This window comes from Lactuca saligna, chromosome 7 (genome assembly GCF_052625555.1).
Source record: "Lactuca saligna cultivar CGN05327 chromosome 7, ASM5262555v1, whole genome shotgun sequence".
NCBI classification, from domain to species: domain Eukaryota; kingdom Viridiplantae; phylum Streptophyta; class Magnoliopsida; order Asterales; family Asteraceae; genus Lactuca; species Lactuca saligna.
In genome coordinates this window covers 145287764-145359852 of record NC_136423.1, presented here as the reverse complement: position 1 = coordinate 145359852, position 72089 = coordinate 145287764, and the positions used below count along the sequence as shown (strand labels likewise).

Sequence of the window (72089 nt, the reverse complement as noted above, 5' to 3'; positions counted from 1 at the left end):
AATGGATGATGATAATTATGAATCGATTTTTGGTATTTCAGATCAAGCAATTGAAGCAGAGAATAATGCACCGGATAATCAACAATCTGAAAATTCGAAGCATAACACAAATGAACTAACTAGTGGTCCAGTGGAGGGGGAGCACTTGGATTCGAACAGTTTTGTTGAGGGGGAGCATTCTTGCGAAAGTGATAAAATGTCAACAAATGTTAATGAAGAGGGGGAGCAAATTGTCGGAGAAGAGCCAATTATCAGAGAAGAGCCACTTTTCGAAGCAGAGCCAATACACGAAGAGGAGCCAATACTTGAGAAGGATCCCATTCTTGAAGAAGAACATTTCGATGATGCTGAGGATGCATGTTCCACAAATGGATCAGAAACAGATGCTATGTTTGAAGATGCACCTTTGGATTTTGATCCTAATTATCCACCATTGGATAAATGGACAAGAAATCATCCAAAAGAACAAATTCTTGGTGATCCACAAGCAGGAGTAATGACAAGGGCTCAACTTCATGCACGAAATGAGGTATTGAATATTCATCAAGAGTTATGCATGTTTAATGTTTTTATTTCTAAAATAGAACCAAAGACAGTTAAGGTTGCAATGGAACACTTTGATTGGGTTGTTGCTATGCAAGCTGAATTGTCTGAATTCGAAAGAAACAAGGTTTGGAGATTAATTCTGAAACCTGTTGATGTGTCAATTGTTGGACTAAAATGGATTTATAATAACAAAACTGACAAAGATGGAAACATTATTCGAAATAAGGCTAGACTTGTTGTTAAAGGATATTCTCAACAAGAAGGAATTGATTACGAAGAAACATTTGCCCCTATCGCAAGACTCGAGACTGTTCGTATTTTTCTGGCTTATGCAGCTCATAAAGATTTCGACATTTATCAAATGGATGTAAAATTTCATTCCTAAACGGCGAACTCGAAGAAACGATATATGTTGAACAACCACCAGGTTTTATAAATACCGAACATCCTGATCATGTTTATATTTTAGATAAAGCTGTGTATGGGTTATAAGAAGCACCAAGAGCATGGTATGCAACTTTAACATCATTTTTAAATAGTCTAAATTTAAACAAGGATCAGTTGATCCCACTTTATTTCGAAAGAAAATTGGGAATCACCTGATGCTTGTTCAAATTTATGTTGATGATATAATTTTTGGCTCTACTGACCCTGCTTTATCCAAAGAATTCGAAGACCTAATGAAAAGAAAATTCGAAATGAGTATGATGGGCAAAATTAATAACTTTTTGGGTTTGAATATTCGTCAAAACAGGGAAGGCATCTTCATTAATCAGGAGAAATATACGAAGAATTTGTTGGAAAAGTTTGGCATGACGAATAGCACAAAGTTACGAGTACCAATGGCAATGGGCATAAAGCTAACTCCTTCGTTAGATAAATCTGTTGTTGATCTCACTCTGTATCGAAGCATGATTGGGTCTTTATTGTATTTTACTGCAAGTCGACCTGATATTATGTTTTCTGTTTGTAATTGTGCAAGGTATCAATCCAATCCACGTGAACCACATTTGACAGCGGTGAAGAATATTTTTCGATATTTGAAAGGCACTACTTCATTTGGTTTGTGGTATCCTTCGAAAACAGGATTCTTTGTACAAGCTTATTCAGATACGGATCTTGGAGTGTGCAGTCTTGATCGCAAAAGCACAACTGGTGGGTGTCAATTACTAGATGGAAAATTGGTCAGTTGGCAATCGAAGAAGCAAACATGTGTTTCGCTATCTACAGCTGAAGCTGAATATGTTGCTGCTGCTGCATGTACATCACAAATAATTTGGATTTAAAGTCAATTATGTGATTATGCTATTAATATGAAAAAGATTCCTTTATATTGTGATTCACAAAGTGCAATAAGAATTTGTCATAATCCTGTGCAACATTCGAAGACTAAGCACATTGATCTCAGATATCATTTTATCAAAGATCATGTCAAAGAAGAAAATATTGAAGTTCATTTTGTGAAAACAACGGAACAATTGGCAGATATTTTCACAAAGGCATTGGATGAAAAATCTTTTCTTCGTATATTGGAAGGATTGGGTATGGTTGATGGAAATTCACTTACATGTGATAAAAGTGAAGGTTGATGGATTCGAATGTTTTGGTGAACTGAAGGACAAATTGCTTACAAAACGTTAAGTGCTCAAAGGTTACTGTTCATGGTCAACGCTTCGAATGCTTCGTATTCACAAGATTCATTCCTTGTCGAAGTACATAATCAGAGGATATTGTTCAAGTCAACGGTTCGAATGCTTCGTGTTCATATGATTTGAAGATCTTTCCAATTCACTTCTTTGCATTCGTACACATTTTAACTAAGGTTAGAATTTTAATGTTTATTTTTTTCTTTCGAAAAACCTGAAAAATCAAAAATATTTTCTTTTGTTGAAAAATTAAAAATCCAAAAAGATTTTATTTTGGTTTGTTATTTTTTTAAGAAAAACATTTCAAAAATACCAAAAATATGTTTTGTTCTCTTCGGTTTTAACATGTGTATTGTGAGTTTTGTCAAGCTTTAAATGCGAAGGATTCATGTGTGTGTCTTCTATGGGAAGGTATGATTTTGATATACTTTAGATTAGTTAGGATGTCCCTAGAAGCATGCTGCTGCATGTTGCCTTAAGCCTCATATGACTCTATGTGTGAGAAATGAAAGCCTTAATGAAGTTATCTCATGAAAATTTCTTCCCAACAAGGCTTGTATTCGCATAAGTCAATAGAGCTACCTTACTCTTCTCAAATGAGTTAAGAGTTGTCTATTTGGTCCATCTATAACAGAGGTACATACGATTTGAAAACCAATCTTTTTCATCCTAAACTTCTTTACACCGTTCACACACAATGACGTATGTCCAAGAGATTGTTGATCAAACCAATTGCAATCTAGACATACAAATACTCTGTGTTTATGATCTAACATCATGAGTCCGTGATGGTAGTGAAACCCTAAAAACCAACAAATCAAGGAATTGACGGGGAACTATGTTCCAGAACTTACGAAACATTTGTTTCAGTACATTTTATGTAACAGCCGGATTTTTCAGGTATCTTTTATATTTGTATTTTTGGTGATTTGAGAGGGGACTCGGCGAGTTGGAGCTCAGACTCGCCGAGTAGGGACGCGGATCTGGTCGCGGGATCGCGCCTGGACTCGGCGATTCCAGGATATGGACTCGGAGAGTCAGCGCTGTGTAATGAAACCCTAATTTCTCAGGTTTGAGACCTATTTAAAGGGCCTAATGGCCGTCATTTGTGCTCACCAGTCCCTTGAGTGAAACCCTAATCGAGTGTGAGCATTTGGAGATAAGTAGGAGGCCATTATTGATCTTGGAAGTGTCATTATTGCAAGGAAGGAGAAGAACTAGCCAAGGGAAAGCAAGTGGAGCCACTTCTGAGGGTTTGGAGTCCAGAGCATCACTATTGTGGTAATAATTTCGAGTTATCTTCTTCCTTGTTGTTGTTTATCTAGATTTAGGGTTTGTTGAACCCTTTTATGGCAAGATCTAGTGTCCTCTTGGTCCCTTATGAGGTTTGAACCATAGATCTGGACCCTTAGAGGTCCAGAGTGTCCCTTTACCGAAGCTTTTTGGGAATCAATGGAGGCTTTGGATTGGAATCCTCATGCCTTAGGTCAAAACTCCATTTATGAGCCATGGGGTGTGTTATGGGCACCAAGATAGAAGCTTTACGTGATGAATCAGTCTAGGGAGGCCAGATCTATATATTATGGAAGCAGATCTGACCTTAAAAGCAAGCTGGAGTGGTTGCATGGCATGGACTCGCCGAGTCTGTTCATCAGACTCGGCGAGTAGTTTGAAGATTGCCTTGGGATTGCTCAGTGAGTGGTCCAATCGAGTCATGGGTAGACTCAGTGAGTCAGGGTGAGTTGGAGAAGGATGACGAGTGGACTGAGTCAAACTGGGACTCGCCGAGTTGTTCTTAAGACTCGGCGAGTTGAGTCGGGGTGGCCCCGCGATTCTTTCAGGTGAAACTCGTCGAGTAAGGGGGGAATACTCGATGTGTAGTAAGGGAATTTCAGAGGGTTGGTGAAAATGTCTAGACTCGCCGAGTCGCCGTAGCACTCGCCGAGTCCGGTCAAAGTTGACCGTTGAGCGTTGACCAGAGTTGACCTGTGTTGACTTCTTAGGGATAGTCAACCTTAGAGATATAAAGTGTTAATTAGAGACATATGATGTTATAGGAGGATTAGAGCTCGGAGGATCGAGCACGAGGGATTTCCAGGATTCGTGAGATACCGAGATACGCGAGGTGAGTCTTCTCACTATACTTTACCTTGAGTAGGTAACCAGAGTTATGTGATAGAGTATTTGTATGCTATGTATGTTATGTGTTGTACTGCATTATTTCTATGTGATTTATGTGGTGCATGTTTATCAGAGTTAGAACCTGAGGGTTCACAGAGTTTGGGTGCACGGACCCACAGAGTTATAGCCTTGAGTGGCTATTATGTGTTAAACGTGGTATTTTGGGGAACTCACTAAGCTTTGTGCTTAACGTGTTTGATGTTATTGTTTCAGGTACTAGTGACGACCGCGGGAAGGCGCCGGCTTGATCCGTACACACACTCGGAGATTTTACATTGTGATATTGGGATTTTGTATTGACCTATATTGGATAATTAATATGGTTGTTTGATGAATATTAATCGAATTATGTTTTATAAGAAAATTGAAAATTTTGTTTTGAAATTTACGATGTTACAATTTGGTATCAGAGCCTTGGTTTGAGGGATTCGGGTACACCTTCGGGAGTATTTGAACTCAAACTGAGGAATTGGAAAGATATTTTCAAAAGAAAACCTAACTTTTCTAAGAGTAAAAGATTTTCTTGAAAACGAAACAAATTCCAGGAAGAAACGTGTGTACGATCAGTCAGCGCCCGAACGGAGAATTCCCAAAATACCTTTATATTATATAATATTGATATTGATATGATGTATCTGCATGCTAGAGTAGGCTAGGTATTGCTAATAGGACTAGAGTGGCCTGATTTGTGATGCCTTAGCCTAGGGAGGGGTGAGCTGCTATGAGATGCTTGAGAGTGAGTAGGTAGCAGTGAGGGGCTTATGAGAGATCTATTAGAGAGTGGTCTACGCATGATAGAGTACTTGGGATTTGGGATCCGAAGAGGAAGATTTGGGGTGTGTACTGAGACGGTGTGGACAGTAGTATTGGGCTCGTACTACTGAAAGCACCGGGGCGGTGCACAGTCCAAATAAGTATCTTTGGATACCAAGAATCAAGAAGGGGTGGATTGTCGAGTGTAAGAATGCTCGAGTGAATTCTAATTTATCGCATGTTGTATTTCAGAGGTTGATCATGGTGAGGACATGTCATATGCCGGAGGGTGCCGGAGCTAGTGATGAGGAGATTCGACAGATCATTCATGAGGAGGTGGCTGCGGTCATCAGGGCTGAGATACCAGAGATGTTCGGGTCTATTAAGACCGCGCTGATTGAGACATTTGACGAGCGTTACGCCGCTCTTTCTGAGGCTGCTGTTGCAGCGGCTACCGCAGCGATCGCTACGGCGAGACCCCAGGGAGGTGATGCGTCACTGTTTCGGGAGTTCAGCAACACCAAACCACCAGAGTTTGATGGTACACAGGATCCGGTGGCAGCTACGAGGTGGATGTCTGATATGGAGGGGTGCTTCTTCACTTGCTTATCTCCTGAGCATCTGAAGGTTCGGTTCGCGCTGAACCAGCTTCGCTTGGGAGCGAAGGACTGGTGGAAGTTTGTGACAGCGCATTTTACGCCTGCTGAGCTTTCGGCAATGAGCTGGGAGAGGTTCACTACCATGTTCCGGGATGAGTACGTTCCCCAGGTGGAGAGGGAGCGTTTGGTACAGGAGTTTCTGACCCTCAAGTAGGGTACTGAGTCAGTTACAGCGATCACGAGGATGTTCCATGAGAGGGCGATGTTCTGCCCTGAGCACGTGTCCACTGAGCAGGCACGTATGAGCCGCTACCTGAGCATTTTGAGACGGGATATTCGGGAGTTCGCCGCGAACTCCTCGTATCGGACATTTGCTGAGCTTCAGGCAAATGCCTGGAAGAGGGAGATCGAGCTTGAGACACAGGCCAGGGAGGAGGTGGAGTCTCTGGGGAGGGATCGGCGGCCGGCACAGTCCCAGCCGGCAGCCAAGCGGGCCAAGCCCGCTGATCCCAAACCCGGGAGCCAGAGGGGCCGCAATTGCGGGAAGTGCGGCAAGGGTCATGATGGAGTCTGTCGAGTAGGATCTTGCTACAAATGTGGCAAGGAGGGGTATATGGCCAAGGACTGCCCTAAGGGGTTTCCAGTGTGTTTTCACTGCAACCAGACCAGACACCGGAAGGCGGAGTGTCCGCTGCTGCGCGGAGCATCTTAGGGATCTGCCCCTGCCGCCATCAGAGCTACAGAGAGTCGGCCCATGAAGGCCGAGGCACCGAGAGCTCGAGGGAGAGCCTTTCAGCTGATTGCGGAGGAGGTCCGCGCTGCACCCGACGTTGTGGCTGGTACGTTTCCTTCTATTTATTTATTTTGGTGTTGAGATGTTATACTTATATTATGTTATGCATAGGTACCTTCCTTGTGAACTCTGTGCCTGCTTTAGTGTTATTTGACTCGGGTGCGAGTCGGTCTTTTGTATCTTTGGCCTTTAGTCAGCATATCAGTGTTAGTCGTGAGGCATTGAGTCGGCCTCTGCAGGTTTCCATAGCTGCCAACAGAGTGATTTGTGCCACGGAGGTCCTCCGAGGATGTGTGTTAGAGATTTTTGGGGTTGAGTTTCCGATTGATCTGGTTCCTATTGCGATGGGTGATGTCTGTGTCATAGTGGGCATGGACTGGTTGAGCCGATTCGGCGAGGTTATCGATTGCGAGCATCAGCTGGTGACCATATGAGATCCTAATGGGGGAGTTCTTTCGGTATACGGCGAGGGTACACGTTCTGGATCAGCCTTTTGTTCGGCCACTAGGGCGAGGCAGTGTTTACAGCAGGGCTGTAAGTGTTTTGTGGCGTATGTGATGGATACGCGAGTGATCTCCGAGAGACTGCGTTCAGTGGATGAAGTTCCGGTGGTGCGTGAGTTTCCAGATGTTTTTCCTGATGAATTACCGGGTGTGCCTCCCGTGAGGCAAGTGGAGTTCAGTATTGATTTGGTTCCGGGGGCCGCGCCTATCGCTAAGGTGCCTTATCGTCTTGCACCTCCAGAGATGCAAGAGTTATCCTCGCAGCTTCAGGAGCTGCTGGGGAAGGGGTTTATTCGGCCGAGTAGCTCGCCGTGGGGAGCACCCATTCTGTTTGTGAAGAAGAAGGACGGCTCGCATCGAATGTGTATTGATTACCGGGAATTGAATAAGCTGACGGTCAAGAACCGTTACCCGTTGCCGAGGTTCGACGATTTATTCGATCAGTTACAGGGAGCATCTTGGTTCTCCAAGATCGACTTGAGGTCGGGCTATCATCAGGTGAGAGTGCGGGATGAGGACGTCCAGAAGACAGCATTCCGGACGCGTTATGGGCATTATGAGTTTGTGGTGATGCCTTTTGGGCTCACCAATGCCCCGGCTGTGTTCATGGACCTCATGAACAGGGTATGCAGACCGATGTTGGATCGGTCGGTGATTGTATTCATCGATGATATTCTGGTATATCCGAGATCTAGAGAGCAGCATGAGGAGCATTTGAGGGAAGTTCTTGGGGTTTTGAGATCGGAGAAACTTTATGCAAAGTTTTCCAAGTGCGATTTCTGGTTGCAGGAGGTCCAGTTTCTGGGGCACCTCGTTAATCAGAAAGGGATATTGGTTGATCCGGCCAAGGTTGATGCGATGATGAGTTGGGAGGTGCCAAAGTCACCCTCTGAGATCAGGAGCTTCCTTGGGTTAGCAGGGTACTATTGGAGGTTTATCAAGGATTTCTCCAAGATCGCAGTGCTACTCACCAGACTGACCCGGAAGGGTGTTACATTTTTATGGGGTCCCGAGCAGCAGACCTCCTTTGAGACGCTTCGCCAAAGGTTGTGCAAAGCTCCGGTATTAGCTCTTCCGGAAGGGATGGAAGATTTTGTGGTATTCTGTGATGCATCGATTTTAGGGCTGGGAGCGGTGCTGATGCAGAAGAGACATGTGATAGCATATGCATCGAGGCAGTTGAAGCCTCATGAGACGAGATATCCCACACATGATCTAGAGTTGGGGGCAGTGGTGTTCGCCCTCAAGATTTGGCGACGCTACTTGTATGGGGTTCGTTGTACGATATACACGGAACATAAGAGCTTGAAGTACTTGATGGATCAGCCTAACCTAAATATGCGGCAGTGGAGGTGGTTAGATGTGGTCAAGGATTATGATTGTGAGATCCTGTACCACCCGGGCAAGGCTAATGTGGTAGCTGATGCGTTGAGCCTCAGGGCGGAGAGTACTCCACTGCGAAATGTATGTTTGAGATTGACCGTGATAGCTCCAGTTCTGGACGCCATTCGTGGGGCACAGGCCGAGGCTGTGCATCCGAAGATGCAGAAGAGAGAACGGGTCGTTGGTTTGGTTTCAGAGTTCGTTTCAGATAGTCGAGGGCTTATGACTTTTCAGGGCCGGATTTGGGTACCGTTTGTGGGCGGTACGCGTACTACTTTGATGGAGGAAGCTCATAGATCGAAATTTTCGATCCATCCCGGGGCTACGAAAATGTATTTGGATTTGAGGAAAGAGTATTGGTGGCCCTGTATGAAGAGGGACGTCGCATGGTTTGTCGAGAGGTGTTTGACCTGTCGAAGGGTTAAGGCCGAGCACCAGAGACCGCATGGCAAGTTACAGCCATTGGAGGTTCCCGAGTGGAAGTGGGAACAGATCACTATGGATTTCTTCACCAAATTGCCGAGGACTGCCAGAGGAGTTGATGCAATTTGGGTGATTGTGGATAGGTTGACGAAGAGCGCTCACTTTCTTGCCATCAGTGAGAGTTCTTCGGCGGAGAAGTTGGCGGAGGTTTATGTGAGAGAAATGGTATCACGGCATGGGGTGCCGATCTCGATTGATTCGGACCGTGCCGATCTCGGTTGATTCGGACCGTGATGTGCATTTCACTTCCCGATTCTGGAAGAAGTTTCATGAGGAGTTGGGTACTAAACTGCATTTTAGTACCGCATATCATCCCCAGACAGACGGCCAGAGTGAGCGGACGATTCAGACGCTTGAGGACATGCTTCGAGCATGTGTATTGGATTTTGGGGGTAGCTGGGATACGTATTTACCCTTGGCGGAGTTTTCCTACAATAACAACCATCATTCGAGCATCGGTATGCCGCCCTTTGAGCTGTTGTATGGTAGGAGGTGTCGGACTCCCATTTGTTGGGGTGAGGTTGGGCAGAGAGTGATGGGCAGTACAGAGATCGTGATTCAGACGACAGAGCAGATACAGCGGGTCAGACAGAGGTTATTGACCGCCCAGTGCTGACAAAAGAGTTATGCGGACAGGCACCGGTCCGAGCTTGAATTTCAGGTCGGTGAGTTTGTTCTCCTGAAGGTTTCTCCTTGGAAAGGAGTGATTCGGTTCAGGAAGAGGGGCAAGTTAGGGCCCCGGTTTATAGGTCCATTTCGTGTGATTGCGAGGGTAGGCCGGGTAGCCTATCAGTTGGAGTTGCCAGCAGAGTTGGGTCAGATTCACGACACTTTTCATGTGTCGCAGTTGAGGAAGTGTATAGCCGATGAATCGGCAGTGGTTCCGTTAGAGGATATTCAGGTGGATGCCAGCCTAAATTATGCCGAGAGACCAGTGGCCATCCGGGATCGGAAGATCAAGGTTCTGAGAAATAAGGAGGTACCTCTGGTGTTGGTTCAGTGGCAACACCGGAGGGGATCAGAGATGACCTGGGAGCCAGAGCGTATGATGCAGGAGCAGCATCCGAAGCTGTTTTTAGAGCGAGACTTCGAGGGCGAAGTCTAGTCCTAGTGGGGGAGAGTTGTAACAGCCGGATTTTTCAGGTATCTTGTATATTTGTATTTTTGGTGATTTGAGAGGGGACTCGGCAAGTTGGAGCTCAGACTCGCCGAGTAGGGACGCGGATCTGGTCGCGGGATCGCGCCTGGACTCGGCGAGTCCAGGATATGGACTCTGCGAGTCCAGGATATGGACTCTGCGAGTCCAGGATATGGACTCGGCGAGTCAGCGCTGTGTAACGAAACCCTAATTTCTCGGGTTTGAGACCTATTTAAAGGGCCTAATGGCCATCATTTGTGCTCACCAGTCCCTTGAGTGAAACCCTAATCGAGTGTGAGCATTTGGAGCTAAGTAGGAGGCCATTATTGATCTTGGAAGTGTCATTATTGCAAGGAAGGAGAAGAACTAGCCAAGGGAAAGCAAGTGGAGCCACTTCTGAGGGTTTGGAGTCCAGAGCATCACTATTGTGGTAATAATTTCGAGTTATCTTCTTCCTTGTTGTTGTTTATCTAGATTTAGGGTTTGTTGAACCCTTTTATGGCAAGATCTAGTGTCCTCCTGGTCCCTTATGTGGTTGCATGGCATGGACTCGCCGAGTCTGTTCATCAGACTCGGCGAGTAGTTTGAAGATTGCCTTGGGATTGCTCAGTGAGTGGTCCAATCGAGTCATGGGTAGACTCAGTGAGTCAGGGTGAGTTGGAGAGGGATGACGAGTGGACTGAGTCAAACTGGGACTCGCCGAGTTGTTCTTAAGACTCGGCGAGTTGAGTCGGGGTGGTCCCGCAATTCTTTCAGGTGAAACTCGTCGAGTAAGGGGGGGAATACTCGACGTGTAGTAAGGGAATTTCAGAGGGTTGGTGAAAACGTCTAGACTCGCCGAGTCGTCGTAGCACTCGCCGAGTCCGGTCAAAGTTGACCGTTGACCATTGACCGTTGACCAGAGTTGACCTGTGTTGACTTCTTAGGGATAGTCAACCTTAGAGATATAAAGTCTTAATTAGAGACATATGATGTTATAGGAGGATTAGAGCTCGGAGGATCGAGCACGAGGGATTTCCAGGATTCGTGAGATACCGAGATTCGCGAGGTGAGTCTTCTCACTATACTTTACCTTGAGTAGGTAACCAGAGTTATGTAATAGAGTATTTGTATGCTATGTATGTTATGTGTTGTACTGCATTATTTCTATGTGATTTATGTGGTGCATGTTTATCAGAGTTAGAACCTAAGGGTTCACAGAGTTTGGGTGCACGGACCCACAGAGTTATAGCCTCGAGTGGCTATTATGTGTTAAACGTGGTATTTTGGGGAACTCACTAAGCTTTGTGCTTACAGTGTTTGATGTTATTGTTTCAGGTACTAGTGACGACCGCGGGAAGGCATCGGCTTGATCCGTACACACACACTCGGAGATTTTACATTGTGATCTTGGGATTTTGTATTGACCTATATTGGATAATTAATATGGTTGTTTGATGAATATTAATCGAATTATGTTTTATAAGAAAATTGAAAATTTTGTTTTGAATTTACGGTGTTACATTTTATACTCAAAATCGTATTCAATCTTTTTGAGTGATCTTCATCAAGCATTCGAAACCTACGATGTTTGTTCCCAATAAGATCCAACATAATATTTTTCTTGAATATGATTTCCGTATGAGTATATTTTGAAAAGCCTTGTTACTTTACATATCATTCGCAACCAAGTTGTCACTGACTACACTAGTCATACAACTAATTTTGCTTACAATTTATCACCTTATGTTAAGGTTGAAATGTAACGAAATTTTCGAAGCCAACCATTTGCTTTATAAAAGAAACCCTTCAAAACTTCTCTACAAGTTATCGATTGTAATTAACGGGAAACCAAGCAAGCTGTCAATTATCTCTCTTGATAATTTTCGAAGGAATCTTTGCCCGTGATTAAACTGTTTTTGTGTCAAAATAAATTTTTTGACATCACAAGTTTTCAAATTTTTTTTTCATTTGTTTCTCATCTAAATTTTTTTTGGAAACACAGCACACACGAAATCCTTGAGGTTCTGAGTAAAACCAACTCAGACTGATGATTTCGCAAATCTGGCAAATGACTTTGCTTTATATCCCAAAAGTGAAAGAGCCCTGCTTCCATGCGAAGGTTTTTGTTTTAATTGTTCAAAATCTACAACGGGAAACTTGACAGGCTGTGTACTCAAGATGGTTGGTAGTCTATCCGGTTTTCAAGGAGATGGGGCAGTTACTTTTTGAAGCGTGGTTATCTTTTACTGTCATGATCCGATTTTCAAGGTGCCACGTCGGATAACATTAAATGCATCCAGCTTTAATTTCAAATTAATTTTGGTAACCTATAAAAGGGGAACTCAGGAGTCCATAATACTTTATGTGATCAAACATTCTCTGTCATACAAAATTCTCTCTGCAATTCATTTCTTCAAACAGTCATCTTCTTCACACACTTTCTGTTCTTATCTTCAACAATGGCGACTACATCATCTCCAACCTCTGAAGAAGTTGTTAGCATTCCGATTTTGAAAATCCAGGGTTCCAACTACCAAGTGGAATCTGATCTGTCAAAATATCCGATGGAACTCCAAATGTTGGTGGTCGCTTTACAGAAGGAGACAGGTTGTCTTGGTTATCAAAGGCAGGTTCTACTGCATCATACAACAAGGAGACAGGTTGTGTTGAATTCACTATGGTGAATGATACGCGTATTAGGGTGTCCAAGCGTTTGTTTTTCAAAATTTTGGGGATTCCAAATTCTGGTCCTTATGATGAAGTTTCTTCTTCTCAAGTGGTGTTTATGTTCAATGAGATGGGCCATCAACCTCCATTGTCGCGTATCAGTGACTTCAAGAAGTCTGATTACCTACGGTATGGAATTTTTTGTTTGGCATTTTCCTTTGATGTCTCACTGGAAGAACCGTGGGTCTTGATAAAGGAAGGATGGAGGTTTACACAATGGTTGTCGGACTGTATTATGATATGCAAGTGGATTACTCTGAACAATTATGGACAGAGTTCTTAACTAGCATTTCCAAGACGAGTGCCAAGCAGGGGATTTCTTGTGCTTGTTATTGGAGTTTGATCATACAATATGTTTACCGCAAGGAGCAGATTGAAGTTCCGAAGTTCGAAGAAAAGGCGGTGTTTCACATGTATGGTAGTCCGAATGAAGTAAATGATGATCCGGCTATCTTTACATCAATAGCTCGCATTCCGGATGCAATGCTCAAAAAGGTGGATCCAACGAATAATTTTTTGGTGTCATATTTGCAATCCATTGACACAACAGTTGTTACAGGGGCGTTACACGAAGACGAAGAGAGGAAAAAGTCTAAGAAATCGAAGAAGACAGCTGGTGGGTCTTTGGAAAAAGTAGCGAAGGCAGAAAAGAAGAAGAAAATTCCGGTGGTCGAAGAGGTATCTCAAATTTTAACCTCAGTGGTTGATACTGTTGGGTTATGAGCATTCTAACACTCCTAAGTGTACATGCAACCCTAAATACCTTGGATCTATGTTTTCTCTATTATACATGCAAATATATACATGCAAATATGAGCTATCAATATAACAAGATAGAATACATACCTCTTTGATGTAGAATGTCTTCATGAAGCTTGAGTGCCTAGTGCCCCAAGTGTGACCTCAAATGGTTCACACAACACCAAATACACTTGGAATAACTTGAGAGAATTCTACACTTCATGAAAATCGGCTAGCCCTCTCTAGAATAATACTAGTGTCGATTTTGTCAAGAATAATATATTTATATAGTGTTACAATTAGGGAAAACGTTAATTGTCATGACTTTCCATTTCCTTGGATCCATGGGTTCAAATACACCATGGAGCATCCATGGAGCATCATATGGGTTTTAGCCCAAACTAGATAATCCATAGAGCATTAGCCCACTATATAAGTATGGATGATTTGTACAATCAACCCATATATTTAATTAGACTTATTTTGATCACTTAATTAATCCTAGATTAATTCTTGATCAATACTAATTAAATAATCTTATTATTCTTATTATTAATATACTAGAACTTATAATATATTAATAACCATAAGTGTCTTATTGCTCTCATTATAGTCTATCCAAGTACATGATGCCATGCAACCCAAATGGACCATGCCGGGTCGGGTCAAGTCTTACCTAATATAGTTATGGACTTAGACATTAATCCAACAGTCTCCCACTTGGATAAGTCTAAAACTATTATTGCGTATGACTTCGGGAACCAACTAGCAATCGTAGCTCTCAAAAGCTTCCGTCGAACTCTGACCTTGTAGATGAACTCTGACCTTTGTCAATGACTTGTCCATTAGATAAGGGATCATATATTCCTCCATTCTAGATATCATATGGACTGAGACATGGATTATAATCATTCTCTCTGTCCATTTATTGTTTCCCGATTTCCGATTTATGACGACTGACTAATTGAACAAATCAAATCAGTCCTAGCCCGGCCGAGCACTTCCATTTGTCATCATCAAATCATCGAGGGGCCCACAGATATCGCTTTTTTCCCGAAGGTAAAAGGAATGGATAAACTTCGACTCATATGGCTTGTTCTACTACTTGTTGAATCATACACAAAGGCACGTTTTATAGCACCGAGTTACCAAATGCGGTTTCGCGCAATCAATGTACAACCAACTCATATCTCTAGGTTTGAAGAATATAAGATATTATTGTCTCATGATCAATCGTGATAAAATCCATGAAATGATTCCAATGAGAGCGGGTTGAATCCAATACTCAGAACTTATGAGCACTCATGAGTGTTATAGCCCTTTGTCCAACATCTTAGACCTCTACAAGCCAACCCATGACAGTCTTAATTCATATCTACTTCCAACATATGACCGACTGTGGATGGTTTGAAGAACTTAGTCATTCCGGAAGAATAACCTAGTTTATTCGGGAAGTCAAAACATGAAAAGTGAAACACAATAATAATTGAATCCAATATGGTATCAAAACCTATGACCATAAATAAAACACCTTTTATTTATCACCATATGATTACACATTATTCATTGTATACTGTTTCAGCTATCAACTTTATTCTTGAATTTAAAACAATAGTTGTCCCATACTCCAAGCATGTACACTATGTTTTCTAAACACTAGTCATGTCATACACCAAGTATGCATACTATGTTTGTCTATGATCTTTACTTTGTGAACTAGATCAATTGAACATAACTTCAATGATTCTCTTTTCACACTCCCAAATCCTTACTACAAATGCAAGAATTCCAAATTCATGCCATTTACTGAAATCTGTTAGATTCTAAACTTATATGCATTGTTCCTCTTGTAATGATTATGCACAAAGTCAGAAAGACTTGACAACAATCATTACAGAGTATTCCAAAGGAGATCAGCTCCTTGGAAACAACCTTCTTGCATTAAGTTTCCTAATCTTAAACAGATTGAAAATTCCAACTTTGAAACATTTCCAGATTCCATTTTGACTATCACTTCTGAACAAGAGTTGCCTCCTTCCAGATTATGTCAATATGGTCCTTCCAGAATTATCACTATACTTCCAACTATCCTTGAGCAACCAATCTTTGGTAAACCTTAGATTGTCCTCGACAATTGTTTAATCCTTTTAGTCATATCCAGTTCTAAACCTTTTCCCTTCTTAATGCCCTAGGCATTTGGAAAATTTTAGAAAGGATGAATATAGCACATGTAGTCGATCCTATATCCGAAGCATATGGGACACGATTCATGATGTCTCACATAAAGACTAAACCAGTCTTTTGCTATAACATTTCCATTTCAATTTGCCAAGTTATCATAATTCAGATTATGAAAAGGGATGCCGTAATCATAATCGAATTTTAGAACGCAAATAATGGACCCATATACAGAATTTCCTTGGGTTTTGAGCCATTCCAACATGAAATTCATATATATATATATATATATATATATATATATATATATATATATATATATATATATATATATATATATATATATATCCTTGACTAAATGATTAAAGCCTCATGATCTAAGCTTATAGATTTGAGATGAAATATAGTTTCCTCTCCCTTAATTATAGCAAAACAACTTTTTCCCAATTGAAACCTTTTGTTTTCTATAATTAACATTGCTAACTTGCAATACTTATCATAATTATCATGCTCCCACTAACATGATGATTATTAGCATAACACTTATGCTCTCACTAGCTTTGACATGTACTCAGAAATCAGCTGACTTTCTTACCAAAGTTCAGATTTCTAATACTAGATTGTTTTGATAAAACTTTATCAAAAACATACACCTTCCCTTAGATAGCACACTTGTGTAACTAAACAATTATGAAGAGGGATGCCGTAATCATAATGGTTATACCTTTTTGCCACTTCTCATAAGTCCAAGTTAGTGTGTCGGTAAACCACACACGCTCCACTAATGACTTTGAGAATGCAAATATCACAATTGCTATCTAGCTAAAATCTACTTAGTGAAGGTGTTTCCTCACCATCATTTTCATGAATCGGAGAGAAACCTTATGACACTTAAATTTAATGGTTTATGTGTTCTTATCCATGTGAATTGTCAAAACCATAGTCACAAGACAAGGATAATGACAAATCCAAACTCATATGGACTGAACTCAATCTTAACTTCTTGCCTCCTGGCAGCTCAAGGGCCTGCCATTGCTTCCAAGTTGTTGTGCAACCAATTGAGAACTCTAAGAACTCAACTTTAACTGGAATGGGCACAAACTATGTCAACACGATAGGTTATAAACCTCAAGTCGTGTGCTAGTGAAGAACTTTAGGTTTTATTCTTGATTAGTTCTTGAGACTTTCAAGACCTTTAAGACTCCCACTGTCCTCTTGACCTATAAGACTCCCTTGTCAAACATCCAAGAGATAGTGTGGATTCTTACCAAGAAAAACACTTCACATAGTTGGCCTAAGTTGGTCTTTGTTTTATCCAAAACATCACAACTTACCAACTTCAAATGGACAAGAGTAGGACACTTTTACTCTTACATTTGACACGTGTTTTAAACCTTCTTAAAGAGATGTCACTCAAATTACAATCTTGGAGTATGACTCTAAGACTTGTATTGGAATGAAGTATGACTCATCTTCTTGATTTAACCATTTCAACAATTCAAGATCCCTTCTTCTTAGTCATAAGAATGCACTAAGACTTCCTTAGAGAACTAATTTTGATATGGTTTCTTAATCATTAAGATGATCACAAAACTGATACTAAAGTACTCTCCCATCTTTTCAGATTTGAGAAACTTTTATCCTTCTGCCTAATTTGATTCTTCTTATTCACTCTGTCATACATTGGAACCTTTTTCCGATGTCTCAGAGTTACACTTAAGCATGTAAGTATAATCATATTTACTGAGCTTTAGTAAACTATGACGAATAGTCTTATCGATCTTTTGTGGTGGACTTGACCAGTGCACAAGAATGTGTATTCGATCCCTTAGTCCTTCACTTGACTCACACATCCATGTGAACAAGTAATTAGTCTTAATTTTCCAATACTTGAAAGTTCTCATTCATCATGCTATACAACTTGCATGATTCCAAGTCCCGGTCCAATTGAGACTTTGGATGATGAGAATCTTTCCTTATTTGGTAAATTTAGACATTACCACAAATGAAGGAATCAATTTCATATTTCCACTCTTGCTATTAATGGAATCATATAAGCAACAATTTTTCCTCAAATGCCATTGTAAGGATATTTTTAAAATAAATAAAATCAAAAATTTTCTTTTATTTTAAAACTTTGCGGAAAATCTTATCCTTACAATCCATATGAAAACTTGTTGTTATCTATTCCTAAGAAATATCTCATAACTCCTAAGAAGTAGCTCAAGAATCCGATCTTCAAACTATGCGATAGAAATCTATCTATACGATCAGATTCAGCATATTCTTTCTTTAAGTTTCTCCACTTTTTCTTTGATTCTTAAAACATCACTATGTGACCCAGTCACATCATGTATCAAGAATCTCAGAATAGAAACTTAACAGAGTTAGATAGTGGACTTTACCTGAAGTAGAGTCAAACTTATTGACTTTAACATCCTTAGGTAAATCTGGCAGCTTCACAACTAATGACCCTCTCTTTGGCATATGGACCCTTTGATAATGGTATACGGAACTATCATAGACTTAGCTTTTCTCTTTACCATTTGTTCAACCGAGTTGACTATGGCCGATCCCTTTCCATTGGGAAGAGAATGCTTTTCTGGATTTGTTGTGTCACTATTGTCAATGTCCATCAAGTTTTGAGGAAGTTGATCTTAACAAATAGATAAGATCATTAAGGGTCTTGTCATAGTCTGTTTCATAGGTGTTCCAAAAGAACTCACTATGTAACTTAGAAAGTGATTGAACCACCAACTTTCTCAAGACTTTGACACCCAACTCTCCCGGCTTGTCAATATGTGACTACATCTCCAAGATGTGACCACACCAAGACCTTTACTTGCCAATAGGGCTCGAGTGACCTTAAACTTTTCAAGAACTTGTGGGGTAGGGAGAATAATTGGAGGAGGTGAATGAAGTATGATTTCCAAGGGACATCATCTTCATTTAGGAAAGCTTGTTTCAAGAGATTTGGGAAGATCATAAATGTCTAAACCAGACATGTTTTGGGAGATATTCAAGATAGTTGATTTTAAAGTCCTTAATATGACACCCAATATGAAATATTAAGGCTAGGACCCAACAAACTATTTTATAACTTAGAAGAGGTATGCCGTAATCCAAGTTATAAAACAATTTGAAGGTAGGTGAATGACGATTCACCAATTTCCACCAAGATAAACGAAATGTATTATTATTAGGTTTTAATTGGTTTTGAAACTCCTAGATCTTTTGAGATTCATTGAACTGTTCAATGGCATGTTTCAATCTCGGGTGTGCCCTTCAGGTTTTGTGACTGGGATGCCGAGGATCACAAAACAAGGTGTGAAGTAACCATGCAAATTACTTGGTACCCTTAAGTGTTTACCCCTCAATCGATGTGCCGGTTAACTACACACGCTCCATCGATACCATGATAAACATTAAGTTACCCTTTTCCTACCTTGTTAAATACGAGTTAGTGTGCTGGTTAACCACACACGCTCCACTAACTGACTTAAACAAAGTGCAAAGTGTAATTTCATGGATTAGCACCTTATTCACATTTTCCTAAGTAACTAAGATTGGGTATTATTAAGAGTTTAGTTACTTAGTATTTATCATTAATATTTTTAATGAAGGGAGAATTATAGTCCTGTCAAACCCGTTCGGCTAACGACCCTCCACCGGTCAAGCAAGCGGTGGGTGAGAGTGGACACCCATTAAGTTGCCATTTTATAGGCAACAACCTTATACCCACCTTATAGACCGGCTTTGTGAATGAGGCGTACTAGCGGTAAGACTGACTTTACTCTTATACATATATATATTATTAACATATAATATTATAAAGTATAATGGTTGAATTTTAACTTTTAAAATTCTAAGGGCTAACTTGGAATTAAAGTATTCATATGAGAAAACTTTACAAATTCCAAAATTTGAGGGCAAGTTTTGAAACTATTCAAAACTAATTAATTCCATAACTTATGTATTTAAAGTAGTTTTAATCCAAAAACTCTTCAAGTTCCATAACTTGAGGACAAGTTATAGAAAACTTTAAACTAATAAAAGAATTAACTTTTTTTTATTTTATAACTTATGGAATTAATTAAGGTTACATTATTTTTTTTTATTTTTTTTATTTAATGAAGAGACTCTTGGTCCTCCATAACTTGAGGACAAATTATGGAGTCATAACTCCAATTAATTAGAACTAGACTCTTCATTTTTGTAACCTTTGCCAACTTTTATGAGTTTTATGAAACTTAAATGTGACTTTTCATATAACTTGAGGACAAGTTACAAAAACCCATTTTAGAATCAACTCTTAGATTTATTTGGATTGAAAACAACTATTTCATTCAACTTTTCTATTAATCTAAGCAACTCATAAGAACAAGATAATTCAAATCAAACTTTTTCATTTAATTAGTCTAACCTTTAAACTAATACACAACATGAATCTATTGACAATTATCTTTGAAATTGGATTAGCATGAACATTACCACATCAAAAACAAGTTTATAAGTTCAAAAACAACTTAGGGTAATGTTCCTAGTCCATTTCTAGCCAAAAACCTCGAAAATATGCTGTCTGGGGGTCCAACTCGTCGAGTCCATGAACCGACTCGGCGAGTTGGATCGTTTTGATCATTTTTTTAGGCATGGACTTGCCGAGTCTCCTGATGGACTCGCCGAGTCGGATGATCAGACAACAACAATTTCGATTTTTTAAGCAGTTTTGCATGTATAACAAGAAAACAAGCCTAGGCTCTGATACCACTGTTGGGTTATGAGCATTCTAACACTCCTAAGTGTACATGCAACCCTAAATACCTTGGATCTATGTTTTCTCTATTATACATGCAAATATGAACATCCAAGGTATTATCCTAATCTAGCATACAAAACTATCAATATAACAAGATAGAATACATACCTCTTTGATGTAGAATGTCTTCATTAAGCTTGAGTGCCTAGTACCCCAAGTGTGACACCTAAAATGGTTCACACAACACCAAATACACTTGGAATAACTTGAGAGAATTCTACACTTCATGAAAATCGGCTGCCCTCTCTAGAATAATACTAGTGTCGATTTTGTCAAGAATAATATATTTATATAGTGTTACAATTAGGGCAAACCTTAATTGTCATGACTTTCCATTTCCTTGGATCCATGGGTTCAAATACACCATGGAGCATCCATGGAGCATCATATGGGTTTTGGCCCAAACTAGGTAATCCATAGAGCATTAGCCCACTATATAAGTATGGATGATTTGTACAATCAACCCATATATTTAATTAGTCTTCTTTTGATCACTTAATTAATCCTAGATTAATTCTTGATCAATACTAATTAAATAATCTTATTATTCTTATTATTAATATACTAGAACTTATAATATATTAATAACCATAAGTGGCTTATTTCTCTCATTATAGTCTATCCAAGTGCATGATGCCATGCAACCCAAATGGACCATGCCGGGTCGGGTCAAGTCTTACCAATTATAGTTATGGACTTAGACATTAATCCAATAGATACACCAAGAATTGAAGCGTCTCCATCGACAGAAATGATTCCTTCGAAGACGGGTGTTTCTCAACGGATCAAAATAAAACGAAAGTCTCAGATGGTGAAGAAAACGCAAGTATCCCATCAAGGGGTCACAGTTCGGGAAATTCCAGCTCTGGTGTCTCCATTATCTAAAAAACGAAGGGCTAAAGATTTAACAAAATTTTTGAAGAAGAGTCAAAGACTTGAAGAAGTTGAGAAAGTTCCTGAGACACCAGAGATTACACTTCAAGAAGAAGCGAAAACCAGTTCACTTGTTGTTTCGAAACCTCTTGAAAGAAGTTCACTACCCAAGGTTACATCCACAACTGATTCTCCTACATTTCAACTTATTATGGATCAACCATTCACCACCATATTCTCAACTCAATCAACTGATCCAACCCATCCATCCTCACCTACTGATGAAACCATGACTGCTGATGCTGAAACCGATAATGAAGGCTTTGGAGGAACATTCGAAGCTCTTCATTTTGATCAAGCTGAAGAAGATTTCCCTGACCACATGCTGATGACTATGAAGCAATTTAAGATTTTGAATTCGAAATTGAATTCTATCATGCAATCCCAAGCAGATGTGGGCAGTGGTGGAATTACAAACATGGAAGTTGATTCCTTAAAGAAGGTGATGGAAGGAAGGGTGATCTCGAAGGCATCAGGGTTGATTAGGGATTTGGAGAGTCGATTTCCTGCGAAGGTTAATCAGAATGATATTTCTACAGAGAATTGAATAAATTCTCTGAGATCTGATTTTGTGAAAGATTTAAAGGATCTAAAGCTTGTTACAAAGGAGCGTCATGTGCTCTTCGTACAAGAAGTCAAGAAGGTACGCGAAGATGTTAATTTGCAAATCAGAGAACTTCGTGAAGATATGACGAAGGAGGTTCAGGCTGTTCAACAAGATTACGCGTCAGCAAATCAGAAGATTGACATTATTTATGATGCTGTTGCAAAATGTGTTAAATTGTTTGAGCAGATGAATCCTCAACTGACCACTCTTTCTGCCAAAGAAGAATAAAATTTTGGAGAGTTGGTCAGGTTGTTAAAAGAACTCCAAGACTTGTCTTCGAAGTTTGTCTCTTCAATTATTTCTCAAGAATTTCTTTCTCAGAAATTTTCCCACTTCGAAGCCATCCTACACAAAAACTTAGCTCCACTTCTTCGCATTTCAAGCCTTCTGCCAAATGTTACAGATGCCCCACCTGCTTTCACAGGGGTGCAAGGGGAGAAAAGATTGATAAATCGAAGGCTGCGGAACAAACGAAGACATCTGAAGATGCGAAGGTAGTTGGAAAACTTTATCCTTCGAAGGTGGTGACAAAACCGAGTATTATTTCAGCAGGTCCAGTCACTTCGACTGTGATCACAACAATTCCACCTCCAAAACCAAGTTCAAAAGTTGTTGTGATTGGGAAGCAAGCTGATGTTTCTTCATCGAAAAATTGGTTTTGTCAAATGTCGAAGACAAAGGAAAAGGAATTTTGATTGAAAAGGCAAAAGAAGAGAAGAAAGTTGAGGTGGCAGCTGAGGTGGAAAGAATGAGGCAGGTGCAGAGCATAATGAGACAAAGGGCTCTGGATGGTTCGAATGTTGATAAGGGTGATCCAGCAAAATTTTATAACTATGAAACCATCGAATCCAGAGTGTTGTTTGATTATATGTACTCATTTGAAAAGATTCCGAAAAAGAGCTATGTGGTGATGAACACAGATTTTGGTCAACTTGACTTTCCAGTAAATGTAATGATGTTCGTTATGCCACAGTTCAAGGCTGAAGCAAAATTATTGGAAACCGAAGAGGGAAAGAAGATGAAGATAAGGTTTCATGCAGTATTGGCAAAGGCTCAAGAGGAAGTGTGTTTTTCGGAGAAAATTAAGAAGGTGATATCTATAAAAAGGGATGTCATATTCGAAGGGAAGTTTGAAAATTTGAAGTACACTATAGCAAGAGCAAGTGGGAAGTTACAAGAATTCACAATGGCAGAGTTTCCTTTGATGAACACATATGATCTAATAAACATTGCCTTGATGCTCAAAGACAAATCATTTTCCTTTCTCCAAGACACAGAACCAGATGTTTTTAGCCTTGGGTGCAAGCACATTAAGATATTTTTGGAGAATTACTTTGAGTGCTTGGCTCAGACTGATGTCGAACTTGCAGTTGTCAAAGACATCGACATTACTGCACCAATGGCACCATCGAAGAAACAAAATGAGTTGAAAAATTATGATGATGAAGAAATTTGTTTAAAGCTATTGGGAATCGTTTTTGCAGGAAAAGACAAAGCTGGAAGAGCTAAGCAGTTCTTGTTTCAAACTTGAAAAGTGGAGAGATACACCAACTCACAATATACGAACTTAATTATTCGTATGAACCACTGCAAGAAGAACTCAGAAGGGGATAAGAATGAGATAAAGAAAGTTATCTCTTGGTACATGGAAATCCGAAGAGTGCTGATGCATGCCATTCAATCACTGACGAATTGAAAACTTCGACCTTGATTCCAAAGGGGGAGATTGTTAGGGATTAAATGTTGTAATAGTCGAAGAGTCAGTTAGATTGTTATGAAGTATATTTTGTATTCGTAAGAAGGGGTCTTCAGATGTAATGTTATTTGTACTAAGGCATATTAAAGTGTTGTCATAATGTCTAGTCCTTAGTATTGTTATGCTTTTGTTCTCCTATAAATAGGGGTCTGTACTAAGTGTCTAAGGGACTTCTTTCACTCAGTTTTTACAGTTTAGTCATTGTAATCTGTAAACTCAAAAGCATAATATGAGCTGAACAAATATTCTATTTACTCTCGTATTCATCGTTATTACTCTTTCTGATTTTGATACTTGAATTGATTCAAACTCGATTACAAATCTCATCACGTTTTCGCCTATCTTTTTATCGTTTCACTAAAATTGACAAGATATTCGATTCTCGTTTGGATTGTTTCGGCTAAAAACTGCTCGATCTCAAATCGAGTATCCGGGTTGCATACTGCTAAGCTGAAACTTAGAAAAATAATATCTTCCTCATACGAAGTCAGATTTGGATGTTCTTTTTATGCACGCTCACGATTTAACAAACTCTACGATTTTCGTTTAGATTGCTAAGTCTAAATACCGCTCTAACATAAATTCACTATTTACGTCGCGGTGTGTCGTGCCGGTTCTGTCGCGAAACTTCAACAGGTCATAACTTCTTTGTTATAACTCGGATTTCGGCATTCTTTATATGCACGGGAACCTTGTAATATATACTATAACTTAGTTTAGATTATTCATTCTAAATAATCTTTCATCAAAAATTCATTTTTGACGCCTATCGTCTCTAAATTGACTAGCTCGGATCTACGGGCGTTAAATGGTTCAACTAAAAAACCGGTTTTTAAAACATAGGTGCCTACTGAACTACTTCGGTTCCGACATCGAAGGCCATTTTAATCTCTTCAATTTTTGGCTTTCGCTTGAACCGCTTCCATGGAAAACTCAAACGACACCATTGTCCATCTCTCCCAATGCCAATGCATTAACGGTTAGTTCATATTCTTCAATTTCCAGATCAAGTTGATCAATTCTTCTGCTCTTTCTGATTCTCTGAATTCACCACCCAATACTCAATACTCTTTCTTTCTCTTCTAATTTATGATTTCATTTTTCTGAAACAATAGTAGCTGCAATCGAGATTAGTGGAAATTGGATTTCTTTTGATAGTTGAGACTCGAGACTCGAGATTAACTACAAAACCAATTGGATTTCTTTCAATCTTTCAAAATCGAAAGTTTTTATTTGTGTAAGTCTGTAATTTCTAAATCTGTGGGCTTGATTTTGTTTTTTCATTAAAAATATGTTGGATGTATATTGCAGTGGACTGTGATTTTGTTTATTCATTTCTGATTCTGCAACTGCAAAATTGATCTATGGACATTGATTCATTGTAATAGAAATAGATTTTTCATATTTCATTTTTTTTTATTAAGAATCTGCAAAATCGATTTGTTTATGAATCATTGTTCATGATTGAAATATAATTTTTCGATTTTAATTTTGTATGAGTCATTGCTTAATTTGATTTCTCTGTTTAACTATATTTTAAACCTCAGATTTCTTATTTCTTTTGGGCTGATGAAGCATTATTATTTTATTAACAGCCAAGATGCAAGACTAAGACTCTAAGAGAGCGGCTAAGCAGCTAAGCAGATTCTCTCTTTTCATTTTTTTGTTAATTAGTTTTTTTTTTTTGAATAATCCGAAATTTCTGAATTTTAAAGATGATTTTGTTTTAATTTGATATCTGTATTTTCTAATCATTAGATGTCTCATTTCTATTTTGAGCTCAATTGAATGAGGATATAAGCAACCAAGAGAGAGTTGAAGCCTGATGTGCATGTAGTCTCTTCTTACTTTATTTTGTTTATCTGTTTTATTTATTTATTTGTGAATATGTGTTATTGATTTTTGATTTGTTATCTTTATTGCTATCAGTTAAAAATGCCTCTTAGAAAATACAATATAATGAATCTCAAAAAGGATCCATGTAAGTTTGTAAAAAAAGTTAAAATTTTATTATGTACAAGATAATGTTATCTTCAGTTTTTGTTTGCTATTTATATGTATTAGGGTTCAGAATATGTTCTAGCCTTTTTATTATGTTGTTTTAAATTAATAGTTGCTAGGTTGTTTAGTTTCTGGGGTTTGTCCCAGAACTTTTTTTTTATAGGCGGGGAGTCCCCGGCCTTAAAATTGTATTATTTTTAATTAATAAAAAAAATACAAATTTGCCATCGTCCTTTACGCGATAACAGATCGGAACCATCTAATTTTTAAGATGTGTGGCTATAATTAATTGTTATTTTTCTAATTATTAATACATCTAAAATTTAAATTTTCAATTAAAGAAAATTATAAATGGTATTAAGGTAAATAAACATTACCCTAATTTTGTAAACTCCTATAACTACTCTTTGCCTCTGTATTTTGTTGACCTAATTTCCTACATCATATAATTGGAACCTTCATCATCTTACCGTCTCATATCCACTCCACCAGGCTACTTTTATCATCATCAAACCTTGCCATCACCAAAACCCTCCAAGGCTTCACCGACAAAACATCACCATCATAGTCGACCAAACGTCCACCTTATGCCTCCTTTCTCTCGGTTTTTAGGGTTATAGATATACATAGATACGCAGAACAATTTTGTTCTTTTTTCTTCAATTTTTTGACCAAGACTTGCAAGTCAGTTATTGGCAAAAGGAGTATCGTTTAATATCTATCAGGTAATCAACTTTATTCGCTATTTGTTAACCTGATTTTCGATTTTGAATACAAGAGTCTTTGGTTACCTACTTTTTTTGCTGGATTTCTGATTATGAAGTTTTCAAGCTCTGAATTCTGAAATTTGAAGACTAAGGTTTGATTCCTGATTCTAAAACCAAACTGGATATTGTGATTTTTTTGCTAATCTGATATGAATAAATGATAATTTTAACCCTATTAATGATTTTTGAACTTTACTTTTTGAATATTGTGATTTTTTGCTAACCCGATTTTTGAATTTGAATACAAGAGTCCTTGGTTCCTTACTTTTTTTCTTGATGGATTTCTAATTATGAAGTTTTCAAGCTTCGAATTCTGAAATTTGAAGAATGAGGTAAGATTTCTGATTCTAAAACCAAATTGATTTGTTTTTGCTAATCTGATATGAATGAATGATAATTTTAATCTTGTTTAATGATTTTTGAAGTTTACTTTTTGATTATTTGTATTTGAATTGGTTTTTCATAGTTGTAGCTTTCAGTGAGTATTTCTTTAAGGTTGTTTACCATGTAAATGCGACACTCGTGTCTTTTTTTTTTAGAAAGATGTAACATCCCGGAATATCAAGAGTAGAGTTGAAGGGCTAAAAGAGTAAATTGGGAAAGAGCGACTCGGCGAGTAGAGTCGCGACTTGGTCGCGTGTTAAGTGGCCGACTTGGCGATTCAGAGTATTGGACTCGGCGAGTAGGCGCTGAGTGGAGAAAACCCTAATTCTCGGGGTTGAGCCTTATATAATGATCATTATGTCTTCCTCCCAGCCTCTTTATCACCCCTTGAGCCCCAGAAAACCCTAAATCGCGGAGAAGCACCATTTTTGAGTGGATTGGAGCTTGGAGAAGTAATGGTTGAAGGAATTTTGGGAAGATTGAAGGCTTGGAGCAAGGGGCTTTGCTTGGATTCGAATTGCATTGCAGTTGGGGCATCACTTAGAGGTAGTATCTTGTTTTTGACCTGTTGATTATGTTGTTTCTTCATTTTGGGGTTTGTGAGAAATTGTCTATGGATGAAATGGGAAGTCTAGAGGTTAGATCTCAGGTTGCTACCTCAGATCTGGAAGGGAGAAGAATCAGAGAGCATGAAAGTCCATGTGTTGGAGTGTTTAGTAAAGCTTGCATGTCCAAAACCCTAGCCCCAATGTGCAAACGGCTTAGATCTCTTTGGATTCACGTAAAGTTTTCCACTTTATGTGATGGATGAGTGGTAGGAGGCTAGATCTATGTCTTGGAGCAGTTGCATGGCCTGGAATGCTTCGGAATGTATTCAGACCGGCGGTACTCGGCGAGTCACATGGGTGGACTCGACGAGTTGGATGAAGATGGCCTGGAACTCGGCGAGTTGTATGAACAACTCGGCGAGTAGGTTGAAGATAGCCGTAGACTCGGCGAGTCTGTTCTTGGACTCGACGAGTCTTGACGAAGAGTCCCAAATATTTCCTGGTTGAGTCAAGAATCGGTGAGTCAAGGGATGACTCGGTGAGTTGGGTGTGAGTGGACTCAGAGTTGTGGGACTCGGCGAGTCTCGTGGTGACTCGACGAGTTGAGTCGCGATATGGGGAAGTTCTGATTATGGGAACTCGACGAGTCACAGGGTTGACTCGGCGAGTAGAGTCAGTCAAGGGTTGACCTAGACTGAGGACTTTGATTTCGACCAAGGGTTGGACGTTGAGTTTTAGGGTTTGGACAGCGATGTGGCCTTTGGGCCAAGAGAGAGGTAAAATAGTCTTTTACCCATAAGAGGGTGTTATGAGAGGATTTATTCTAGCCTCGAGAGTTATATTCATGAGAGTATTTGCCTTACGTGTTAGGCGGTGGCGAGTTCGAGATTCAAGTGTGGGGATATCTGCTTTCTGCTTGCCAGGTGAGTCTTCTCACTATACTTTACCTTGAGTAGGTAACCAGAGTTATGTGATTAGAGTATTTGTATGCTATATGTACGTGATGTGTTGTACTGCATTATTTCTATGTGATTTATGTTGTGCATGTTTATAGAGTTGGAACCGGAAGGTTCCCAGAGTTAGAACCTGAGGGTTCACAGAGTTTGGGTGCACGGACCCACAGAGTTATAGCCTCGAGTGGCTAATATGTGTTATGTGTGGTATTTTGGGGAACTCACTAAGCTTCGTGCTTACAGTGTTTTGTTTGATGTTTTACAGGTTTCTTTCAGTATCACGGGACGGCACCGGCTTGATTGTACACACCAAAGAAAGAGTCATATTTTGGAGGATCTTGGTTTTCTATGCAAGTGAAAATGGAGTTATGTTTTGTAAATCGACTATGAATAAGATTTTAAACAAGTGTTTCTAAGAGTAAAATGATTATTTTAAATGAAAAATTTGTCTTGAAATTTACGGTGTTACAAGTTGGTATCAGAGCCTTGGTTTGAGGGATTCGGATGCGCCTTCGGGTAAATCTGGACTCAAACTGAGGAAGTACGAAAAGTTTTTAAAGAAATAATTTTCTAAAAGTGAATAAGAGTTCAAAGAGAAAGCAAGAAGGAGCAGTGTGTACAATCAGCCAGAGCCCGAACGGTGATTTCCCAAAATACCCTTATTTTTGTGTTATGAGATATGTACGATGCACTTTATGAGATATTATTGCATGCTAGAGACAGGCTAGGTATTTCATATGTTAGGACTAGAGTGGCCTGATTTGTGATGCCTTAGCCTAGGACTCATTGTTATATGTGTTATGTTTTAAGTATGTGATGAGTGAGAGTATCCAGTTAGAACCCATGAGGGGTAGAGTTACAGAGTTCGGTGGTACTTTCGAGGATGAGCTGAGAAGGTGGAGTTATCACAGAGAGGGAGTCCTATGTATCCTTCGATGCTCGAATGCTGCTTGCTTTGTGCTTTGTGGAACTCTCGATGATGGGAGTCAGCTACCAAGTGAATATGACGATATTCAGGAGGTAGATGGCTGGCATCATTAGGAGCTCTTCAGCAGCTGATAGCAAAGAAGTGGGAGGACGACGGAAGAGCCTAGGGAATAACCCTATCCAGATGAGTGTGCTTGTAGAATAGAGAATTTCGCTGGGGAGCGAGCACGCGTGATGGGATTGGTGAAAGAGCAGGTCGAGCAGCTATTTAGAAGCTCTGGGATGGTCCGTGTGGAAAGTATGGGTAGATGTGGCAGGTAGTATGGGCCCGTACTACTGAAAGCAGAGGACCCATACTTGATACAGGGAGTATTCTGAAGGTTCTAAAGAGCAGATTGAGGAGTGATGTTATGGTTTGAGTACCATACATCGGAGCGGATCGAGGAGTGATGTTATGGTTCGGGTACCATACATCAGGGCAGGTTGAGGAGTGATGTTATGGTTCGGGTACCATACATCAGAGCAGATTGAGGAGCGATGTTATGGTTTGCGTACCATACATCGGAGCGGATCAAGGAGTGATGTTATGGTTCGGGTACCATACATCAGGGCAGATTGAGGAGCGATGTCATGGTTTGCGTACCATACATCAGAGCGGATCGAGGAGTGATGTTATGGTTCGGGTACCATACATCAGGGCGGATCGAGGAGTGATGTTATGGTTCGGGTACCATACATCAGGGCAGATTGAGGAGTGATGTTATGGTTCGGGTACCATACATCAGAGCAGATTGAGGAGTGATGTTATGGTCCGGGTACCATACATCGGAGCGAATTGGGGAGTGATGTCATGGTTAGGGTACCATACATCGGGGCATATTGAGAAGAGATGTCGTGGAAGGAGTACCATGGTTCGTAGTGAATGATGTTTGTGGTTCTCCGGTTATTCGGTCACGAGTAAGTTCGAAGAGGCGTCCCTTGAGAGGGAGATTGAGAGTCCCTCAGAGTATTCTAGTAAGGAGTCAGTGGAAGGGAGAATTTCGATCTGAGTTGAGTGATCAGTCGATAAAGGAGATGTCACCTCCTATGATCGGAGAGGTACTAATTATGTAAGTGTGAGAATATGAGAAGCATGATGTTTTGGTTTTGGGTTTAGGGGTAAACCCTGCAGGTCGTCATTGATGATGATTTCCCCCCAGAGTATCAGGTAACATGTGTGCCGCGAGGCAGTGATCTATCATGAGCAGATAGTCAGTTGGGACTAAGATAGTCGAGGGCCACGCTATACCTAATTGAGTATAGTCGGGTGTATGGTAGTGGTATCAGTAGGGAGTTCAGTCGAGTTTAGCGGTGCAGAGAGTTTTCTATCTATGGGGTGTTGAATATGGGAGTGGGTCCTTGTTCGTGGGGTGATCCCGGTGTTGGGGCGTTGGTTGATGAGTTGAGGTGAGGGGTACGGTGATTTTATGGTTCAATCTATGAGCCAGGGATGTTATTGAGCAGTTGATTTGTTGGTACTAGATTGGTAAGATATTTGGAACGACTAGAGGCAGACGTGACGAGAAGTTTTTGAGGAGTTCATCAGAGGTTCAGAGTATATGAAGTCGATTCATTTCCGTAAGGGGGATTATCGGGCGTTGTGTAGCACTTTCCGGGGGCAGGTGCGATTTTGTTGGAGAATATAGTTATGGAATAGTTGTGTGCTATTTGATGACGGTTTGAACCCTAAGTGGGGGAGAACCGGGTGCCGTATGTAAGAAAGCAGAGATTTGTCAGGAGCAGTTATAAGTGGAGTATAGAGATATGCGGTAAGAAATCATGAGACCAGAGATGTCGGTGATCGAGGAAAGGGGTCGGAGTGAGTTAATGCGGGAAGTACTTGTTTGAGAAGGATGAATGTCTCCACGACAGGTGTTTATTAGTCAGGAATCTGGTATTGGTCAGTGTTGGGGCAAGTAGATAAAGAATGATTGAGCAGCCAACTCCCGGGTCGGTATGCGTATCCTTGTTTGGGTTTTGAGTGGCGGGAAAAAGGGTTTCGGAGAATTTTCAGCGTATTTCGTAGCGTTAGCGTTTCTTCGTATTGAAGTTGGGAAATTGAATACACCGAAGTTGCAACTTGGGAAAAATGAAGATCTAGTTATGGGGTTCAGAGGGAATGTATTATTGCATCTATATGGTGCTTGGGGCAGGGAACCTGTGGTTGTGGCAGGATCTTGTGATGATCGGTGGGGGTGTTCCGAGGTATCCGGGTATTGATATCTTTATTTCGAAGTTATTCGTGAATCCTGAGTTGAGACGACTTGTGGTATATCAGGTATCTATGGAACTAGTGATAGCCCTTCGAGTATGGGCATCCAGGGAGATTACTTGAGAGAGTGGATCTTCGCAAGGGTGGGCATCTGTTATGACGATTGCCTCCAGAGTCTGTGATGAATATTCGAGACGAGTATGGGTAGCCGCCTATGATAGTCAGTGGAGCACGAGCTAGTGGAGTCAGAGGGTGTTGTGATACTGTGGAGAGCCGTAGTACTCACTAGTTAGAGGGTGTTGTGATACTGCGGAGAGCCGTAGTACTCACTAGTTAAAGGGTGTTGTGATACTGCGGAGAGCCGTAGTACTCACTAGTCAGAGGGTGTTGTGATACTGCGGGGAGCCGTAGTACTCACTAGTCAGAGGGTGTTGTGATACCGCGGGGAGTCGTAGTGCTCACTAGATGGCAAGAGAGTGTGATGATGGAATGTTCTCCGATCAGTGTATGATGTAGAAGAGTTTTGGGCTTGAGTAGCCCTAGTATTGAGTTTTTGGAGCCTGGATGTTGGACCGGGGGCGAGACTGGGGTCCCCGTCTCTGTCGGGGAATGTGGTGAGATGGCAAGGGATATGCGCAGCAGAAACCAGAGATCAGAGTGGAGACGATCCTCGGTTGGATTGTACTTTCTTGCATAAGGAAAAGAGAATTTCGTGACTTGCGTGTCACGGGGCCGGGATAGTGGTCACGGGGAGGAAGTTAGTGGGATATTTGGATCATGATTTGGGTGACCTTTGGAGGCTCAGTTGTGGAGTCAAAAGCTGACCTAGTGCTCAGTCTCGAAAAGGGATATGTGATGAGCTAGAGCTTATCCTGATGATGTCGGAGGACACCTCAGAGGGAGTGAACGATTCAGACGCTCAAAGACATGCTTCGGGCATGTGTATTAGATTTCGGAGGGTGTTGCGGCACGTATTTATCCTTGGTTGAGTTATCCTATTTCAACAGCCATCATTAGTGCATTGGTATGCCACCCTTTGTGCTGTTATATGGGAGGAAGTGTTTGATCCTCATTTACTGGGGAAAGTGTTGATTCGCGGAAGTGAAAGTTGTAGTGAGAATGGATGATTTGGAGTATGGTGGTCGAACACTGTGTCTGTGACAGTGGTATGGAATGACATCATGATGGGATGTCTGCTGAGGACGCGGAAGGATTCCGCGGGTGTAGAGCCAAGAGTCTCAGGATGGATGTAGGGATGGAGTCTGGGACTCCCAACTTGATTCTGATCGAGGGCTGTGTGCGTAGTGGTGGTTTCTCCTGGGGATGTTAGAGACGTCATCATTGTGACGGGTTTTCCTAACCCGAGAGTGCGAAGGTTGGTGCGACATGGGTGTGTGATTGCAAGAAGAGGACTCATGGGAGTTGCTCTGGGATTTAAGAGTGGGTCTTTCCGTCGTCACGGATTGGATAGAGAGGGATTCGAATCGGGGATCCGATGGTTCATATCTTCTAACCCTTATGGGTCGAGTGATTGTTGAGATTTGGGGCAGTGATACTTCATGGGTAATTCTCGGATCGATGTGTGTGGTCCTCAGAGGGTGCATCCGGTGCCCGGTTCGAGACAATGGTCAGGACACCATAAGGAAAGGGAAAGTGTGTTCGAGTTTCGATGGGTATGCCTTGTGAGATCTGGTCCGATTAAGGCAAGGTGGCACGTTGTGGGAGTAATTCTGGAGTTGAGTTACTGTAGGCTTCGAGGGCGAAGCCTAATTTAAGTGGGGGAGAATTGTAACATCCCGGAATATCAAGAGTAGAGTTGAAGGGCTAAAAGAGTAAATTGGGAAAGAGCGACTCGGCGAGTCCATGTGTGGACTCGGCGAGTAGAGTCGCGACTTGGTCGCGTGTTAAGTGGCCGACTCGGCGAGTCAGAGTATTGGACTCGGCGAGTAGGCGCTGAGTGGAGAAAACCCTAATTCTCGGGGTTGAGCCTTATATAATGATCATTATGTCTTCCTCCCAGCCTCTTTATCACCCCTTGAGCCCCAGAAAACCCTAAATCACGGAGAAGCACCATTTTTGAGTGGATTGGAGCTTGGAGAAGTAATGGTTGAAGGAATTTTGGGAAGATTGAAGGCTTGGAGCAAGGGGCTTTGCTTGGATTCGAATTGCATTGCAGTTGGGGCATCACTTAGAGGTAGTATCTCGTTTTTGACCTGTTGATTATGTTGTTTCTTCATTTTGGGGTTTGTGAGAAATTGTCTATGGATGAAATGGGAAGTCTAGAGGTTAGATCTGAGGTTGCTACCTCAGATCTGGAAGGGAGAAGAATCAGAGAGCATGAAAGTCCCTGTGTTGGAGTGTTTAGTGAAGCTTGCATGTCCAAAACCCTAGCCCCAATGTGCAAACGGCTTAGATCTCTTTGGATTCACGTAAAGTTTGCCACTTTACGTGATGGATGAGTGGTAGGAGGCTAGATCTATGTCTTGGAGCAGTTGCATGGCCTGGAATGCTTCGGAATGTATTCAGACCGGCGGTACTTGGCGAGTCACATGGGTGGACTCGACGAGTTGGATGAAGATGGCCTGGAACTCGGCGAGTTGTATGAACAACTCGGCGAGTAGGTTGAAGATAGCCGTAGACTCGGCGAGTCTGTTCTTGGACTCGACGAGTCTTGACGAAGAGTCCCAAATATTTCCTGGTTGAGTCGAGAATCGGTGAGTCAAGGGATGACTCGGTGAGTTGGGTTTGAGTGGACTCAGAGTTGTGGGACTCGGCGAGTCTCGTGGTGACTCGACGAGTTGAGTCGCGATATGGGGAAGTTCTGATTATGGGAATTCGACGAGTCACAGGGTTGACTCGGCGAGTAGAGTCAGTCAAGGTTTGACCTAGACTGAGGACTTTGATTTCGACCAAGGGTTGGACGTTGAGTTTTAGGGTTTGGACAGCGATGTGGCCTTTGGGCCAAGAGAGAGGTAAAATAGTCTTTTACCCATAAGAGGGTGTTATGAGAGGATTTATTCTAGCCTCGAGAGTTATATTCATGAGAGTATTTGCCTTACGTGTTAGGCGGTGGCGAGTTCGAGATTCAAGTGTGGGGATATCTGCTTTCTGCTTGCCAGGTGAGTCTTCTCACTATACTTTACCTTGAGTAGGTAACCAGAGTTATGTGATTAGAGTATTTGTATGCTATATGTACGTGATGTGTTGTACTGCATTATTTCTATGTGATTTATGTTATGCATGTTTATAGAGTTGGAACCGGAAGGTTCCCAGAGTTAGAACCTGAGGGTTCACAGAGTTTGGGTGCACGGACCCACAGAGTTATAGCCTCGAGTGGCTAATATGTGTTATGTGTGGTATTTTGGGGAACTCACTAAGCTTCATGCTTACAGTGTTTTGTTTGATGTTTTACAGGTTTCTTTCAGTATCACGGGACGGTACCGACTTGATTGTACACACCAAAGAAAGAGTCATATTTTGGAGGATCTTGGTTTTCTATGCAAGTGAAAATGGAGTTATGTTTTGTAAATCGACTATGAATAAGATTTTAAACAAGTGTTTCTAAGAGTAAAATGATTATTTTAAATGAAAAATTTGTCTTGAAATTTACGGTGTTACAAGTTGGTATCAGAGCCTTGGTTTGAGGGATTCGGATGCGCCTTCGGGTAAATCTGGACTCAAACTGAGGAAGTACGAAAAGTTTTTAAAGAAATAATTTTCTAAAAGTGAATAAGAGTTCAAAGAGAAAGCAAGAAGGAGCAGTGTGTACAATCAGCCAGAGCCCGAACGGTGATTTCCCAAAATACCCTTATTTTTGTGTTATGAGATATGTACGATGCACTTTATGAGATATTATTGCATGCTAGAGACAGGCTAGGTATTTCATATGTTAGGACTAGAGTGGCCTGATTTGTGATGCCTTAGCCTAGGACTCATTGTTATATGTGTTATGTTTTAAGTATGTGATGAGTGAGAGTATCCAGTTAGAACCCATGAGGGGTAGAGTTACAGAGTTCGGTGGTACTTTCGAGGATGAGCTGAGAAGGTGGAGTTATCACAGAGAGGGAGTCCTATGTATCCTTCGATGCTCGAATGCTGCTTGCTTTGTGCTTTGTGGAACTCTCGATGATGGGAGTCAGCTACCAAGTGAATATGACGATATTCAGGAGGTAGATGGCTGGCATCATTAGGAGCTCTTCAGCAGCTGATAGCAAAGAAGTGGGAGGACGACGGAAGAGCCTAGGGAATAACCCTATCCAGATGAGTGTGCTTGTAGAATAGAGAATTTCGCTGGGGAGCGAGCACGCGTGATGGGATTGGTGAAAGAGCAGGTCGAGCAGCTATTTAGAAGCTCTGGGATGGTCCGTGTGGAAAGTATGGGTAGATGTGGCAGGTAGTATGGGCCCGTACTACTGAAAGCAGAGGACCCATACTTGATACAGGGAGTATTCTGAAGGTTCTAAAGAGCAGATTGAGGAGTGATGTTATGGTTTGAGTACCATACATCGGAGCGGATCGAGGAGTGATGTTATGGTTCGGGTACCATACATCAGGGCAGGTTGAGGAGTGATGTTATGGTTCGGGTACCATACATCAGAGCAGATTGAGGAGCGATGTTATGGTTTGCGTACCATACATCGGAGCGGATCAAGGAGTGATGTTATGGTTCGGGTACCATACATCAGGGCAGATTGAGGAGCGATGTCATGGTTTGCGTACCATACATCAGAGCGGATCGAGGAGTGATGTTATGGTTCGGGTACCATACATCAGGGCGGATCGAGGAGTGATGTTATGGTTCGGGTACCATACATCAGGGCAGATTGAGGAGTGATGTTATGGTTCGGGTACCATACATCAGAGCAGATTGAGGAGTGATGTTATGGTCCGGGTACCATACATCGGAGCGAATTGGGGAGTGATGTCATGGTTAGGGTACCATACATCGGGGCATATTGAGAAGAGATGTCGTGGAAGGAGTACCATGGTTCGTAGTGAATGATGTTTGTGGTTCTCCGGTTATTCGGTCACGAGTAAGTTCGAAGAGGCGTCCCTTGAGAGGGAGATTGAGAGTCCCTCAGAGTATTCTAGTAAGGAGTCAGTGGAAGGGAGAATTTCGATCTGAGTTGAGTGATCAGTCGATAAAGGAGATGTCACCTCCTATGATCGGAGAGGTACTAATTATGTAAGTGTGAGAATATGAGAAGCATGATGTTTTGGTTTTGGGTTTAGGGGTAAACCCTGCAGGTCGTCATTGATGATGATTTCCCCCCAGAGTATCAGGTAACATGTGTGCCGCGAGGCAGTGATCTATCATGAGCAGATAGTCAGTTGGGACTAAGATAGTCGAGGGCCACGCTATACCTAATTGAGTATAGTCGGGTGTATGGTAGTGGTATCAGTAGGGAGTTCAGTCGAGTTTAGCGGTGCAGAGAGTTTTCTATCTATGGGGTGTTGAATATGGGAGTGGGTCCTTGTTCGTGGGGTGATCCCGGTGTTGGGGCGTTGGTTGATGAGTTGAGGTGAGGGGTACAGTGATTTTATGGTTCAGTCTATGAGCCAGGGATGTTATTGAGCAGTTGATTTGTTGGTACTAGATTGGTAAGATATTTGGAACGACTAGAGGCAGACGTGACGAGAAGTTTTTGAGGAGTTCATCAGAGGTTCAGAGTATATGAAGTCGATTCATTTCCGTAAGGGGGATTATCGGGCGTTGTGTAGCACTTTCCGGGGGCAGGTGCGGTTTTGTTGGAGAATATAGTTATGGAATAGTTGTGTGCTATTTGATGACGGTTTGAACCCTAAGTGGGGGAGAACCGGGTGCCGTATGTAAGAAAGCAGAGATTTGTCAGGGGCAGTTATAAGTGGAGTATAGAGATATGCGGTAAGAAATCATGAGACCAGAGATGTCGGTGATCGAGGAAAGGGGTCGGAGTGAGTTAATGCGGGAAGTACTTGTTTGAGAAGGATGAATGTCTCCACGACAGGTGTTTATTAGTCAGGAATCTGGTATTGGTCAGTGTTGGGGCAAGTAGATAAAGAATGATTGAGCAGCCAACTCCCGGGTCGGTATGCGTATCCTTGTTTGGGTTTTGAGTGGCGGGAAAAAGGGTTTCGGAGAATTTTCAGCGTATTTCGTAGCGTTAGCGTTTCTTCGTATTGCAGTTGGGAAATTGAATACACCGAAGTTGCAACTTGGGAAAAATGAAGATCTAGTTATGGGGTTCAGAGGGAATGTATTATTGCATCTATATGGTGCTTGGGGCAGGGAACCTGTGGTTGTGGCAGGATCTTGTGATGATCGGTGGGGGTGTTCCGAGGTATCCGGGTATTGATATCTTTATTTCGAAGTTATTCGTGAATCCTGAGTTGAGACGACTTGTGGTATATCAGGTATCTATGGAACTAGTGATAGCCCTTCGAGTATGGGCATCCAGGGAGATTACTTGAGAGAGTGGATCTTCGCAAGGGTGGGCATCTGTTATGACGATTGCCTCCAGAGTCTGTGATGAATATTCGAGACGAGTATGGGTAGCCGCCTATGATAGTCAGTGGAGCACGAGCTAGTGGAGTCAGAGGGTGTTGTGATACTGTGGAGAGCCGTAGTACTCACTAGTTAGAGGGTGTTGTGATACTGCGGAGAGCCGTAGTACTCACTAGTTAAAGGGTGTTGTGATACTGCGGAGAGCCGTAGTACTCACTAGTCAGAGGGTGTTGTGATACTGCAGGGAGCCGTAGTACTCACTAGTCAGAGGGTGTTGTGATACCGCGGGGAGTCGTAGTGCTCACTAGATGGCAAGAGAGTGTGATGATGGAATGTTCTCCGATCAGTGTATGATGTAGAAGAGTTTTGGGCTTGAGTAGCCCTAGTATTGAGTTTTTGGAGCCTGGATGTTGGACCGGGGGCGAGACTGGGGTCCCCGTCTCTGTCGGGGAATGTGGTGAGATGGCAAGGGATATGCGCAGCAGAAACCAGAGATCAGAGTGGAGACGATCCTCGGTTGGATTGTACTTTCTTGCATAAGGAAAAGAGAATTTCGTGACTTGCGTGTCACGGGGCCGGGATAGTGGTCACGGGGAGGAAGTTAGTGGGATATTTGGATCATGATTTGGGTGACCTTTGTAGGCTCAGTTGTGGAGTCAAAAGCTGACCTGGTGCTCAGTCTCGAAAAGGGATATGTGATGAGCTAGAGCTTATCCTGATGATGTCGGAGGACACCTCAGAGGGAGTGAACGATTCAGACGCTCAAAGACATGCTTCGGGCATGTGTATTAGATTTCGGAGGGTGTTGCGGCACGTATTTATCCTTGGTTGAGTTATCCTATTTCAACAGCCATCATTAGTGCATTGGTATGCCACCCTTTGTGCTGTTATATGGGAGGAAGTGTTTGATCCTCATTTACTGGGGAAAGTGTTGATTCGCGGAAGTGAAAGTTGTAGTGAGAATGGATGATTTGGAGTATGGTGGTCGAACACTGTGTCTGTGACAGTGGTATGGAATGACATCATGATGGGATGTCTGCTGAGGACGTGGAAGGATTCCGCGGGTGTAGAGCCAAGAGTCTCAGGATGGATGTAGGGATGGAGTCTGGGACTCCCAACTTGATTCTGATCGAGGGCTGTGTGCGTAGTGGTGGTTTCTCCTGGGGATGTTAGAGACGTCATCATTGTGACGGGTTTTCCTAACCCGAGAGTGCGAAGGTTGGTGCGGCATGGGTGTGTGATTGCAAGAAGAGGACTCATGGGAGTTGCTCTGGGATTTAAGAGTGGGTCTTTCCGTCGTCACGGATTGGATAGAGAGGGATTCGAATCGGGGATCCGATGGTTCATGTCTTCTAACCCTTATGGGTCGAGTGATTGTTGAGATTTGGGGCAGTGATACTTCATGGGTAATTCTCGGATCGATGTGTGTGGTCCTCAGAGGGTGCATCCGGTGCCCGGTTCGAGACAATGGTCAGGACACCATAAGGAAAGGGAAAGTGTGTTCGAGTTTCGATGGGTATGCCTTGTGAGATCTGGTCCGATTAAGGAAAGGTGGCACGTTGTGGGAGTAATTCTGGAGTTGAGTTACTGTAGGCTTCGAGGGCGAAGCCTAATTTAAGTGGGGGAGAATTGTAACATCCCGGAATATCAAGAGTAGAGTTGAAGGGCTAAAAGAGTAAATTGGGAAAGAGCGACTCGGCGAGTCCATGTGTGGACTCGGCGAGTAGAGCCGCGACTTGGTCGCGTGTTAAGTGGCCGACTCGGCGAGTCAGAGTATTGGACTCGGCGAGTAGGCGCTGAGTGGAGAAAACCCTAATTCTCGGGGTTGAGCCTTATATAATGATCATTATGTCTTCCTCCCAGCCTCTTTATCACCCCTTGAGCCCCAGAAAACCCTAAATCACGGAGAAGCACCATTTTTGAGTGGATTGGAGCTTGGAGAAGTAATGGTTGAAGGAATTTTGGGAAGATTGAAGGCTTGGAGCAAGGGGCTTTGCTTGGATTCGAATTGCATTGCAGTTGGGGCATCACTTAGAGGTAGTATCTCGTTTTTGACCTGTTGATTATGTTGTTTCTTCATTTTGGGGTTTGTGAGAAATTGTCTATGGATGAAATGGGAAGTCTAGAGGTTAGATCTGAGGTTGCTACCTCAGATCTGGAAGGGAGAAGAATCAGAGAGCATGAAAGTCCATGTGTTGGAGTGTTTAGTGAAGCTTGCATGTCCCAAACCCTAGCCCCAATGTGCAAACGGCTTAGATCTCTTTGGATTCACGTAAAGTTTGCCACTTTACGTGATGGATGAGTGGTAGGAGGCTAGATCTATGTCTTGGAGCAGTTGCATGGCCTGGAATGCTTCGGAATGTATTCAGACCGGCGGTACTTGGCGAGTCACATGGGTGGACTCGACGAGTTGGATGAAGATGGCCTGGAACTCGGCGAGTTGTATGAACAACTCGGCGAGTAGGTTGAAGATAGCCGTAGACTCGGCGAGTCTGTTCTTGGACTCGACGAGTCTTGACGAAGAGTCCCAAATATTTCCTGGTTGAGTCGAGAATCGGTGAGTCAAGGGATGACTCGGTGAGTTGGGTTTGAGTGGACTCAGAGTTGTGGGACTCGGCGAGTCTCGTGGTGACTCGACGAGTTGAGTCGCGATATGGGGAAGTTCTGATTATGGGAATTCGACGAGTCACAGGGTTGACTCGGCGAGTAGAGTCAGTCAAGGGTTGACCTAGACTGAGGACTTTGATTTCGACCAAGGGTTGGACGTTGAGTTTTAGGGTTTGGACAGCGATGTGGCCTTTGGGCCAAGAGAGAGGTAAAATAGTCTTTTACCCATAAGAGGGTGTTATGAGAGGATTTATTCTAGCCTCGAGAGTTATATTCATGAGAGTATTTGCCTTACGTGTTAGGCGGTGGCGAGTTCGAGATTCAAGTGTGGGGATATCTGCTTTCTGCTTGCCAGGTGAGTCTTCTCACTATACTTTACCTTGAGTAGGTAACCAGAGTTATGTGATTAGAGTATTTGTATGCTATATGTACGTGATGTGTTGTACTGCATTATTTCTATGTGATTTATGTTGTGCATGTTTATAGAGTTGGAACCGGAAGGTTCCCAGAGTTAGAACCTGAGGGTTCACAGAGTTTGGGTGCACGGACCCACAGAGTTATAGCCTCGAGTGGCTAATATGTGTTATGTGTGGTATTTTGGGGAACTCACTAAGCTTCGTGCTTACAGTGTTTTGTTTGATGTTTTACAGGTTTCTTTCAGTATCACGGGACGGCACCGGCTTGATTGTACACACCAAAGAAAGAGTCATATTTTGGAGGATCTTGGTTTTCTATGCAAGTGAAAACGGAGTTATGTTTTGTAAATCGACTATGAATAAGATTTTAAACAAGTGTTTCTAAGAGTAAAGTGATTGTTTTAAATGAAAAATTTGTCTTGAAATTTACGGTGTTACAAAAGAAAGCAAAAATCGATTTTTTTTAAGTTACAAACATTACTGACTAAAAGAATACAATATTTTTTGAGTCTACACGTTAAGGAGGTTTACTTCTTGAGTCTATAAGAGGCGGTTGGAAGGTGATTTATTCATTTGTGCATATTTGTTTTTTTGTTTGTTTTTTTAATATAGATTTATTTCTTGTCGATGATTATATTCGTTTTTTTATTATTTTTTGATTAAAAGTGTACTTGGTTAATGAGTTAAGCACTTTGTTGACAACAATACAAAAAATTTCTTTGATTTCTTGTAGATGGGCCGATTTAATACGGATGACCTAAATGATTGCAATGATGAAGGATGAATGAACATCTTCAACAACTTGGAAGGAGTAGAAACGTATTCTATGATCAAAATACATTAAGACCTTGTGATTTTCATTTGTGATTATAATCATATTCATATATGATTGTAATTGTGCTTTGTTTATTTATTATTACAACTTTAATTGATGTTTTATTTGTAACTTGTGTTTTGTTCATTTAAGATTACAAATTTACAACTATGTTTCGATACACAACTTATTTATTTATTTACGATTATAACTACAATAATTTATGAAGGATAAATGCGAATCTTTTAGATATAATTTATCTATTATTTTGTTATATTCATTTGTGATTAAAACAATATCTACTTGTGATATTTGTGAATAATAATGTATATTCATTTGTGATTGTGAATAGTATTAAAATGGGACCGTATATAAAAATGGTTTCATTTGTGATTTGAGTAATACTGGTTTCCTTTTAAAGAAAAAGAAACGCTCATAATATATTTTTAGAAAAAACCATAAAAAAATTATATATATATATATATATATATATATATATATATATATATATATATATATATATATATATATATATATATAATAAATGAAGGTTTTTTGCCACATGTCCTCTTCTTCATTTAGACACTTTTAGACACTTGGTATTTTCTAAAATTTTTAAATTTTTTATTTTCCACTTGTCATTTTATTGTAATTTTTAATTTTATTAAATTAAAATTCCACATTTAATATATAAAGTAATATATATGTAAAGTATTTATTAGAAATGGTTTATATATGAAATGTATCCAATACATTAAAGTTTATTAATTTTAATAATTCAAAATTTTTCTCATTTTTCTTATAAATTCAAAAATTTTAAATTGTTAAATTTCATATATTTTTTTTTAATTAAACTCATGTAATACATGGGTCTCACACCTAGTGTGTGTGTGTGTGTGTATATATATATATATATATATATATATATATATATATATATATATATATATATATATATATTCCACTAACTAAAAAGAACTATTAATTTTTTTAGGTAATTAAAATCATTTTCCCTAGATTTTAGGAAATCATTAATTAATATTTATATAAAGTTACTAATATACTCTTATAAAATGATTGGTTTCAGAACTGTTCTCACGTTCTTAACATTTTAAGTGTTTTCATTTGATCATCTCCATATATATATATATATATATATATATATATATATATATATATATATATATATATATATATATATATATATATATATATATGATAATAAACATGTGTTACATCACTCTTCTAATAGAGATGCAAAGATCATAACCCTAAGCCTAACATCTGCTTAATGGGCTAGGACATGGTTATACGACACTACTAGTTAAAAGAAGGAAGAATTTCGTATATGACCTTCCTAAACAACTAAATATCGTATTTGTCCAGCTTAAATTCCAAATATCGTATTTGCCCTTTCTGATATTTTTTAATATCATATATACCCAAATCTATTTTTCTAATAAATTTTATTCATTTATAAATCTATTTAATTATCTTAATTCATTAAGATTGAAATTAGAAATGTAATGGACAATAATGCCCTTACTTGTAAACTCCTATACTAAATACGATCGCAACCTACTTGTTACCGACCATCACGTTCGCTGCTACCTGTTAGTCATCACGTTCGCTGCTGCCTGTTAGTACTTCCGATCGATTGTTGCTTCCCTATTATCTCATCACGCTCACGTATGAGGTAAACAATAAAGGATGTTATTCCTATTTTGAATTTATTTAATTTTGTTATTGATGTATGATTTGTTTCTAATCGATTGCTGCATCCTTATTATCTCATCGCGTTCACGCATCAGGTAAACAATAAGTCATCGTATTCCTATTTTGCATTTCTTTAATTTTTTTTATTGATGTATGATTTGTTCACTCGAATGTGTTGAACGCATCAGGTTAACAATAAGCAATCCTATTCTTATTTTTCCATTCTTTAATTTTCTTATTGATGTTGTTTGATTTGTTCACCTCAATGTGTTGAATCGCAGCTATCTTGATGTTTCAAACTGTGAATTAATTAACATGATAGCATTGTATAAAGACTTAGAAATCTGGATAATACAAACTGTTTGTGTATGATTCAGTGCCTTTTGTATCAAATTATACACTTTTACTGTTTTCCACACATAAATCTTTAATTAATTCACGATTTAAAAAATGGTAATTAATGTCATTGATGTGTTGAAACTTATACTTGACCACAATCTTGCATTCTTTCCACTCTATCAATTATGTGTGATCTTGATGTTTGAAGCTACCAATGTCGGAAAATTATTCTCAAACAGAAGATATTACACTTCATGACACATCAAAACCAATATGGGAGAGCAGGGCTACGTCTCCAATAATCGAGTATGTTTATGTAAATATCTTAATTTTAATTTATTAAACAATTAAACTTTTACTAAATTGTATGATTGTTTCTCTAATTAATTTTCAATTTCAGGCGTATACCAACATCCAAGTTCAAGTTAAAATTGAAATATGGGGGTTATTTCCGTCTAACAAAGAACGGTTGTAGGCAAATATATTGTTTTGGCTCTCAAAAGTGTATCTACATAGACACATTTTTATACAAGTTAACTCAACTACATGAAGAAGTGATAAAGCGTTATGCATCAAAGAACAACCCAGAATTTTCTATTCTTTATGTTGACAAGTATGCACCAGACAAAAGCTTTATTGAGCTTGATTCTGATGAAAAGTTCATGGATATGCTTAGCATGTATGGAAACGAGAAACAAGTAACAATTTATGTGACAACAAAGAATAACCTCGGCTCCAATAACCATACTAACCATTTGTGTGCCAATAGAGATGAACCACACGATGAGTATGAGGCAGACCTTTGTCCTAGTGAAGAAAGCTATCATAGTCATCTCAGCTCTGATAATGAAGACAATCTGATGATTTGATGATGATGAAGTTTACTCAGTTAGTAAGAATAGTATACGCATGGAAGTCGGCTCAAAATTTGAAAACGTGGTTGATTTTAGAAGATCTTTGAACCACTTTGCAGTCATAAATGAGTTTAACTACTACATTCAGAAAAGTGGCCCGACACGATTCACAGCAAGGTGTGAAAACCTAGAGTGTGAGTGGAGAATTCATGCTTCTATTACACAAGATGAAGTTACCTTTGAAGTAAGTGTATACCTTAAGTTATACCTAGCACCCTTTATATTAAAAATATATTTATGTTTATTTAATTCTTTTTTTTAGGTTAAGAAAATGGTAGCAGTACATACTTGCACTCGAAGCAACAAGGGTGGCAATAAGCGTGCCACTCAAGGATGGATCGCTAATGTAGTTACTGACAAGTTGAAGTCTGATGGGGATGTTTCTCCATATGAGCTTAGAAATTGGAGTATGAAAACTTACAATGTTGACGTGCCATACCTAAAAGTTTTTAGAGGGAAAAAGCAGGCTTATACCGACATGTATGGTAAGTGGGAAGACTCTTTCTTGAAGATGGATGAATTTAGAGAAGAACTATTACAAAGGAACGAAGGAAGCATTGTTGAAATTGACTTTGACATAGTTGGTGGAAAGAAACTTTTCAAAAGGTTTTTTATTTTTTTAGTAGCTTGTTCTAGAGGGTTTGTTATTGGTTGTCGTTCGTATATTGGTCTTGATGCCTGTCATTTAAAAGGAAAGTTCAATGGTGTACTAGCTGCTACAACTGGTATTGATGGCAACAATTCTATCTTTCCAATAGCATACTGTGTGCTTGAATCAGAAAACACACAATCATGGACATGGTTTCTTGACTCACTCAAAAAAGCAATTGGAACCCCAAATGGCTTGGTTGTCTCATCAGACATGCAAAAAGGGTTAGAAGTACCCATGATGAATGTTTACCCTAATGTTGAGCATAGAGAATGTATAAGGCACTTATATAGCAACTTCAAGAAAAACTTCCGTGGTGACTTCTTTAACACCAAACTATGGGCTGTTGCAAAACCATATCGTCCTACCAAGCATGACAGATTATTGAAGGAAATTAGTGATAAAAATGAAGATGCCATTGCATATCTAAATACCAACCACAAAAAAATATGGAGTAGAAGCAAGTTTGGTACTACTTCCAAGTGTGATTACATCACTAATAATATTTCAGAAACATTTAATTCTTGGATTGGTAAATTGCACTATAAACCTGTGCTTGATCTCCTTGACGCAATTAGGGAAATGATTATGAAACAGTTTGATAAGAAAAGGAATTTGGTAAATACATGGAATGACGCATTGGTTCCTATTGCTAAAAACCATCTCAATGACATCGCTAAGGTAAGCATGTTAACTAATTCAGTTGAATGATTATATGTGTTATACTTTTTACTTCAATAATACATATTTATCTAAAATATATCTATTTTTGATTTTTCATGTAGAACTTGGGTGAATATGAAGTTACTAGAAGTTGTGACAATCAAGCTGAAGTGAAGTATAAGGGAACACGTTGGGAGGTCAACCTAGATGAAAGAAAATGTAGTTGTCGAGTGTGGCAAGTTCGGGGCCGACCATGTGTACATGCAGCGGCTTTTATTGGTTTTATTAGGGATGCTAATTGGGACAAATATGTTGATCCCTATTTCACTATAGAGAAGTTTAAAGCTGCATATGATTTTCAAATTGCTCCGATGCCAGGACAGGATCAATGGGCACAAAAAAAATGGGGAGAAAATATATCCACCTATTATCAAACGCCCACCTGGACGAACAAGAAAAAACAGAATTAAATCATCAGATGAGTCTAAAAGAAGACACAAATGTCCGCGATGTGGAGAGTATGGACACCGTGAAAAGACATGTAAAAATCCAGCATCTCAAAATTTGGATCAAAGTGAAACATCCACATCTAAAAGGTTACTCAAATTTCTATTTTTTTTTTCATTGAACAAGAACAATACTAACAATGAAGATAATTTTTTTTATTCATTGTAGGAAACGTGGAACGAATACAAAATCGCAGGATGGTTTGGGAGATTCGGGGTCTATAAAAAAAAACTAGTGAATTGGTCGGTCCTTTTAACAATTTTGTTAGCTTTAGTTGCAAATGTTCTTAATTAGGGATCAATTGATGGATTCTTTTGTTAGTATGTGACATAAATAAATATGTTAATATAGTTTTCCTTTCATGGATTTGCATTTATTGTCAAATTGGTATATATTATGACTTACATGAACCATTTATTTTCTACAATAACATATTATGAGCAGGGACTATAACTATACTTTAGGTACGGGACCAAATTGTAGTAATTGCAAATTTAAAATAAAAGGACCAAACTATAGTAATTGCAAATTTAAAGTCAAAGGACCAAATTATAGTAATTGAAAATTTAAAGTCAAAGGACCAAACTATAGTAATTGGAAGTTTAAAGTTAAAGGACCAAACTATAGTAATTGCAAACTTAAAGTTAAAGGACCAAACTGTAATATGTGTAAATTTAATGTTCAGGGACCAAACTGTAATAATTGCAAAACTAAAGTCCAGGGACCAAACGGTAGTAATTTCAAAATTAAAGTTGAAGGACCAAACCATAATATGTGTAAATTTAAAGTTCAAAGACCAAACTGTAATAATTGCAAAACTAAAGTCCAAGGACGAAATTGTGGTAATTGCAAATTTAAAGTCAAAGGAACAAAGTGTAATACGTGTAAATCTAAAGTTCAAGAACCAAACTGAAATAATTACAAAACTGAAGTCCAGGGACCAAACTGTAGTAATTGCAAATTTAAAGTCAAAGGACCAAACTGTAATATATGCAAAATTTAAAAGTATAGGCACCGAAATATAGTATGTGCAAATTTTACAACAACAGGGATCAAACTATAACTAATGCCAAATACATACATGAAGGACCAAAATTGTAAATATTAAAGTATAGAGATCGCAAATATAGATGTTGTAGTCAAGTATTACAAATTTTTAGACGTTCAAAATATAGCTCATGAATTTCTTAAAGTACAATGCTATTTCTTGAATTTAGCCCTTCTTTTTCTATCTCTTCATTTGATGAGTAATGGAACAAATGAAACCACGACTTGTGAAGCATCAGAAGCTCCAGCAGCAGAAAAGACTGTTGACCCTGTAGTAAACTAATGGAGTTCATGACAATGTAGTAATGGAAACCGATAATGCACCTTTTGGTGATAAACTTATGTCTCCTTCTCCTCAAAGTGATCATGAGATAAGTTCTGCAACAAAATCATAAGTCAATGAACATGTTGATGACATTAACATTCTGGATAATAATAATTAGGGTGAACATGTTAACATGAATGAAGGGAGCATAAACATTCTTTTTTGGAACTTTACCCACTCAGAAATTTCAATCGTAAAAAGAAACATTTCTATTATCAGCAAGAAAAAGAAGAAACATTTTGTTTAAACTGAAGTCATTCTTGAAACATATAGCTTTTTTTTTTTACAATGGTTTGTTTGAAACAAGAAACTTGTTAAAGATTTTACGAAAATGAAAGATTACATACCCTAATTTTGAATAGCCTTCTCAACAGTGGATATGAATATGGTAATGGAACTTCTAGCTTTATTTTCTCCTGAATTCCCTTTTGTTGCCATGATGCAGCCTGAAATTTGTTTCTAAATCACTCATTTGGTATAAAGGAAGAATGAAACAATAGTTAAATGAATGTCAACAACAAGTAAAATCCTATGTTTGATTTACTGCTTCTTGAGATTTGATGTTGTTTGAAGGAGATTATTGATCCTCTGATGAAACTATGGAAAGATAACAAGCCCACATAGAAAAAACTTCACTTCTAAAAACCCAAATAAGGGATTTTCATGGATCCAATAATGTCTATCACTATGTTCTTGGTATATCAATATATAATATGGCTCGAATACTCAAAGCTTTCACAGACTTCTTTCCATCAATATATGTTAGTTACTATTACACTATATCATGAACTTCAACTTAGAACAGGAGCTAAATCTAACAATTAAACAAGATTAGAAGACCTCTAAATTCACCATTGCTCCTGACATTGTATTCCACAGATTATGCAAGACAAAAAGTTTAAAATCAAAAAATAATAATAATATATTTGTTCGAGAGTGTAAAGCTACATTAGAAATATGTACCTGAATCAGAGTACGAGAATTCACTTATAACCTAAAAACAAACGATGAGAACAAAGCTATCAGGGAGCAGTAGGCTCGATCGAGTCTCAAAATTTCGATCGCTACTTCCCCAGTGCCACACACACACACACACACACAAAATCTCGATCGAAATAAAAAAAAAAGTGGCCAAAAGAGATGCTCCGGGGACTGACATCGATGAAGAAGAAGAGGGTTGTTGGATTTTCCGACGGCCCTTCTCTAGTCGGTTCGTTTCCGGCTGATCACGAAAGGGAAGGGAGGATTTCGGCCCTTATCAGTTTGAGAAAGAGCTGAACATAATCAGGAGTCGAGTGGGGGCATGGGACCTCGTCTTCATCATATTGAAGGAGAAGAAGACGAGAGCAGCGTGATGCGATAACAGGAAAGGTTGTGATCGTATTTAGTATAGGAGTTTACAAGTAAGGGCATTATTGTCCATTACATGTCTAATTTCAATTTTAATGAATTAAGATAATTAAAGAGATTTATAAATGAATAAAATTTATTAGAAAAATAGATTTGAGTATATATGATATTAAAAAATATTAGAAAGGGCAAATACGATATTTGAAATTTAGGTTGGACAAATACGATATTTAGTTGTTTAGGAAGGGTATATACGAAATTCTCCCTAAACAAAACTACACAAAAAGTAAACATTCATTTCCTTCCTCAAATAAAGCTGTCAAGGAAACACCAGAAAACAAAATCCAGCCTTCTTTCTTCTTCTCCTTCGTTCCAATCAAGAACACCTCTATTGGAGGTGTTGTTCTTGTGAAATCAGTCTATCAAAGGGACAACAACCACTCCCGATTTCCTTCTTCTTCCTATTGAATGAAACAACAAAACACCTACTAATTTTCCCTGTCAAACATCAAACCCAAACATCTATTTTCCTCCACTGATTTCAGTCAAAATAAAATAAAAATTAAAAAAATAAAAATAAAAAAACAGGGAAACTGCCGAATGTAGCCCCATTCACTCACCTGTTACCATCCATGACTACGCAGGCTCTCGCACTTCTCTTCTTCTTTCGTCGAGCAAACACCACCGAACCACCCACCTGATTGTCTTGTTCCACCGAGCCCCTTTTCTAGCCTCACCTCGTGTTCGTCGCTACTGCTGCTCGCGACGCCTCACTGGATTCCTATAGGACCCTTCCTTCCTTCGCAACCTCTTAGACACACCAAACCCTCGATCCAAACCCACTGAATCGCTTTCCCTTTCGCCCCTCGCTATCAGATAGAAAGAGCGCAGCCTCGCTACGTCTCTTCGGCCCCGTCGACCCCCGGAGACGCTCCCTTCGCGATCAATCGACCAAAATATCCGGATTAGCCGCCTGCGAGCTTCTTCTTCCTTCGGTATTCTTCGTGACTTGCGACGAGCAAGGACCTGGATGCAGAGCTGTTGCCTTCGTGTTTCCTTCTTCTGATTCCGTTTCCGTAATTCTTCTTCTTTTCTCGGCAAATGGACCACCGGAGGCGTTCGGTTTTTCGTGCCTTCGATCCATTCTTTTCCTTTGCCCGATCAACAAAGGTCAACGGGCACAAAATCCCTAAAACCATTTTATATTTGTAAAATGGACCAAATTTAACCTCACTTGACAAAACTTTATGAAATCAGTCCCAACCGCCAAACATTGAACCCATTTATTCAAAATAGCCCATCACTTGGTTATTTTTAGCAAAACAAATCCCAATATTCAAACATAGGTTTATTTAAAACAAAATAACCCTTCCATGGAGATTTCTTAACAAAATCAGTCCAATCCCCAAACATTAATTTAATTTAAACCATTTCACTTCCTCCATTTATTTATTTTAACCAGAGCAATCCTATTTTGGTTAATTAAATTACCAAACAACCCCCAGTAGTTTAAATTCGTTACAAAATGGTCCCAAAAGTATTTCAAAGTTCAAGAATCGTGGCTTTACGGTTTCTCACGTCAATCTTCTCAAAATAAACCGATTTTGTATAAATCGAACTCACGCTTCAAGGGTGAGTGCTTATGGACCTTTTTTAATAATTTTAATTATTCCGGAAGGGAAGGGGGGGGGGGGATACATGTTCCTATATACTTTGTTTATACAAATATATTATCATTTATGCAAAAATAAAATAAATCTAGTTATAAAAATGTTATTTAACAATTTAACATAATGTTACAAATTAACTAGTATAAGTGTTTTATATACTTAATATGGTTATTTTATCGTGAAATAACTTGTCCACACAATAAATGCTACATGACACAAAAATATATGATTTTTAAGTAACATTGTATATCATGAAAAGCATGTCATAAAACTTTGTAGTATTTCAAGGATTCAAGCTACTACTAGATATGTATATTTATATGTTTAAATATATAACGTTATACGTGTACATATGTTCATTACTTAGAAACATACATATTTATAAAAGCGAGTAGATTACATTTTTACATACATACCAAGCATACTCGGCTTTTATAAACGTTATAAAATGAAATTCATTATACTAGGTGACTTAAGCACAGTTAAGTTAGGGCTGAGTGCTATTCACATACTTTGGTTAAGGACTTTTTAGTGAGACTATATTCATTACCTAAGTCTAGAAACTTAGCATACCCACACTACTATAACCGTAAATATTCAGAGTGAGATACGTATATATAGATCTATATGGGGTTGACATCCCCACCTGTGGTTGCTAGCTACAACCTCAATCGATCGATCGAAGCAGGTGATAAGTGTCTACAATTGTTACTACAACGTCCAATGAAGTGTTGTAGGGGGTATATTTTGTCACATAGCTCGGTTATACGACTCACTATAAACATTAACTGATATATATATATATATATATATATATATATATATATATATATATATATATATATATATATATATATATATATATATATATATATATCACTACAAACCATGGATTTGGTTGCTTTCAAAACTATTTTAAGTTTGGAATTACTTATGTAATAATATAGTTTTCTTTTCAAGTATATTCAAGGATTCTTACAAACACAATTTTAAGTATGGATTTACTTATACAAAGATGCATTTTGGCTTTCAAAGATTCTCTACAATCATGGTTTTAAGTATGGATTTACTTATATAAAGATACATTTTAGATTTCAAGGACTCTTTGCAAACACATTTTTAACTATTGTTATACATACAAAGATAATGCTTTTTAGACTTTTTAAAAGTATTACTATTGTTAGCAGAAAACCTGTAACTTTCACCAACCTTGTGTTGACCCTCAAAATTATATGTATTCTAAGGAAATCATTAAACATACATTTAAGATTGATTGGATTACAGGTGACCTGGTTTATTTGTTGTTGTATTATATGCCTATGTGTTAAGGCATTTTATGTACTATTATTATAAAAACCTCGTATTCAAATATCAAGATGTAACCCGAATGTTATTTTGTTTATTGTTGTAATTGTGTTATATATTCAGTTTACCTATGATCCATGAACATAGTCGCACAATCTGGGGGTGTGATAAGATCTAAGCATGGCTTCCTTACTTATCCATGTGTGTATTTCTCTCTGTACACAAATCATATCATCATGTAAGCTGCTCTTTCCAAACACACAAATTCATACAGAGTAATGTAAGAATCATACTATACTTCCTTGGTTTGATTTACTTTATCTTCCATATGACCATTCATCATGTTTTTTTTTTTCAAAAAACAAAAACAATGTTTACACTTCACCGTATATTTGATTACCCTGTCTTAGTGTTTAGTAAAATTAATTTCAATTATATGGGATAAGAACTACTGGAACGAGTCTTAAAAAAAAGGTTGGGAAAATTGGTATGTTAAATAATTATATCTCCATTATATATTTTTAATGTATTTTAATATAAAAGTAAAACAAGATATTAATGCATTTGTTGTTGTTGCCTTTGTCAATGGTGGTTGATTTGATGGAATGCTAATTTAATTCAATCTAGTTTATATTGGTAAGTTCATATATGTTTCATATATACTTGTATCAAATTAATAAAACTTTATAATAGTGGTTTGTATAACATTTATTTGCAAAAAAATTTAGGTACTTATGATGATGAAGATGTAGTTGCTCATGCTTATGACTTGGCTATGCTTAGGTATTGGGGTCTGGACACTATCTTAAACTTTATGAATTGTTTATGCGTAAATAAATTATTTTTTATTATCATATCATTAAATCTCTACAAGTACACAATGTTATTTGTTATATTTTTTCATATTTAGGTGGTATATGTAATAAATAGTAATGTAATTTGACCTTATATTTGTTTGTTTCTATTTTTTTTCTCCTTATTTGATGCTGAATGTGATGAAATGATGTCAAATATGATGTGTATCTCATCTCCTTATTTCACAGTTTCAAGTTTTAGGGTTCACTTATAGATTGAAACATGTGAAAGTGTATTTCTAATTTACTATGGATCCCAAATTGATTAAAAAGAAAAAACCTTTTTTCCTTCTAAATTATTTCATATTTACTATTTTTCTTTATTATAGTTTTGTGTTCCTGGTCTTGAAGGGGCTCCAGAAGGTAAGATGAGTAGCCGAACAACAACAACACAAGAATCATCTCCACTGGTATGTGTGTTACTTACTGTGTATAAGTTTGTATTTTTAGAATAATAAAATTTTATGAAACCTTAATCTGTGTGACATCCCCAAAATCTCGGCCAGAAAAGACCGGTTTCATTTATGCTTTTTAGACATTTTCAGAGTAAACCCTTTTACTTTTAAAAGAGATGCGGAATTTGTTCCCAAAAACAAAACATGATAAAATAGATATTTATCAAAACATTTCGTAAAGAAATATGATTTCATTTCATAATCAAAAGTCGGGATGTCATGTTCCGATACAAATCATAAAGCATAAACGATAGCATTACAAGTCATTCAACAAATATATACATATACAGACTTGTAAACAAAACAACTTGATGATTCGTCCATCTTAGGCTCTTGCGCCACTTCCTGTAATACAAATAAACTGAGTGGGTCAGGCTTGGGAGCCTGGTGAGCCTGTAGGGTTTTCAACCCACAATAAATAATTATATTTAGTTCAACAATCATCAATGAAACCGATTACCCATTCCCGTTATCCTCACTTTACGTCCCTAAAAATAACATCTATTATAAGGAACCTAATTCAGGATTTTCATCAGGACAAACATTACTGCAGAGGGGCTTCCTCAACAATAAGTGTCCTAAAGGCAACCATGTGGGGGATAGAGTACACTGGTGAACACGTCGTTCACAACATCTACAGGTAATGACCCTGTGAGTGTTCCACATGACAGTCTAGAAAAGTCTGTGGTCGTCATCCATACTCTACTGAATGACTAGAATAACACCAATAACACCGAGGCCTCTCATCTGTTTATTACACACCAATTATCTACCCATGTTCTATCCAACATATTAGTAGATAAAAATATACATTTTTATACATTGTTTAAAAACCTGTATAACATGCTTTAATCAATACATATTCCACATAACAGATGAGGCATACACACATAACACGTATTTCATAGAGAATAAATCAGATTTATAAGATAAAAGAGAGTGAATATACACTAACACATATAACAACCAAATATATACACATAACACGTATTTTATATAAAATACTTCATAATATTGCGTTGGAATGAAAATAACTACACACTCACTTGATTAGAAGATGATCGGGCAGCACTAGGCTTGCAGAAGAGGTGTTTCTTCGTAGATTTGGAAGATATTCACAAAAACCGGCTCCTCGCGGGTAGAGCTTTGGCTCGGGAATAACGCTCTTCGGGATCCTCGGGGCTTCGGATCTTACTTCGGGGCTCGGGAATATTACCGGGGCTTCGGGGTACAAACGGCATGCAAATCGAGGAAAAAAGATTAGAGAGAATGAAGAATTTGTAAAAGAAAGGAAGCTGCCTTCGTACCCCCCCCTTTTATAGGCTGAGCCTCGGGGTTACGCTGGTTGTAACTCTAGGGTTACGCGGTGCGTACGCCTCGTTTGTCGTCAACGCTTACGTCATCGGTCTTCTATGTCATCGCATACGACTCCGAGTACTCGATTGTACGCTGGGCGTACTCCGGGCGAGTCCGGTGACTCCCGTCCGGATAATATCAAAATTTTGAATTTAAATTTAAATATTAAATATTCAATAAAATACGAAAATTCATATCTCTCTCATAAAAACTCCGTTTTCGACGTTCTTTATATCCACGCTTAGGTGAGACCACGCTCTACAACTTTCGTTTAGACTCTGTCGGTTAATTTTCACATTATTTTTAATATTTATTTTTAGGAGCTCGGGACAGAAAATTTCGTTATAAATTCATAACTTCTTCGTCCGACATCCGTTCTCGCCTAACTTTTCATCGTTTCACTACTAACAACGAGATCTTCGATTCTCGTTTAGATTGTTTCGACTAAAAACCGCTCGATCTCAAATCGAGTATTCGGGTTGCATACTGCCACGTCGAAACTTCAGAAAATCATAACTTCCTCATAAAAAGTCCGATTTGGGCGTTCTTCTTATGCACACTCTCGGTTTCACGAACTCTACGACTTTTGTTTAGATTACTAAGGCTAAATATCGCTCTAACGTAAATTTCACTTTTTATGTCGTTCAGCGTTGTCGGTTCTGTCGCGAAACTTCGACAGGTCATAACTTCTTCGTTATAACTTGGATTTCGGCATTCTTTATATATTCGGAAACCTCATTTCAACTACTACGACATTATCCAAAGATATCAAGTTTATTTTACACTTAAATTTTGACGCTAATTTTATTTTTAATTAATCATATCACATGATTAAGCAATTAAACACGAAACACATAATACTCAAATAATACGTTCTTATTATTTAAAATTGGGTTACAAAGGTTAAACTAGACTATTACATTGCTAAAAATGGCAAGCCCAGAAACACGGGCATTACAATTCTCCCCACCTTAGAATGATTCCGTCCCCGGAATCACACATCAACAAACAAATGCGGATAGCGACCCATCATGTCACTCTCCGTCTCCCAGGTGAGATTCGGCCCATTCGTGTGTTTCCATCGGACAAGCACTAACTCAACCATCTTACGTCGTAATTTCTTAGTCTTTCGGTCAACGATTTCCTCCGGTTCCTCAATCAACCTTTTGTTCTCATCGATTCTCAACTTCGAAAGTGGAATCATGTCGGGAACTTCTCCTGTGAACTTCCTCAAATAACACACATGGAAAGTGTTATGAATTCCATTCAGTTCTTCTGGTAGTTCGAGCTTGTAAGCTTGGTTCCCAATCCTCTGAAGAACTTTAAACGGTCCAATAAACTTTGGACTTAATTTTCCCCTTTTACCAAATCTTATAAGTCCTTTCCACGACGAGACTTTAAGCAAAACCGAATCTCCAACTTCAAAAATCATCGGTCTTCGCTTGTTGTCAGCATAGCTCTTTTGACGATCCTGAACTGCTAACATTGTTTCCCTAATTATTTTCAATTTTTCAGCAGTTTGATGAACCAACTCGGGTCCCATAAACTGCTTTTCCCCAGCCGCAAGCCAACAAGATGGCGTACGACACTTCTGCCCGTACAAGGTCTGATAAGGTGCCATCTTAATGCTCGAGTGGAAACTATTATTGTAGGAAAATTCTACCAAAGGTAAATGTTCGTCCCAGTTACCTTGGAATTCTAAGGTACATTCTCTTAACATATCTTCAAGTGTTTGTATCGTCCGTTCGCTCTGACCATCAGTCTGCGGATGGTAAGCTGTACTTAAACACAACTTGGTACCCAATTCTTCTTGTAGAATTTTCCAAAATCGTGAGGTGAAACGGCTATCACGATCCGACACAATCTTTAACGGAACACCGTGAAGCCTCACAATTTCCTTTACGTAAGAATTCGCAAGCTTTTCCATAGACCATTTCTCATTGGCTGCTATGAAAAGCACACTCTTAGTGAATCGATCAACGACCACCCAAATCATGTCGTTACCACTTTTCGTTCTGGGTAGTTTAGTGACAAAATCCATAGCAATGTCTTCCCAGTTACCCATAGGCACAGGCAATGCTTCTAAACTCTCGTACGGTTTCTGATGTTGTGTCTTGACTCTCGCACAAGTCACACACTCCGCCACATACTTCGCAATGTCGAGCTTCATCGTCGGCCACCAGTAGTAGGGTTTCAGGTCCCTATACATTTTAGTGCTACCGGGATGAATCGAGTACATGGTCTTGTGAGCTTCTTCCATCAGAAGATCTCTAACTCCTCCTATCTTAGGTATCCAAATCCGATCTTGGAACACCTTCAGTCCATGACTGTTTATACCGAACACCAACGTTTTGCCTAAGCGTTCCTCCTTTCGGTCATTCTTCTCAGAAGCTTCGCTTTGAGCTTTCTTTATACTTTCCAAAATAGTCGAGACAACTTCAATTCTCAACGCTCTTGGCCTTTTTCTCTCAAGATTGACTTTCCGACTGAGAGCATCAGCAACAACATTTGCTTTACCAGGGTGGTAAAGTATCTCACAGTCGTAGTCCTTAAGTAATTCTAGCCAACGTCGTTGCCTCATATTCAATTCCTTCTGATTAAAGAGATATTGGAGGCTCTTATGATTAGTGAAAAGTTTTCACTTTGTGCCATAGAGGTAATGCCTCCATATTTTCAGAGCAAAAACTTCCGCTGCCAACTCCAAATCGTGAGTCGGGTAGTTCTTTTCATGCTCTTTCAGCTGTCGAGATGCATACGCGATCACCTTATCTCTTTGGGTCAAAACACAACCCAATCCAACACCAGACGCATCGCTATAAACAGTGAAGTTTTCAACTCCATCGGGTAGAGAAAGTATCGGTGCCTCACATAGTTTCTTCTTTAGCTTCTCGAACGCTTCTTTATGCTTATCACTCCAAGCATAAGTAGCTCCCTTGTGGGTCAAAGCTGTTAATGGACTAGCGATCAAAGAAAAACCTTATATAAACCTTCGGTAATATCCGGCTAATCCTAAAAAGCTTCGGATCTCTGTGGGACTTTTTGGTTGTTCCCACTTCATCACAGCTTCGATCTTCGCTGAATCAACCATTATCCCTTCTTGGTTGACCACGTGACCCAAGAATTGGACTTCTCGAATCCAAAAATCTAATTTGGAGAACTTTGCATACAGCTTCTCCTTCTTCAGAACTTCTAACACTTCTCGCAAGTGTCTGTCATGCTCCTCTTGGCTTTTCGAATAAATCAGAATGTCATCTATGAACACTATCACAGATTTATCTAGGAATAGATTACAAACCCTATTCATTAAATCCATGAATGTTGCTGGAGCATTGGTTAGTCCAAACGACATAACCAAAAACTCGTAGTGCCCATATCGTGTTCTGAATGCAGTCTTCTCTATATCCTGCTCTCTTACTTTTAGCTGATGATATCCTGACCTTAGGTCGATCTTTGAAAAATAACTTGAACCTCGTAGTTGATCGAATAGGTCATCAATCCTTGGCAACGGATATCTATTCTTTATTGTTGCCTAATTCAGCTCTCGGTAATCAATGCACATCCTCATGCTTCTATCTTTCTTCTTTACGAATAACACCGGTGCTCCCCAGGGTGATGAACTAGGTCTAATGAAACCTTTGTCCAATAACTCCTGAAGTTGCATCATCAGCTCCTTCATCTCCGTCGGTGCTAATCGATAAGGTGCTTTTGCAATTGGTGTTGTTCCGGGTAACAAGTCAATACGAAATTCCACTTGTCGATCAGGCGGTAATCCAGGAAGATCTTCGGGAAATACTTCCGGATAATCACATACAACGGGAATATTTTGCATCACCTTCTTTTCCTTCTTAGCATCGATCACGAATGCCAAGTATGTTGTACACCCCTTGGTCAAACATTTTCTGGCTTTCATTAGAGAAATGATTCCAGAATTTACTCTGCGTTTATCTCCGTACACCATAAATGACTCTTTCCCAGGCGGGTTCACTTTCACTATTTTCTTCTTGCATAAAATTTCGGCATCATTGGCGCTAAGCCAATCCATTCCCAAAATGATGTCGAAACCATTAATCTTTATAGGTAATAATTCCTCGTGGAACTTATTCCCATTTAGATCAATTAAGATGTTTTTCATACGATAGCTAACAGGTACAAACTTTCCACTAGCAACTTCGACTAATAAAGCATTATCTAGTCTAACAACAGGCAAAACTAGTTTTCTACCAAATTCATGCGATATAAAGGAATAGTTGGCTCCAGAATCAAATAAAATTTGGGTAGGAAAATTGTTAACGAGAAAGGTACCTGAAGCGACATCAACTTCATCTTTAGTAGCTTCCAGTGTCATCTAGAATGCTGTCACCTTTGGCTTTGGCAGAATGTTGGGACTTGCTGCTTCCTTCTTTTTCGGACAATCCCTTGAGATGTGCCCCTCCTCATCGCAACCATAACAAACATTCTTGGTGAGGGTGCAGTCGTTGGCATAATGCCCTGTCTTTCCACATTTGAAGCACGTGGTTTCCCCGCCATACTTCCCATGATGTTTTTTCTTGCACTTGTCGCACCATTTCGCCGCTACCTTTCCTCCACTTCCTCTCGAACTAGACTTCGAGAATTTACTTTTCTTGCTGGACCCTAAAAATCATCGATTTTCCTTTTCTCACTAACCTCTGACCTTTCTAGACCTTTTTCCCTGATCTGGGTCTCAACATTTCTAGCAGCCCAGATGGCAGCTTTCAATGTGGTTGCTTGCTTAACCATTGGACCATAGTCCGCTGGTAGTCCAAGGGCAAACTTGTTGACCTTAGAGAGTTCTGTAGGTACCAAATATGGATAAACTTCATCTTTTCTGTGAAACTTGCAGCGTATTCAATAACGCTCAATTTCCCTTTCTTCAAATTCTGAAACTCGTTACTGATTTCCAGAAGGTCCTGCTCGGAGCAGTATTATAGTTTTAATTGTTCCACAAAGTCTTCCCAAGACATTTTACTTGCTTCTCCCTTGGGCATAGAGTCGGCCAATAGCTTCCACCAACTCAATACACTAGATTTTAGCAGAGGGATCATAAGAGCGGTCTTCTGCCTGTTGCTGCATTCGCAACTTTCAAACATAGTCTCCATTTCGGAGATCCAATCCATAACTTGCACTGGTGTCGGGCTTCCGAATAGACATGGTGGTTTGGACGCCATGAAATCCTTATACTTGCACCCACGCTCATCATTTCCTCCATATTGGTTGTTGCGTCTAACCATTGGTGGGTTTTCTTGACCAATGATCCCACTAAAGTTTTCTCCTTCAGAATGCCCTCCATTCTCCTCGGACTCTTCTACATGAATTGATGGTTCTTCACGATTCTGCCTAAGCAGGCGTCTTGTTTCTTTCATCTGATGATCCAACATCGTTTGAATCATCATTTGTACACCAACCATTGTTATCGGCTCGGGTGCAGCAGATACAACAGGTACTTGCTGAATTACAGGCGGTTGATTCCTGTTCTCGTTCGCGTTTCCAACACCGCTTCTTGTTCTCACCATTTTTGATCTATACACCGAATGAGGTGAAATTTAGATCTGCATTCACGATAAGACTTCAATTCATTCTTCGTACTCCATACGATTACATACTACTTCTAATATCGTATACCTACGCTTAGAACCCTAAACACATAAACCTTCAGATCCGGTTGGCAACAAAACGTAGATCCGAGCAAATAATCTCATATATGGCAACATATAACATTTAGCACATAAAAGCATTTTAGGCAACTTTCCTAAAATAAACTAGTGCTTGTGCCTAAAATTTAACAGACACACACCTTGCAATCTCCACTTAGCATTCTAATTTTAAGTTTAGAAATCCTACAAATTCCTAGTTCGCTTAAACTAATGCTCTGATACCAACTGTGACATCCCCAAAATCTCAGCCAGAAAAGACCGGTTTCATTTATGCTTTTTAAACATTTTCAGAGTAAACCCTTTTAATTTTAAAAGAGATGTGGAATTTGTTCCCCAAAACAAAACATGATAAAATAGATATTTATCAAAACATTTCGTAAATAAATATGATTTCATTTCATAATCAAAAGTCGGGATGTTATGTTACGATATAGATCATAAAGCATAAACGATAGCATTGCAAGTCATTCAACAAATATATACATATACAGACTTGTAAACAAAACAACTTGATGATTCTTCCATCTTAAGCTCTTGCGCCACTTCCTATAATACAAATAAACTGAGTGGGTCAGGCTTGGGAGCCTGGTGAGCATGTAGGGTTTTCAACCCACAATAAATAATTATATTGAATTCAACAATCAACAATAAACCCGATTACCCATTCCCATTATCTTCACTTTACGTCCCTAAAAATAACATCTATGATAAGGAACCTAATTCAGGATTTTCATCAGGACGGACATTACTGCAGAGGGGCTTCCTCAACAATAAGTGTCCTAAAGGCAACCATGTGGGGGATAGAGTACACCTTTGAACACGTCGTTTACAACACCAACAGGTAATGAGCCTGCTAGTGTTCCACAGGAGAGTCTAGAATAGTCCGTGGTCGTCATCCATACTCTGCTGAATGACTAGAATAACACCAATAACACTGAGGTCTCTCATCTGTTTATTACACACCAATTATCTACCCATGTTCTACCCAACATATTAGTAGATAAAAATATACATTTTTATACATTGTTTAAAAACCTGTATAACATGCTTTAATCAATACATATTCCACATAACAAATGAGGCTAGGAATGGCAATGGGGCGGGTTCGGGGCAGGGCATGGATTCCCAAACCCGCCCCGATAACTTTCGGGTATCTTATCGGGGCGCCCCATTGGGTTTCGGATTTCCCCGTCGGGTTTCGAGTATCTTATCGGGTTTACAACAACTGATAACGAAATCTTTATTCTCTTTTAGGGTACCCCAATGTCTTATAAAATATACATGTTCTAGCAACTCTTTTAAATTAAAAACATGATGCATCACTTTAATAAAATAAACTGGACGTTATATAAAAAATTATTTGATTTAGTTTTGTTTAATATGTCAAAACACATAAAAATGATCATTATCACCAGATTGTTAATAACTAAAAAAATTGTCCACGATAAATATTTTATATTTGAACGTGTACAATTAACAGCAATTTTTTTTTAACATATTATATATATATATATATATATATATATATATATATATATATATATATATATATATAATGGGGGCGGGGCGAGGATAACCCACTCCCTGCCCCGAACCCGATAAAAAACCCAATAACGACCTGTTACCCGACCCGAAATGATCGGGTTTCAGGTTTCCCCGTCGGGTTCGGGTTTTTTTGCCATCCCTAGATGAGGCATACACACATAACACGTATTTCATAGAGAATAAATCAGATCTATAAGATAGAAGAGAGTGAATATACACTCACACGTATAACAACCAAATATATACACATAACACGTATTTTATATAAAATACTTCATAATATTGCATTGGAATGAAAATAACTACATACTCACTTGATCAGAAGATGATCGGGCAGCACTACGACTTGCAGAAGAGGTGTTTCTTCGTAGATCTGGAAGATCTTCACAAAAACTGGCTCCTCGCGAGCAGAGCTTCGGCTCGGGAATAACGCTCTTCGGGATCCTCGGGGCTTCGGATCTTACTTCGGGGCTCGGGAATATTACCGGGGCTTCGGGGTACAAACGACACGCAAATTGAGGAAAAAAGATTAGAGATAATGAAGAATTTGTAAAAGAAAGGAAGCTGCCTTCGTACCCCCCTTTTATAGGCTGAGCCTCGGGGTTACGCTGGGCATAACTCTGGGGTTACGCGGGGTGTACGCCTCGTTTGTCGTCAGCGCTTACGTCATCGGTCTTCTACGTCATCGCATACGACTCCGAGTACTCGAGTGGTACACTGGGCGTACTCCGGGTGAGTCCGGTGAATCCCCTTCGGATAATATCAAAATTTTGAATTTAAATTTAAATATTAAATATTTAATAAACTTCGAAAATTCATATCTTTCTCATACGAACTCCGTTTTCGACGTTCTTTATATCCACGCGTAGGTGAGACCACGCTTTACAACTTTAGTTTAGACTCCGTCGTCTAATTTTGAATTTATTTTTAATATTTATTTTTAGGAGGTCGGGACAGAAAATTTCGTTATAAATTCATAACTTCTTCATCCGACATCCGTTCTCGCCTAACTTTTCATCGTTTCGCTACTAACAACGAGATCCTTGATTCTCATTTAGATTGTTTCGACTAAAAACCGCTCGATCTCAAATCGAGTATTCGGACTGCATACTGCCACGTCGAAACTTCAGAAAATCATAACTTCCTCATACAAAGTCCGATTTGGGCGTTCTTTTTATACACGCTCTCGGTTTAACGAACTCTACAACTTTCGTTTAGATTACTAAGGCTAAATATCGCTCTAACGTAAATTTTACTTTTTACGTCGTTCAGCGTTGCCGGTTCTGTCGCGAAACTTCGACAGATCATTACTTCTTCGTTATAACTCGGATTTCGACAATCTTTATATATTCTGAAACCTCATTTCAACTACTACAACATTATCCAAAGATATCAAGTTTATTTTACAATTAAATTTTGACGTTCATTTTATTCTTAATTAATCATATCACATAATTAAGCAATTAATCATGAAACATATAATACTCAAATAATACGTTCTTATTATTTCAAATTGGGTTACAAAAGTTAACCTAGACTATTACATTGCTAAAAATAGCAAGCTCAGAAACATGGACATCACAATTGGTTATTAAAACCTTACATGTTTACATGGAAGTTACATTCTACAATCATTCATCATGTCTACTTGTAGAGATTTAATGATATACAATCAACAAAAGAATTATTACCATATATTATTTTTAAGTTCCGGTGCCTTTCAATAATTAAGAACTAAGAATAATATAATCCAAATAAAAGGCATTTATCTGCATTTAAATATGAAAAGATTAAAAGTTTATTGTAGATACGAATGCTACTACATATTCTTTTCTAAATATCAGTCAATAGGAGCTATAAACACCATTGGTAGGAATACCACTAATGCTAATCCCTAGGTAATTGTAATTACCATGGCTTTTGCAATACAACTCATAAGGTTATAACTTTATAAGTTATTAGGACCTGTATAAATGCTCAATGAAAGGTTTTTTTTTTTTATAAAATTTATATGGTTTTATGTTACAGGATGCCCATGTACCACCTTACATTTCTCAGTTAGAAGGGAGACTTGTCCAGGTGGCAATTGAAGTGGAAGATCGAACACAACGTTCAACAATCGCAAGTAAATGACAAAATTAATGTGTTATAATAACATGTGTTGTTTTTTAGCTTATATTTTTTTGTATTTTTTGCTAAGAATGAATATTGATGATATTAGAGTTACTGTGTTACACACGCCGATCTCTATCAGGTGATTCAGTAAACTTTTATAAGATATGATTGTATTAAAAAAAGACTTTTGTTTCCTTTTATTTGATCCCTATAAAGTTCTAACGCATACTAAAAATGAGATTAGCAACTTCTCTCACATTTTTAGTTTGTTTTTTTTTTTTTTTTTTTTTTTTTTTTTTTCTTTCAAGATTCAAGATATTCTACAACTATGTGGCTTTTGTTAATTTGTATGGATTTCGGTAAGTGTTAAGTTAATTTTTGAAAGCTTTTCTAATTGCTATCAATGAGTATTGAGATTCAAAAAGTTTTTTTGATTTAATGGATGCATGCTTTTTCTTTTTAATATGTTTTTACATATTGTGATGTTATCTAACCAGATGCAACAACATTGGATTGACTTACACATTAAATAAATACTATAACTATGATGAAATTAAAAGCAAGTTTGGTGATGCGCACCAAATGCTGGATTAATTGCTTAAAACCAAATCTTATTTCTTATCTTTTTTTCTCTTAAAACCCCACAAAAAATTAGGAGTGAAATTGTTTTGTTGTATGCTCATGTGTTGTTAAAATAAGAAAATTAATTATAAATTTGAATAATTTAGGTGATTGTACTTTCTTTTTAATTAACCGCTTTAATTGAAAGCAAGCAATTTAAATCTAATTATTGATGGTGTCATTATTATAGGAATTTTGAATGGCATTGAAATTGGAGTTTCTTGAGTTTTTTTAATCAAATTTGAAGAAGTTATGTTATGGGTAATCTGCTACATACATGTGCTTCATAATCTGATTCTCTTCCAATTTTTTGTTTGCTCAAGCTTCGCAGTACCCCTCCAGGCTCCAAGGAAGAAGATTTGTTTAAACTTTTTGTCATTGTTGACAGAATCCGAAACACTATGTCTAGAGATAACCTTGGTTGCTTTCTTGCTCCAGAAAAATTATATCTAAAAAACCTTATGCTTTGCTTTGTTTTATAAAATTCAACCAATAAATAATGAACAAAAAATATACAAACCCATCCAAACCCACGTCATGGCGTGCATGGGCTTCATCTAGTTAAATATGGGAAAACCGTAATAAAATCCTTACATACTGACCTCATAATCGATTTAGTCTATATATATATATATATATATATATATATATATATATATATATATATATATATATATATATATATATATATATATATATATATATATCAACCAATAAATAATGAACAAAAAATATACAAACCCATCCAAACCCACGTCATGGCGTGCATGGGCTTCATCTAGTTAAATATGGGAAAACCGCAATAAAATCCTTACATACTGACCTCATAATCGATTTAGTCTATATATATATATATATATATATATATATATATATATATATATATATATATATATATAACCAATAAATAATGAACAAAAAATATACAAACCCATCCAAACCCACGTCATGGCGTGCATGGGCTTCATCTAGTTAAATATGGGAAAACCGCAATAAAATCCTTACATACTGACCTTATAATCGATTTAGTCTATATATATATATATATATATATATATATATATATATATATATATATATATATATATATATATATATATATATATACATGTTGGGTTTTAGCCATAAGAACTTTCCTATGTGCGCATGCAAAACCCTATTGCTTGGATCTAGGCTTTCTAATAAACATGCTTTTGAATCCAAGACTTCTAATGGCTAATTAGATTAAACAACAACATTAAAACAAATCTAGAATCATACCTTTGAGTTCCTTGTTGATCTTCTTGTCTTGGAGCTTCTAGAGTCACAATTGTCACTCCTCTAATGGCTTACAAACACCAATAGCAAGCAAGATGATTTAGGAGAGTGGAGAGGGGAGGAATTCGGCCAGAGTATCCTTGCTTAAGGTTGTGTGTCGAATTCCTTCACCCATAGGGTCTATTTATACTTGTAGACTCCTTAAGGGTTTCACCCTAAACCCTAATTGGATAATCTTCTCTTAAGGCTATCCAAATCCATTCCATAGATAACCCTATGGACGATTTTGAGCTATCCTAAAGCTCCTAGAATCCGTCCAAGGTCAACCCTAATGGATTTACAGTCTAAAGCTTAACTATCAAACAATTGACAGTTTATACCCTCTTATTTAATTAATCTCTTTAAGTCACCAAATTAATACCAATTAATTTATGACTTATATTAATCAAATAGCTAAATATTATTTCTTATAATATTTACTCTCTCTTAACAAATCATCCTTCAAGTTGCTATGGTGAAGGCAACCCAAAAGGACCATGCACAACCGAATATAGTTACAGCCTTAGACACTATTCCAACAGTCTCCCACTTGGATAAGTCTAGTAACTATACAAGTACAATACGGTTTGCAATCGTAGCTCTCAAAGACGCTGTCAACTCTGATCTAATCAATCTTGTCCTTTAGATAAGGGATCGTACAGTCCTCTGTTAGATATCATGCTGACAATCCTATGGAATGGTTAGTCTAGCATTTAGATTTCTCGATCTTCGATTTATTTGACATAGAACTTAATCGAACACATCAATTCAGTTCTGACCGGGCCCGGCACATAAGTCAAATCAAATCATCGAGTGGCCAAGATATCTCTTCTATCCTCTTAGGATAAAATTTACAGATAAACTTCGACTTATATGCATTTACTTATTCATTAACCAACTATACACAACAATGCGTTTTATAACATCAAGTTACTGATGCGTTTTCGCATTATCAATGCACAATCAATTAACAAATAATAAACCATATATCTAGGTTTTAAGACCATATGATATTATCATCTTGCGATCACCTTTTATATCGTATTCCATAAGGTGATTCCAGCAATGCGCGGGTTTATTCCAATGCTCAAAACCAGTTCATAAGCACTCATGAACGTTGCAGCAACCCTTGTTATGTCTAACACCATTTAGACATTCTACACACCAATTCATGACAATCTTCATTCATATCTACTCCCAACATATGAACGATTGTGGACCATTTGAATAATTCGATTATTCCTAATAACCTCAATTATTCTGGAAGTCAAAACATGCAAAGTGAAACAATAGTTAAACAATTAACATGTGATAGTAACTTTACTTATAAATAAAACTCCTTTATTTAATCATCAAATGTTAATTACATTTATCTATTATACGTTTCTAATACTATCTAATCTATGCTAATATCATCCTTCAGCCCAATACTCCTAGCATGCTGCAAGTGCTTAACCCTACTCAGTCCCTTCGTAAGCAGATCTGCTGGGTTGTCTTCTGATGATATCCTCTTCACTACGAGTTGTCCTTCTTCTACACGATGTCTAATAAAGTGATATTTTCTGTCGATATGTCGAGATCTACCATGATCCCTCGGTTCCTTGGTCAAGGCAACCGCACCTTCGTTATCACAGAAAATTTCCATGGGCTCCTTTATGGCCGGCACAACTCCAAGATCACCGATGAAGTTCTTCAGCCATATTGCCTCCTTCGACGCTTCGCTTGCTGCGATGTACTCTGATTCGCACGTTGAATCAGCGACGGTTTCCTGCTTGGAACTTTTCCATGTCACTGCTCCTCCATTTAGGGTAAAAACCCAGCCCGACTGCGAACGGTAGTTGTCCCTGTCGGTTTGAAAGCTGGCGTCACTATACCCTCGCACCTTCAAGTCATCACTCCCTCCAAGGACTAAGAACCATTCTTTCGTCCTCCGAAGGTACTTAAGGATGTTCTTCACCGCAATCCAATGTGCTTTGCCAGGGTTCCCTTGATATCTGCTAACCATGCTCAAAGCGAAGGCTACATCAGGGCGAGTACAATTCATAGCGTACATGATTGAGCCAACTGCGGAAGCGTATAGTACTCGGCTCATTTCTGCTATCTCAGCTTCGGTACTCGGACTTTGAGTCTTACTCAACTTGGCATTTCCTTGTATCGGTAGTTCTCCCTTCTTTGAGTTTTCCATACTAAAACGTTTTAGTACCTTCTCCAAGTAAGTATTCTGACTAAGTCCAATTAGTCTCTTACTTCTTTCTCTTACTATCCTTATTCCCAAAATGTAAGAAGCCTCTCCGAGGTCCTTCATAGCGAAGCACTTCCCGAGCCAGGACTTAACCTCCTGCAGAGTCGGGATGTCGTTTCCTATGAGTAATATGTCATCGACATATAGAACGAGGAAGCTTACTACACTCCCACTGGCTTTGACATATACACAAGATTCGTCTTCGCTTCGTACAAATCCAAACTCTTTGACTTTCTCATCGAAGCAAAGATTCCATCTGCGAGACGCTTGCTTAAGTCCATAAATGGACTTCTCAAGCTTACACACTCTATTCGGATGCTTCGGATCCACAAACCCCTCTGGCTGAGCCATGTAAACATCCTCAGTCAACTTTCCGTTAAGGAAAGCGGTCTTGACATCCATTTGCCAAATCTCATAATCATGAAATGCGGCAATCGCTAGCATCACTCTAATAGATTTAATCTTCGCAACTGGTGAGAAGGTCTCATCATAGTCAACTCCGGGAGTTTGAGTAAAGCCCTTCGCAACTAATCGCGCTTTGTATGTGTGTACGTTCCCATCCACGTCGGTCTTCTTCTTGAAGATCCACTTGCACCCTACGGTCTTACGTTCGGGCACGTAATCAACCAAATTCCAAACTTGGTTATCGTACATGGATTGGATCTCGCTATCCATCGCCTCTTTCCATTTCGCAGACTCCGGGCCTGCCATGGCTTCCTTATAGCTATTAGGTTCATCAAGATTTACTAGTGTACCATCACTAATATACGTGTCCCCTTCGGTAGTAATATGAAAACCATAAAACTGGGGATGAACTCTAACTCTATCGGAACGTCTAAGAGGTAAGGATTCGTCAATCGGTTCAACCGGAGTTTCCTCCTCGGGTTGAATGCCAGCGGTAGAGGTTCCTTCATCTATCGGTTCTCGAATCTCTTCAAGTTCGATTTGCCTCCCACTGTCTCCTTGGCTTATGAGTTCTCGCTCTCAGAAAACTCCTCTCCTCGCAACAAAGATAACATTATCTTTCGGTCTATAGAAGAGATATCCAAAGGAAGTTTGCGGGTAGCCGATGAAAATACATCGCTCACTTCGAGGTTCAAGCTTGTCGTGAGTATCTCGTCTTACGAAAGCCTCGCAACCCCAAACCTTGATATGTGCCAACGAGGGAGCTTTCCCCGTCCACATCTCGTGAGGTGTTTTGGCAACCTTCTTGGTAGGGACTCGGTTAAGGATATGGGCGGCAGTCTCTAAGGCATACCCCCAAAAGAAGATAGGTAGTGAAGCACGACTCATCATAGAGCGAACCATATCCAATAAGGTTCGATTACGCCTTTCTGCCACACCATTCAACTGCGGTGTCCTAGGAGGCGTCAATTGCGAAACTATTCCACACTCCTTGAGATAATCGTGGAATTCAAGACTTAGGTACTCTCCTCCTCGATCGGATCGAAGCATCTTGATTTTCCTGCCCAATTGATTCTCCACTTCATTCTTGAACTCTTTGAACTTTTCAAAGGTTTCTGACTTTTGCTTGATTAAATAGATATACCCATATCTACTATAATCATCGGTAAAGGTCACATAGAAGTGGTTCCCATCCTTCGTGGTTGATCTAAAAGGTCCACATACATCGGTATGTATTAGGTCTAATAGTCCCTCACCCCTTTCACAAGTGCTCGTGAAGGGTGACTTAGTCATCTTTCCAAGCAAACAAGACTCGCATGTGTCATCTTCCCTAAGGTCGAACGACTCCAACACTCCATCCTTTTGGAGTTGGGCTATGCGTTTCTTGTTGACATGTCCAAGACGACAATGCCACAAGGATGCTTTATCCATACTAGTGGAAGAATCAATATTCAAAACATCATTTCCTAAGTTATCAACAATCATAACAGTTTCATATATTCCATTACATGGTATAGCTTCAAAGTAAAAGACACCATTTAGATAAGCCAAAATAGAACCATTCTCATTATTAAAAGAAAATCTAAAACCTTGTCTATATAAACCATGAAATGAAATGATGTTTCTAGCCATTTCTGGCGAATAGCAACAATTGTTCAAATCTAAAACTAAACTATTCTTAAGCACTAAAGAATACACTCCAATCTTGGTCACAGGTGAAGATCTTCTGTTCCCCATGATTAGATTGATCCTTCCTTGCTCCACATCCCTACTTCTTCTTAGTCCCTGCACATTAGAACAAATGTGATAACCACAACCGGTGTCAAGAACCCAAGAAATAGCATGATTAGAATCGTTAGATTTGATTGCATATATACCTGCGAAAGATGGCTTGATCTTTCCTTCCTTGATGGCTTGCAGGTAGTCCGGGCAGCTTCGCTTCCAATGTCCTATCTTGTGGCAGTGGTGGCACTCTGCCTCCTTCGGGTTAGAGCAGGGCTTAGAGGGATCAACTTTGGTCCCACTAGAAGAGGAACCATCTCGGGCTTTCACCTTTCGATAGTTATTTGAAGAAGCTTTCCTCTTCTTTCCCTTCCCTTGACCAATAGCCAAGACAGGAGCAGTGGATGGATTGGGAGTTGGTGCAACAGACTTGTCCTTGAAATTGCTCTCAGCAACCCTCAAGAGACCTTGGAGTTTACTTAGAGTGACCTCCTCTTTGTTCATGTGGTAGGTCATCCTAAATTGATTATACATTGGAGGCAAAGAGTGAAGCACCATGTCGATCGCCAAATCTTCGCCGAAGTCAACATTTAACTTGCGAAGGCGGTCGACATACCTTTGCATCTTTTGCAAGTGCACGGTACGAGATTCTCCATGACCCATCTTAGCGGAAATCATGTTAGTGAAGATCTCGTAACGCTCTTGTCTCGCGTTTTGGTGGTACCTCTCCAACAAGTCTTGATGCATCTCGTATGGATACATGTCCTCGTAGGACTTTTGGAATTCGGAGTTCATGGTGGCGATCATGATGCAATGTACTTTCGTCGCATCTCGCTCATGAGTTTCAAAGGCGGTGATTTCGGCGGGAGTAGCAATTTCGGGGTTGATTTTCTCGAGCTTCTCATCGAGGACATACTCTTTATCCTCATAGCGAGCAATGGTGCGAATGTATCTTATCCATTCGCCAAAGTTTGTTCCATCGAAGGTGACCTTTTGGCAAAGGCTCATCAACGTGAAAGAACTAGCAACAGCGTTGTTTGCATTTGACATCTATAGAAAGGACAAAGATAGATTAGAACAAGAATCCCTAATTATCACCCAATAAGAAAAATTAGGGCTAGGATCCAACAATAACATTTACATACTAGAAAAGGGATGCCGTAATCTATTATGCAAATAAATTGAAGGTAAGTGAATGACGATTCACTAATTCTCCATCACAAAACTTAAACTTTTAGTCCTAAGTGTTTTTGAGAATTCCTAGGTTCGGATGAGATTCATTGAACTATTCAATGGCATGTTTAAATCTCGATATGCCCCTCTTGTTTGTGACTGGGATGCCGAGGATCACAAAGCGGGTGTGAATTACCATGCAAATTTACATGGTGCCTTCATTGTTACGAT

The 72089-nt window shown here is 39.1% G+C and overlaps 1 protein-coding gene and 1 long non-coding RNA gene across 2 annotated transcripts; one reads left to right on the top strand and one right to left on the bottom strand.

Annotated features, from left to right (window-relative positions):
- The first annotated feature begins 43524 nt into the window (after window positions 1–43524).
- LOC145005745 (uncharacterized) lies at window positions 43525–47007 on the top strand. The gene is made up of 6 exons (XM_078964854.1): window positions 43525–43613; window positions 44181–44278; window positions 44373–45070; window positions 45149–46216; window positions 46321–46794; window positions 46874–47007. The coding sequence occupies exons 3-5, from the start codon at window positions 44882–44884 to the stop codon at window positions 46666–46668; spliced, it is 1605 nt and encodes a 534-aa protein (XP_078820980.1). The 5' UTR covers window positions 43525–43613; window positions 44181–44278; window positions 44373–44881; the 3' UTR covers window positions 46669–46794; window positions 46874–47007.
- A 776-nt stretch (window positions 47008–47783) lies between these two features.
- Window positions 47784–49446, bottom strand: LOC145005698 (uncharacterized). Its single transcript, XR_013662651.1, has 3 exons — window positions 49041–49446; window positions 48425–48523; window positions 47784–48130 (listed from the first exon to the last, which is right to left on the bottom strand). It is a non-coding gene; the product is annotated as an uncharacterized LOC145005698 (long non-coding RNA).
- Window positions 49447–72089: the final 22643 nt, after the last annotated feature.

What these genes read in the sequence shown, in the direction of transcription:
- LOC145005745 (XM_078964854.1), top strand. Translation starts at nt 44,882, where the DNA reads ATGGAAGTCGGCTCAAAATTTGAAAACGTGGTTGATTTTAGAAGATCT. An exon ending in AAGATGAAGTTACCTTTGAA is followed by an intron (nt 45,071 to 45,148) that starts GTAAGTGTATAC and finishes TCTTTTTTTTAG; the next exon opens with GTTAAGAAAATGGTAGCAGT. An exon ending in ATCTCAATGACATCGCTAAG is followed by an intron (nt 46,217 to 46,320) that starts GTAAGCATGTTA and finishes TTTTTCATGTAG; the next exon opens with AACTTGGGTGAATATGAAGT.